The 72,089-nt window shown below is 38.9% G+C and overlaps 1 protein-coding gene across 3 annotated transcripts; it reads left to right on the forward strand.

The window, feature by feature from the left end:
- The first annotated feature begins 11,105 nt into the window (after positions 1–11,105).
- On the forward strand, positions 11,106–46,185 carry GABRB3 (gamma-aminobutyric acid type A receptor beta3 subunit). 3 transcript variants are annotated; one of them, XM_026069449.1, is made up of 7 exons: positions 11,106–11,165; positions 16,220–16,440; positions 22,000–22,082; positions 23,219–23,356; positions 29,891–30,043; positions 34,553–34,797; positions 45,028–46,185. In XM_026069449.1, the coding sequence occupies exons 1-7, from the start codon at positions 11,154–11,156 to the stop codon at positions 45,376–45,378; spliced, it is 1,203 nt and encodes a 400-aa protein (XP_025925234.1). In that variant the 5' UTR covers positions 11,106–11,153; the 3' UTR covers positions 45,379–46,185. The 3 variants fall into 3 exon arrangements, with proteins under 3 accessions (XP_025925234.1, XP_025925233.1, XP_025925235.1); XM_026069448.1 differs by lacking the exon at positions 11,106–11,165 and adding an exon at positions 14,947–14,958; XM_026069450.1 differs by lacking the exon at positions 11,106–11,165 and adding an exon at positions 42,164–42,169 and having other exon boundaries at positions 16,226–16,440.
- Positions 46,186–72,089: the final 25,904 nt, after the last annotated feature.

Raw genomic sequence — 72,089 nt, forward strand, 5'->3', positions numbered from 1 at the left:
CACATTCCCTCCATCTCCTACTATTCAGTTTGAAAGAAATCAGAGTGTGTGTGCAGGGCGGGAGTTAGGATATGTTTATTTCTCATTTCACTGAGCTAAACAAGCCAGTGTTTCATAAGCCAGGTTCTCTCTTCCCCTGGTCTTTTTACTAGGTCTTCTCTACATGTTTTCCAGTTTAAGTTTTTGAGCAAAGGTGGTCAGAACTTCACAGTGTATTTTCAGTGAAATCTTAACTAATATCTTGTGCAGTGGCACTGATACTTTGATTACCTGATGCATGCTAGGATTGCAATAGTATCTTTCACATAAGTATATCATTGATAACTCATAGTTCTCTTGCAGCCAACCAAAATACCCAGCTCCACGTTCCACACTTCTTTACAACTGATTAGCTAATGCTCTCGTTTTTAGTCCCTCGGTGTGTGACTTTCCACTTCTATGTTACTTAATTTCAACCCACTTCATCCTCCTCAGGAAGTTTATATTTGCTGAAAACAGAGCTTAACTAAATAGGAGTAAGTGGAATATGCCCTGAACATAAGACATCTTATGAAAACCTAGCCTTGTGAAAGGCAGTGGTTAATTTCCTACTGTTTTCGATATAATAATTATTTGTCATTACTGGAAACACGTAAGTGACATTATATTCCATAGTCATTTGAAGAATATTCCTGCAAATGAAGGTCAACCAATTCGGAAAGCACAAAGTATATAAATAAATTCTTGTACTGCAAAAAAGCAATATTACGTACTGATAGTTTTAAATCAATTCAAGTTAGCCTTCTAGAATTCATGGCTCTCGGTAAATATTTTGAAATAGTAGCATCAAACAGTCTCACTTCATGTATTTCAGATGGCTTATGAATGACCAAAAGTTATTTTTTTTAAATGGTAAGATTGACTAAAACAGTAGTTTTGTAATGCCTAGGTAGGTTAGCCATATTACTGGAAATGCAAGCTGGTGTAACTTGAAGCCATTGGATGTTTTGCTCTTGTACACTAACACAGAACCAGGATTTAAAGCCTGCTTACCTGCATATATAAATGCATGTATAATCAGTATTTCTGGTAAGAAAGATAAATCCTTTGTATTTGTATTTGATTGTTATGTTATCAGGCATCCACTTTATCAATCCATTTGGAATATTTATACCATGTCAGGTTATTCTAATAATAACACATACATCAATAATCCTAGCAAAGGCCTTTTCTAAGCATAAAATAAATCACTCCACTGGAAAACAGGGTTTGATTCCAAAGAAAGTCAATTCTTTTAAAAGGGTAAACACATTCATTACAGTTAGTTGTAAGAGATAACCAATAAACCAAGTTTTTCAAATGCATCTGACTTCCATCAGTAGGACCAGATTTCCAAGAGCTTTTCTGCCAGTATAGCATCAGATGTTTTAATGTGCTTAACATCTAGCAGCTTCTATTCTGAAGGCGAGCTGTGGGATTTGGGACAATGCAGAAAAGCTGGCCCTGTATATGAAGGCATTCTTTGTAAGATGAACTTGGACAAATGTGAGAGAGATGATATAAAACTAGTTTATATCCTGTATTACAAATCACACATACATTTAGTTTCAGAGTTTATAAAATATGTCCTGCTTTTTGTTGTTGTTTTATATAATCAAGTGATTTGGTAATTCTGTTTCAGCTAGTGGTTGATAATTGTAATTCTAATTAGCAAAAATTACAAACTAATCCTGATCATCACATAAACTAATTAATTATGATCAGAAGCTATTTACTTGTAAAAAACAGTACAGAATTAAAGTTCACTATAACACAGTAAACTGCATGAATAATTATTTTTAGCTTGTCCACTGATTTATACTGGCATGTAATCTGGTTTCTGATACATCTTTCTCATCTAGCAGAATTTAAACTATTTATGAGTGTCATACCGTGTAGCAGATTTCATATTTAATTTGGTAATGAACAGAGCCATTTGGTCCACACACTGTGTATCACATCATATGATTTAATGGTGAAACAAATATTTTTAAAATTTAAACAGGTAATAGAATATATCTGCAGATTAAAATACATACTTTAAAGTGAAATGTTTCCTTCTTTATTGCCATAATCTGTGCTCTTTGTCCGAGAGTTGATACCTTAACCAACTTTGCTCTTGATGTGAGTAATGCAACTTCTTGATTCATTTGATATGATGTTGTTGTTCTTGCTAATGAAATAGTCTACAGAGTTCAGTTTTTCCTGATAAAATTGCCCTGAAAACTTGTCCCACCTTCTTCCTGCAATGCATTTTATAACCACGAGGAATCTAGAGACTCTCCAGACTGCTGCAGTCCAGAGCAGCAGCGTTGCCTGGGACAGGGCGGGCAATGATCTACTAGAAAGATGGATCTGGAGCCAGGAGCTTCTCCCTTGCCCAGAAGCAAGACCCTGCAGGTCAGGCCAACAATGGTGTCTGCCTGCAGGCTTGTGTGGCAGTCGCATGGCAGCAGCAGCCAGCTGACTGGCAGCAGTTCCTCCCTGTGCAAGGCAGCAAGTCCACGAGCTGCTCTGTAGTGCTGCCAAGAATTGACCCCAAATCAGGGGGGATGCACACAGGTGAGAACAGTGGAGTGTGGAAGATGCAAAAGGAATGTGAGTTTGCAGAGACAGAAGGAGAAAACATTAGGGGCTGTAAGACTGGAGGTTCCAACTTGTGGAGACAGGGGTATTTGAGTATAGTATCACAGGGGATTTAAGTTAAACTTTTTTCTCCTGAAGTAAGACCAGAAATCTATTTCTTTGTTGTGTTATGTGAAAAAAGGGTAGACATACCATTGACTGGGATTTTTACTAATTTAAAAATGTAAAAAGCAATTTAAAAGAACATGTGCAAAACACTCAAATAAAATGTGAATGGTGTTATAGTAGGAAAATAAGTTTGAGACTGTTTCCCCTATCAATCAACATAAATCAAGAAGAACACTGTTCTGACTTCAAGTTCCAAACTAGTTTAAATTCCACATAGAATAAATATATCTATCATCTTTAAATAATATTTTCACTTTGAATAATATATCTCCTGTGTTTATTTGCTAACTTCCCAACTATAAAGTAGAAATTTTAGTTACCTGATTCGTTGCCATGTCATTTGCTTCGAAGGCATTTTACCTCTCCTTCCCAGAAATCTAATTTTTTCATGTTCTTATTCATGCTATGCATATACAAGTATTGAAAGGTAATAATTAGATGCATCTGCTTACATTTGCCAGAAGCAGATGTTAGACAAATTAAAATGAACATAACTATCACTCAACATCATTAAAGAAATGACTCTATAATAATTTCTGAACTTTGACAGTTAAATATTCTACATTTACATATTTACGCTATTTGCAAAAATCTCATGTACAAAATTATCTTCATATGCAGTCGAATCAAAAATGAATTGTAAAGTGTTCCAAGTCACAACTTCTACTTCCTTTCCCCCTGGAACAATATGTTGTCAGCCGTGGCAGCAGTGCTTATTAACACCACAGGACAATCCCATCAGCTCATGAGCAGCGCAGCAGAGTTGTAAGTGATTTAATAACACTCCGAGATGATAAGGACATAGGAATGACCTTATTAAGTTAAACCAAAAGCCCATCTTTCTCAGCAGGCTGTTTTCAAATGTGGCCAATGGTGAAGGCTCAAGAGGAGTAATAAGAATAGGACTGGTATTTCCCTGGTATTCTCCCAGCGTTACATCATGAGACAACTCAGGGGCTTTCTGAGGCAGAGAAGTTGTCTGATTTTCATATTTTATTTTGAACCTCTGCAAATTTTTGGTGTTGAACATATTCTGTGGGTAAGAATTTCACAGTTTAAACATGCACATCGATATGCATACAGATGAAAATAAGAGTATCATTTCATTTGTTTTGAGCCTGACATCTGATAATTTCTTTGGCTGCTGTTTCTTACAAATGATGAACAGTGAATAATTGTTGGCCTCCTCCACAACATTGTTTTTATAGATGTCTAAAATATACTTCTTACTTGCTTCTTTTCCATGCAGAAAAGTCCTTGTTTGTTTAGTCTCTCTTTATATTGGAGATGTTCTGTGTCTTCCATAATTCTTTTTGCAGTTCTTGGTACCCTTTCTAGTTATACTTGGCCCTGTTGGAGATGGGGACCAGAACTGCATACAGTATGCAAGATGACAGTACACTAAAATGGGGTAGTATAATGTTTTTTCTCTTTTTCTCTCTGTTTCTTTTCCTAATAATCTTAACAGTCTGTTTCTTTATTTTGGTCTGTACAGAATATTGAACTGATCTCTTCATAAAACATTCAAAGTTTTCTGTTTGTTTTTAACTCTACGGTTATCTTTGGTATGGAGACTCATAATATGATGACTATAAATAATCTTTTTACCACTTGGAAACAAGCTTCCTCATTTGTATAGTTTACTTTTCAAATTTAACACTATTGTAATGGAATTTGAGACTTTTTTGGTTTCAAAGGGTCCTTACCTAATTCCATCAGGGTCACAGTTACAGCAGCATTTTGAACCATGGCTTACGCATGCTTAGAAGCAAGTCAAGAATGTCTTGTCTTGTTTCAGGTTTCACCACAAGCTTTTCCGTGAGTCAGTCGTTTGTGGTGTCATTTAGTCTCTGCATCACACCCCACCTGACATTTATCCAGTCTGTGTGGGGGTGATTGAAGTTTCTCATTACTAATATGTTTTTTTGCTGTCTCTTAGATCTCTGTTGGCACCTCCCTGGCACCATTGTCATCCTGATTAGGCAGTGATAATTTATTTCRAATGCTTATGTAGGCCTGGAGTTTTAATCCATAGAGATTTTGTGTTACATTCAATACAGTTAATTCTTTGGTGCAAAGCTTTCTTTAACATGCAGTGCAGCCTTCTCTTTCTAGTCTAGGTAGTTTGTTTTGTATATTACAGTTTCCCACTGACTGCTTTCTTCCATCAAGTCTCTGACGTTCCTATTAGGTCAATATTCTCACTTAAAACTAGATATTCTAGTTCCTCCATCTTATTTTTAGGCTTCTAGTGTTTGAGTAGTAGCATGTATGCATTTGATCTGGTTGCTTATTTTTCTATGCTATGTTTAAATGGTATTTTTGAGTGCAGAATGAGCTTAACTTGTGTCCTAAATAAGTTTCACCAGCTTCTCACTTACCTTTTTCTCAAGGATACAGAGCTTTTATGATTTCACTCCTCTATGATTCATCACCCCAAGCCAGATTTTCTTTTGCAGCTATTTGCTTTCCTATATTCTCTAATTTAACCCCTTTCTCTGGTAACTTTTAAATGTTTGAGTCCCAGCAGCTTTAGCTGAATCATATTTTGCAGACTTTGTCTATTCCACAAGTTTGTCCAGTTCATGATGAATCCAAACCCTCCATCCCTACATCATTTTTTAAAACATCCATTCTACAGAGCATGAAAAAGCACTGCTGAAACAAGTGCTGAGATAGGTGATGGAGGATAAAGTTTTTGTATTTGAGGAGGCCATCTGATGATTATCATAATTGAAATGATCTGTCGAATACTAATCTCTGACTAAAAGCAATGTTATATAATGTACCTTTTTAACACTCCTTTACTTAGTCACATTTTATTCACCCAAAGGCTTGGTAGAGAATGAAGAAAAATGATTTCTTGCCTCCTAAATGGGCTTTGCTGTATCTGAGATATATGACAATAGTAGTTGAATTGGTGAGTAATTTAACAGTGGTTATAAGATTGTACCTGCGTTAGGGAAGAATCCTGTCCCTTAAATGCATAGTCTGTGTCTTTTGAACTTGAGTAGCCCCACTGAAGTCAGTGTGTCCAGCTAACATGGATATATATGAGTAATTTTGCTGTAGAAGAAGCATTCAGATACAACAGAGTAAGCATTAAATAAAGGGAAAACAGTTCACAGAATCACAGAATGGCTGAGGTTGGAAGGCACCTCTGGAGATCTTCTAGTCCAACCCCCCTGCTCAAACAGGGTCACCTAAAGCAGGTTGCTCAGGACCCTGTCCAGACGGCTTTTGAATATCTCCAAGGATGGAGATATTCCACAACCTCTCAGAGCAATCTGTTCCAGTGCTCAGTCACCCTCACAGTAAAGAAATTTTTCCTCATGATCAGATGGAATTTCCTGTGTTTCAGTTTGTGCCCACTGCCTCTCATCCTGTCACTGCATGCCACTGAGAAGAGTCTGGCCCCATCCTCTCTACACCCTCCCTTTAGATATTTGTATACATTGATAAGATCTCCTCTCAGTCTTCTCTTCTCTAGGCTAAACAGGCCCAGCTCTCTCAGCCTTTCCTCATAAGAGAGCTGCTCCAGTCCCCTAATCATTTTAGCAGCCCTTCGCTAGACTCACTCCAGTAGCTCCATGTCTCTCTTGTACTGGGGAGCCCAGAACTGGACAGAGTACTCGAGATGTGGTCTAACCAGGTCTGAGTAGAAGGGGCCACCGCCACCAAGATGTTGAAATTCCTGAAAACATGCCGGACCTACTGCAAGAAGTGCRGCAAGCACCAGCCTCACAAGGTGACCTTGTACAAGAAGGACAAGGACTCGCTCTACACCCAAGGGAAAAGATGCTATGATAGGAAGCAAAGTGGCTCTGGTGGCCAGATGAAGCCCATCTTCCACAAGAAGGCTAAGACCACAAAGAAAACAGTTTGTGTAAGGGCGATGGATGTTAAGTGTTAGTTACTTAACAAGTGTTAAGTGTAGTGTTAAGCTTTTATTGTTTCAACCAGCTTACCAAAGAAATAGAATAATTTTCCTCTCTCCTTTTAATCAGTACTAAATTACGAGGAATGTCACAGTACACAATTAGCCCTTTTTACATTCAGTTTTTTGAAATGAACATACTGTGGAATATGTTCTCAATGATTTTTTCTTGTTACATATGTCCTGTATTGCACATGTGTGCTGATGTTGCAAAATAGCCTACAATAGCCTTGATAAAACTATTTTTATCGCACCTAGAGAAAAGAAGGGGAGAGTAACCAACACATTATCCACTACAGAATCAGTTATGTTCCAAATATGCAGTGTAGATACAAGTCCACGTGAGTGTCAGCTGCCATCAGAGAATTCTGTCTAACAAAAATTCAGCTATTAAAACTGTAAGTTATGAAAATTTGTAATTAAATATGTATTTCATGTTGATTGTTTAGACCGTCCTGTTTGCTGCTTCAGAAGTCAGGAAACATGTTTTGAAACCCTCCCCATCTTTATTTATACAGTGATACGCTCCGATTCCCTAATTACTAAAGCTAATAGCAGGTCTTTGCAATGTTCAAATCACATGCAGAAGAGAGGACATTCCCTTAGCAAGCTGTATTCCTTTAAACTCACTCATAGCCAAATTTATTAAAGGGCACTGGCAGGGTAAGATTCCACTTTTTTGCAAGCCTCTGTGCATGAAAAAGTCTATGTGGGGGTTGAGTATATTGTGTATTTGTAATACTTCCTTTTGGATGCAACGTTTGGCTTTTTTTACCCATTTATTTATTCTGCTTTTTACCGAGCTTTATGAACATAACTGTCACGTGATCAGTTTATCCTACATGCAGTAATGAGCTTTTACCAAATACATTGTTTTCCTTTTGACTTACCACGCGTTCCAATTTTGTTACTTCAAGATAGAAAATTGGATTTAACAGTACTGATAGGCAGAGTGAAAGAATGAAGTAAAGGAAGCTAGAAACCTAAGTAACTTGTTCAGAGGAAAGGAAATAGGCTAAAGAGTTACCTGATCAGCTTTGCAACTCTCTCCTATTATAGAGAAATTTTCTTTAGTTTATTTCCTTACTCAGAAATGAACACGTAATATCCTGGACCCAATAAAGTCAGCAGCAAACTACCATTTACATATATGGAGCCTGCCGGGCAGGGGCAGGGCCGCGGAGGGGCTGGAGCTCGCACCTCTGCGGCATTGCGGGGCAGTGACTGATGGCCCCAGGCTCGGCTGAGATGGGGCTGGAGCTGGGGGGTGGGGAGGGGGACAGGGACAGGGACAGTGAGGGCTGCCAGGGCCCCTGGGGACCCAAACAGTGTGTGCTGCAACCCTGACACATACATAAGTAATGTCTGAAGTTACACATTTGAAAACCATTTGATACCCAAAATGTTCTTACTTGCTCCTTCAAATAGAATTTTGTTCATACTGGCTTTTTTTGCATAGAATTTAGTTTAAGAATATTTGGGGGTTCAAATAATCACAGACAACAAGTAAAAATTTGGGTCTCAACCTTGGTATTCTAATGCCAGTGAGAGTTGATCGTTCCCAAAGTGAGCACAAGGGACAAGTTTGGGTGTGAAATTTAAAAAGTTCTCTCCACAGGGGAGTAAATATTCCTTTTTTTCAACCAAAAGTATGGCTGTGAACAGATACGTATTTCAGTTTTCTTTAAGGGCATGTTTTCCTTAGTTCTCTGTACTTAAATATAGCTTTGTTTTATTTGTTAACTCTTGAGTAAGAAAAAAAATATCATATGAGTTCTGAGGTGCCTGTTAAAAGGTCTTTGGAAATTGCATAGTGACAAAAAGCCTTGTGGACTTTTCTTCTTATCGGTCTAAAATACTGGTTTTACTGAAAATTGTTCTGGATGGTTTTCGTGTGCAATATTAGCAAATAATAGGGGTATGGAGCTATGTGTTTATGGTCACAATATTTAAAACACATCTGTATGTGCACAGCTGCATAGGCTCTTAATACCTCCAGCCCTGCTGTCCTGAAACATCTTGCAGACACTGRAGAAATTATACGTACAATAGTCTATGAAATCGCGAAGTACTGAACAAATATGCCAGATAATATCAACTTACAGAGCTCTGAGTTTTGTTTTTCCTTCTTGATTTTTATTGCTAATCCAAGTAATGCCAAAGAGAGATATAGCATGATACATTTATGAAAAGAACTAAGTAAAAGTATGAGAAACCCTTCCTTTTCTGAAACAGATACATAGTAGATCCCTGTCTCATAACTGGCAAAAAATCCCTCAGCTTCAAGATTTTAGGGCAACAGCTCTGTTCCCTGACTCGCTGGTGGCACATCCCCCTGCTGTGTAGGAGGCGCAGAAGCCATTAGCTGTCAGTTCCCATTTCACTAAGGTCAGCTGCTTCAGTCGTGAGAACCAGCTGACAGCTGATAAAGGTTGTTTTTTTCTTCTGTAGGTTCTTAGTAGGATTCAATTAGGGCCATTAAATGTGCCTGTTTCTCTGAGGTTCTGTCAGCTCTAAAATAAATAAATTTGTGTTGCATGAAGCAAATTCAGTGCCTCACTGAGTCTAGGGTTATTTTTCTTTCTGCTGAGTAGTTTTGGGGGATGTTTGGTGGTTTTTTTCTGACTTGATCTCATTTGGAGTTTTATTTTGAGCATAACATCTAAACATTTGACATTTCTATTTTCCTCTTTTTTAATTTATTATTTTAGGAGGGACTCCATTAGATATGCAATTTTTTGTCATATCTGCCCATCATCAAGTGGATTTTCATTGCAACCTATCACACAACTCTTGGATAGATCTTTAGGGATGTAGCACAAGACCATACTTCTGTCTTCTAGCTAGCTTTCTGCCACCAGATCAATGAGGGTATTATACCCCTGATATGTAAAGGTATATATTAGATTTTCTTTGATTGCTCCATTGGGTTTAGAAACTCCTGATTACTGAGATGTCTATGGTGTTGTAATACCAATGATACTCAGATAAGGAATATTCAGTATTCTGCCCTCACCCCCATCTGTCAGGAATTAAATAGCCCAGATTGGCTTGTTTTGTCCTGAGTTATGCCCCAGAACTAAAGTATTTACAGGGACTTTCTTCTGCCTCTTTGTGCATCCACCGCCCAAAGCACAGCCCAAGCACTTGTCTCTTGCCAGCAGGTGTCCTGAGACTTTACTCTAGGCGGAGGAGCACACACGGAGAAAAGCCGCGATCCCACTTTCGAAGGGCGAACGCTCTTGCGTGGGCTCCCGCGGCTGCGGCTGGCCCTGCTGCTCTCACCCTTCCCGGGCAGCAGCTCCTTTCCTCGTGCGGCCACCACCTTCCTTCCCGGCAAGCTGGAGGGAAGGCTGCTGTGGCCGGTTGCTATGCCGACCGCGCTCCCTGTGCGTGCAGAAGGCAGCGCTGGTTGGTATGGCAACCCTCCCTCTGCTCGGGGATGCCGGGCAGGGGACCGGCACTTTGGAGAAGGCACTTTGGTTGCGCTGGAAATGGAAACTCTCCTGCCAAAGGGTACAAAAGGGCAGAAACCCCCCAGGGAATCATATGTTTCTTTGGAAAACTTTTCTTTTGTAGCATCAAGTGGGTTCTTGGAGGCTGAGTATTTTTTTATAGCTATTTATAACTCCACCCCTGTGTGTTTCAGTGAAAGATGAAAAAAAATCATGGTAATTTGGTAGAAAAGATACCAAGACAGCATAGATGTATGAAGAGTCCCAGTGAAATCAGTGTAATAGAGATGCTTTAGCATTGTCTTTTCTTAACAGAACAGTATTTTAACCACAGCCAAAAAAGTACTCCTGCTAGGGAGGATGTGTGCCATGCTTGCAGCCTGTCACTGCGGGAGGGTTCTTGGGTGGTGCTGAGGAGACGCCTGAGGCAAGATCTTAAAGGTAAAGTGAATCTTTAATATAAAAACAAGTAAATCAAGAAATGTTAGAGGCTTTGGTGGGGCAGGGGGGATCTGTGTGCAAGTGTCTCCTTCACTCAGGCTGCTCATGAACTACATCTCACAGCGGTCACATGGTGAGAGATTCTGATCAGGCAATTTTCTTGTAAAAGGCTTTGCTGAACAATAGGCTTTGCTGATTTTTTTCCATTCACTGACTGTTAACTAAGTGATGTATATTTTAGACATATTGGGCAAATCGAAATGTCAACAGAAAAACATAACGGATAGTGTTTGTGTTTAATAGGAAAGACATCGAACCTTTCAGAACATTTTGAATGCTCAGAAAAATATGTAGTTGCTCATCTTAGACAACTAAATAGTGCTGCTGGTAAATTCTGACTTCTTAAGGTTGGCCTCTCTGAATATGGCATATGTGTGTATGCATCTTATTTCTCAGGTCTTTTCTGTATATAGTAGGAGGAAAGACTTACAGGTGTTTTGTCAAAGCACAGGATTCATGAGTTTGGCTGTGCAACTCACTTTGAGCTGATGAGGAAGAATGTAACTCAGTCATATCAGTGCTGCAAGAATAGCTCCTTATTTTACAGCAGCCTTATCTAATTTTGAAGTTATGTGGACGGCAAGGGAAGGAACCTTGAAGTTATGTGGAGACTAGGGGTTGGATTTTCAATATGTCTTTTTATCCTTTGAAATAGTGATTTGGTGATCTTTACTAGTGCATCAAAAATAAATCATCCAAAAGCTGTTGGAAGTAATTTTTCTGTAGGTCAAGAAAACAAGGGTATGAATTTACATCCAAATACAAATCTAAGACAGTAATCTGCGTTCCAAGCAGGTATAAGGTTGTCCTCCAGAGCACTGGAATAGCTATTTTTCACATAACTTATTTCCAGTATTTTCAATAATTTCCAATATATTTTTTTATTTTGCATTAATAATTGCTTATAATTAACCACCATATTAACATTATTCCATCATAATTATTAATTATAATATTCTGTTTATCAGTCATTTTGAAGAAACGTAATGTTTTTAACAGCTAATAGATAACTTTAACATCCTTGTTACATAACACACTAAGACTGTAAACATTGATAGTCTATTTTAGAGGATTATTGCCCCTGTAATGCTGTTAATTTTATTTTAATGAGCAAACACTATTTTTTAAATTTTCTTTCCTTTTATTGAGTGCAGGAGAGAAAAAGTAAAAATAGCTAACTCTGTAAAAGAAAACAAATTATTGTTTGCTTTTAATATTACAGCATATTAGTATTTATAGATTATTAATCCTATAGTTAGTGCATTAGGTACTGTGGAATAGTATAATATAATACATTTTGATTGTCTGAAATGGCTTTGTAGTTAATTTATAGTTGTATTTCCTGCATGATATGTTAAGTCCATGAAGAGAGAATGCCATGTAGAAAATGCTTACTAATTTCTTCGTATGCAGTTGGCACATGTAATGATATTTTTGAGTCCATATCATTCTTCCTTAATAGGTGCTGAAATCACAGATAATACACATGAAGAGGACAGACATACTGTACTCTTTTAAAGTTGTGATACCTTTTTACCATTGTATCTTGATGATTTCCCAAATATTATTTGCTGTTTGCTATTTGTCTTGTGTTTTCTTTTGCTCTTTTTTTCCCCAGGGAAAACTATGTTTAAAAAACAACAAAACTGCATGTGTACCTTTCCTTAAATTAGTAGCAGCACACTCAGAGATACATCTCTTGCAGTGATAGAAAAAGTCAATGACGTTTGTCATGGTTCTTTATCCTTGTAGGATGAAGTTCCATGGTCTTTGAACAGCCCATGGAAAAAAGCTCTTGGTTCCTGTGCAGTCAAGCTTTTTCCATTTTGAGGATATTTCTTGTGTACTCCAGAAGTGCCGTGTTCGTCCTTCTGTCAGGGCTTTGAGGAATTTTGTTAGCATTGTAGCCCAGAAGCACCTAATACTGTGAAGAACTGGGGAGAAGGGGTAGGGAAAGCGGGACCTTGAATGTGGTATGGTGTTGTATTAAAAATAAATATCATGATTTATGAAGGTCTTTGCTGCTGAGGAAATTGTCTGCTGCTCTGTGCAGTAGTTAGAATTTCCTAAAGCTGGCAGCTCTGTGTCCTCTTCGACAGACAATAGCACCCTGATACGGTAGCTGCAGTGGGATTAATCTCTCTCAGCTTTAGACATCTACCCTCTTGACCTCTATATCTGAGCTAGTCATCTTAAGCTCCCCTGGAAGAAGACAAACCTTGATAAACTTTCTAGGCTACCTAGGAGTAAAAGTGCATTTTCTCATCTTACCTACCAAATATCTTGTGAATTTTTTCCAGGCCACACTCAAAGCCATTTTAGCATTTCCTCTGGCATATAGAAAAGGAGAAGACTTCCTTTGTAGGTACAGAGCCTAGCAATTAAGCTAATCAGATAATGAATACTGACATTGTTATGGGTTTTAATAAGCTTTGTTGCCAGCGGTGACTTTGGTAGAACTACCCTAAGGAGCTGGCCTTTGCTGTTCATTCCTTTATCACTCCTTGCACAACCAAGCAGTTTCAGCATGGGTCTATTAGAAGAGTTTGCCAATTCTTTTGCTTTGAGCTGATCAGAAAAAGGGTGATGGTGAGCAAGTATGGTTCGTGTTTGTTCTTTCTATCTCATCATTTTCAGAGCAGACCATACTGGCAGRGCACAAATACGCAGTGATCCTTCAAGGTGTATGGGAGCACATGTGCTTTCTGGSGCATAAGAGAGCTCTGGGAGATATTCTGCCTCTACTGTGTCWGTTGTTCAAAGTCCAGGGAGTGGGGTTAGGCAGACATTTCAGTGCATCTGGATAGTATGTAGGCATTGCAGAAGATGCTGCTTAAGCATTTTGCTCAGTAGATACTGAGTGAAGAACTGGGAAGGGGCTGATATTTCACATGTGGTACTGTACTATTATCAAGTGACTAGATGGAGTATCACTACTTACAGTACATGAAAATGTAGTCATATACATTAGTATGCATATAGAGAGATATTTTTATTTAAGTTAGGATGAAATAAGAAGTGAAGGATAATTGAGAAACTACTGATGAAATTTGTACCTTAAAAAGTATTTTGGAAGTTTGTTTTTCAGTCAAGACGCTGAAAATTCCTGATGTTTGTTAGATGTTGCTGTTTCTGCATGCAATTTGTAAACTCCTTTCTCTGTCATTCCCTGACACAGTAAATTTTAGTTGAATAAACAAATATAATGACAGAATATTACTGCTTGTATTGTTACATATGTTTCACTTAGCTAGTTAATTACTCCATTCGTTAGCTGTTAGCATGTATTTTATTTAATGCCAAAGGAAAAAGGAACTTAGCCTAAAGCTCTTTGGTGTTCAAATGTACTGCTTCCATTGTATTTTAGTGCTAGCAGGATCCACTTATTTCAGTGCAATACAGTGACACCCTACTTCTTTATTTCAATTTTGATTATTTTAATATATGTTGTGCATTTCTACATAGTGAACTTTTGGTCTATTGCATATGTGCTCACTGCTTTTATAATCCCCAATTTCTTGACATTGATGTACAAAGCATTATAAAAGCCAAGCACATAACAAATTTTAAATATTAATAGAAACAAGCTTTAACTGAGCCAGAACTGAACTGGTGGAGAATATTCATTCTAATGCATCAGTGTCAGAAAATTGGTTGCACAGAGCATGTGGAGAGATGTGATCTTCCTGATGTGCTAATGGGAGCGAGGGATGTGCACTAAGTGTAGCACATACCTTGTTCACTGATGAGCAGTAATGATTAGTCCTGCCAATGAAAGCTTTCAACAAAAAGATTGGAGCAAGTTTTTCTGAGCAGTCATGTCAGATTTGGGTTTTAAAGAATGAGCTTACACTCCACTGGTTCCACAAGAGCTCCTTTTCTCCCATTAGTGGGTCCTTTTGTTTTCAAAGGTCTCTTATTACTTTCCAAAAAAGGGAACAGCTTGTCCTTGATATCTATAATGATATATTTTCTAAGCAATTAAAATTGATTTCTTAAAGCTACAGCAGCTACCTCCTTAAAGAGAATGAATCACTAAATAAAACCCCACAAAGGCTCTGAATGTGAAAGGCATTCTGAAGTTCCATTTGATTTCAAGGAAAGGCTTTAGGGGCTGAGAGAAGCACAGGCAGGATCGATGCCTGAAATTGGGCCGTTTCCACGTGAAACCCATTACAGGAATGGACCATTCCCAACAGTCGTACTTAGAATCACTGAGCATCCTTTTCCCAAACAAGCAGCAAGCCTGAGGGGTTTTGTATCACCAGCTTGTAGAAGCAGATGCAAATGCAGGTATCCTGTGGCTTGCACACCTGCTGCTAAATATTTAAATGTGTTTGGAGATCACATAAATTTCTCAGTGTTTCATGAAGGATTTTATTGTTTAATGCACTTCTATAATTTGAAAATCAGGGTTTTAATGACCTGTACTTAACAGCCTCATTTTTTTTCACTGTAAAACATGGCATTATCAGACCTAAAAGCAATATTTTCTTTAATTTTAAACATTCATTTCCGTATGTAAGAAAGTATTATTTTCAGATGCTAACCTATTTTATCTCATGCATTAAAAAATAAGTCTTCTAAAAATGAAATGTCCTTCCAAACTTTAAAAGTTATGAGGGAAAGAAAACATGAAGATTTCTCTTTTCTAACAGGAAATTTTGCTATCAAATTCATATGATTTTTTTTTCAGTTTTGCTGACGCTTAACTTTGAAATGTTCCTGTATGTTTTTATACTCTTTTATAATACCGTAACACTAACGAATGAGGCATATTGTCTAAGACTTTTCAGAGTGTTTCAATGTAGCTTTATTAAGACATGGCCAAGTCAAATGAGCAAATTCGGAAATAAAAGAAAGATTTTTAAAACAGATGTTTAAAGTTAAGCTTCTATATCCATCTTTAGGCTCTTAAGTTAGTTATCAGAGCTCTTAGCAGACAGCATAGACCTTTATTTACAAAATTATGAAAACTGAACACTTGTAGGACTTGCACTACAATTTACTATTTGTTTAACTCCTGGTGTAGCCTATTAATGAGAAAATCTTTATGTCACTGCAAGATGCAGTTTCACATAAAGGCACACATATAAATAGCATCTTTCCAGCTTACTCTCCAGGTGTGATTTTGAATGCTACTTTAAATTGTTTGGAATGTTTTTCAGTTCATCTGTCAGTTTTAAAAATGGGAAGGATGGCAAAATTTACTGATTATTTAGTTTACCATTCCACAAACATATAATTTCAGGTAATTTTCAGGGGGGTAGGTACATGGAAGAAAAGGAGGAGCAGGACAAAAGATACCAATAATAGCTGAATTTCTTAAGATTTTGAAACACTGCTTAAACCAGAATGGCTCTTGAATTATTAAAATTATTTAAAAGCTCTTAGAAATATTGAGTATTTTAATTAATCATTATTTTTGCACGACAATATTAAAAATACATTAAACCAAGCCAACAAAATTAGCTAGCAACAGAAAAAAGAGATTATTTTTCCAGTTACGCAAAATATGATTGACTGTTGTGATCCTTTTTTTTCCCCTCACCAGGATTATACTTTGACTATGTATTTTCAACAGTACTGGAGAGATAAGAGACTGGCTTACGCTGGCATACCTCTCAACCTCACGCTTGATAATCGAGTGGCAGATCAACTCTGGGTGCCTGACACTTACTTCTTAAATGACAAGAAATCATTTGTGCATGGTGTTACTGTGAAGAATCGAATGATTCGCCTTCACCCAGATGGAACGGTGCTTTATGGCCTCAGGTACTTTTGGCCCTGTACTTTTATGATGAAATTTCATACCCATTGTTATGTATTGTTGATATTTGTTTCCCAGCCCAAGGTTATTACAAACATTGTGTAGCATATTATGTAACCTTCCCTGTAACTCTGAAAGATGCCTGTAGAAAATAAATGACACACTCAGTGATGTTTCTTAATTTTGCCAGGAGCGTCTTCAGTCAGGTTTTATCTGTTTATGTAGAGTCACCATATCTGGAAAGCCCAGTGGCAGTAGAAAGCAGAAAGGCAAGCATTAATTGCAAACCTGAAAATTTCATTCAAAATGCAAGCAGTAAGACTGAACGTGGGTGCTTATGTCGTCTTTTGATGTGTCTGTAGTCTATAAAGGAAAAGAAAATCACAAATAACCCTGGTTAATTGAAAACAATCAGTTAAAACATGACTGTACGTACTTTCAGCAGTTCCTTCAAACAGGGACCAGCACTGCAATGTTTTATATTTTAATGCAGAGGTACAAAGTGACCTTACACTATCCTACTCTCTACCTATTTTAGTCTTGACCTGTGCTTCTTCCCCCCCCCAATAGCTTTTATGGTTAGGAATGACAAAAAATCCTTCACTTAATAAACATTGTTACACGAGCAAGAATCTTAATGGAGACTCAGTAGTATCAAAACATCCTTCTGTTTGGACAGGTTATCCATTTGCTTCAGTGGTTCAAACTATACCAACAAAACAAGTCTTTGCCAGTGTAAGTGTATTTCCATCATAGGAAGTTTCTTGTATTTTTAAGCACAGATAATACTCAAGACTGCTGCACATGGCAGTGCAGGACAAAAAAGGCCTAGTATAAAAGTGAATCAGGTCTGAAAAGTGGTGTAGATGGGTTATATTTCTTGTATCATTATTTTATCTGCTTTTGTTTTTTTATCAGCAGGTCAGTTTTTTACCTGTCTTGAGTCTTGACCCCTCACCTCTTGAACTCCTATTATATACTATATATGAGCTATAGTTAGATGAGTCTTTCTAGACAAAATTAAAACAGACTCAGCCTATTATGAAGCCTTCAAGAAGCCCAGTATGTTCAGGAAGTGATGTCTTCAGAACTAACTGTTTTTAGCAAAATGAGGCTTTCATATTGTATACTTTGTACCCAATACTGAATGCTGCAGGTGCTTAAATATCAAAAAATGATGTAAGATCTTTTTGTTCCCTTTACTCTGTCTCAAGAATCATCCCCACAAGCAATGAAATAAAAAAGTTACGTAGATTAGAGCTCTTGTAATCATAACATTGTAGAAAAATCTTTCTGTCACGCTCTAAAAACATTTAAAGTCTTTCAGGTGAAGATTATTTGTCATAAAATAGTGTATTTGAATAAGTTAGCTTCYCCTTCTGCAAAATGTGAATGTCCACAAGCAGATTACACTCTACTTGATGTGGCAATCTTTTTCCCATTTCCTTTCTTCTGGACACAAGCAATATTCATGGTCAGATTTTGCTGCATGTGAGGGAGAGTGGCTGCTTAATGACGGATAACTGTCTGAAATTAAATCTTGGCAAAATACGGGACGCTATTATAAGAAGGAAGAAAATATCTGTGAACGTTAGCTCCCTTGATCTAAAGACTTTAACTTTGCATTGCTCTACTGCTATACTAACTTCTTGTGGCTTCTGAATATCCAAATGACATTGGCCTCAAGATGCTGTCTGGAGACAGTGATTCATACTGTGGGTTGAGAACCAGAACCTGGAGTTTTTCATATGTGCTGCAAAACACATGATCACTGAGAATAAAAAGGCAAAATTTAGGGGGCACAACAGATTATAGAGTATCCACTGAGCAAAGCAGATCCTCAAAAATATATGTAATGAAAGTGATTGCTAGGCTACACCGGCTCTGTATTCTCTTCCAAACAACTTAGAATTTTTCATCGTTTTGAAAGACTTAACCTTCAGTTTTCTCAGGTTTATCTCTACCTCAGAGAAGGCAGTTTGCTGCAACAGCAAAAGTCTATGAAAATGGGTGAATGGGTCTGTAGCTTTTTGAAGTTCAACCCATTGCAGGGGAATTTTTTGCTTTGAGCATTATACTGACTTTGTCCCACCTTGTTGATAGCAATATAGAAGGCATATGACTATACAACAGATTTGTTCATAATAGAACAACACAGAGATAATGACATTTATATGCTGGGGTTCAAAAATAGAGTCTTTCTGACTGCCTGCGTGCTTGCCGTATATAGACCTATTGTTCTCAGGCACCACAATGCTGAATGTTATAAATAAAGAGAGTGGAGGAATGTTTTTTTTTTATCTGAAAGGATTATTCACCTAGTTATCACCCGTATATAAAACGTGATGGATGTTTGCAAGGTGAGGAGGTTAGCTGTGATGGGTCAGACAATGCAACTGGACTCAGTTCTGTTTGTTATCGGAAGAATGCATTTCTGCATCAAGATGAAAAGAGGATCATATTAGCCATCCGAACTGTGACCCTGTCACAAAAGAGTATTTATGTTGCTTAAACTGATTTAAACTGTAAACATATCATTCTGTCATTGTTTATGCAGCATCACCTAGCATTTCATGCAATGTATCAATATAAATTAAGGTTATCAGTCCAGCAATAAAGTAGCAGAAAAAGATAAGAGAAACCACATACAGAGAACAGATATCTGGACTGGGGAATTTTAAACAATCAAAAATATTTCTTTTGTGTATTGCTTTCACCCAAAATGCATGTGTATCTGTGTTCAGCTTTATCTTTGTCTGGCTCATGTAATTGTTTCTCTGTCACTGCTGTGATGATGAGTTCTTGAAACCTTGTTGTCCTGCTGTGCCAGGCAGCATCCCATCCCATAAAAAATAAACCTATTCTTTTCAGGAACATGCACAAGGCTGAGCAATTAACATTTGCTTTCAGTGAACATTTGTGCAAGTTGCACTTGTTTGCTTGAAATTTCATTCAGAAGGGAACTGCAATAACTTACTTTGAGTAAATGTGGTAGCTATTTCTACCCATATCTATCTATATTTTCTTTTTTTAGTAGATCTCTATGAAATTAAAAATACACATTTTGCAGTTGTGTAAGCCAGTCCTTGGAAAGAATGTGCAGCTAATGGTACTGGAACTTGTCAAACAACCACTGTGCTACATGGACAGGCTAAAATCAAAACATGTTCCTAAAAAATCATAAGGCAATTAATATGTTGAATGCAAGTTTGCAAGCTGCATAATTTTTAATAAATCTGACAGATTAATCATTTATAAATGCATATTTATGTATAGGTGGCATTTAAAACTAATTATACAACATAACAGTTGGAATTCCTCATACCACCCTCACGCTTGCATCAATTTAGCTCATTTGTATTCTATTGCAGGATCTTAAATGAGCCGTAGTTCATTATAGTTGAATGTGCTAAAACATGGGATAGAAACCTCATGGTAACAATGTCCAAGTGTGCCTGATCGCTTTACTTGGAGCACAATTATCAGTTGACTCAGAAGCAAGATCATTTGATTGCATAATCAGTATGGCTTTGTAAAGATGATAACTGCTAACTTTTTGTCATTTAATATGCTCATCAGTGATAACAGATTTAAGGTTAGGTTTTCTCCTCTAAGATCCTAGGCTTAGCTAGAGCTGCTAATACTGGAGAGACATTCATCTCCATAACTAATAGCCCTGCGTCTAGCACCTTGCTTGAGGGTTCGGAAGGGCACTTGCAATCATTCAGTGTAGAGAAAACCACCTGCTAAACCACAGAGTAGCTGAGAAATTGCTGTTTGCAAACTATTCCAGCCCACTGGGACATGTGTCAACAAAGGAACCAGAGCATCTGCCAACAGGCAGCTTGAGGCCCAGGTAGGAGGGCTGACCTAAAGTATCCTCCTATAATACAATACTTGGTACCTAAAAACTTTGGAGGCTAACATAGAGGTCATTCAGAGGACAGCCCAAAGTGGACAGCAGTGATGGAGGCATGACCATGCCATAAGCATGGCTGGGAAGGACAAAGACCAGTTGTATGCCTTTCTCACTGACTACCAGTAGGAAAGCAAATGAGAAGATATGCTGAGTAACGGATCCTTGAGATTTTCCTTCTCCTGGCCCATCCATTGCCTTTGTGGTCATACAACTGTCCCTGTGCAAGGAAATTATAATATTTTCTTGCAAAAGGACCTTCTACAGTCCTATTCCATCTTCTATTGTCCTACGAAATAGTTCTAATGATCTTACTCCCTTCCTTTGGGTATTATGTGAAGATATCCACCTGAAATAACTTACATGCTAAGGATAAGCATACTTCCATTTCTATTCTGGGAGAATTAGATAAGACATTCATAATAACAGCAGGGGTTTTTAGTGTGAAAGAATTAAAGAAAGGCACATAAACAGTTTCCTCCTCCTGAATTTCAAACTAGTCTACCAAATTCAGAGCCTGTCAGTTAGGAAGTTAAAGAGATTAMATAGAAAGTTTCAAAACTGAGAAAACACATGGACAAAACCTTAACACTGAGAGTTCCAGTTTTTAGAGGTATATTTAAAGGATTTCTCTTCTTGTATTGTTAGCATAAATTTTTGCCAGAATGGACTATGTTTAGGAATTAACTGTGTACGGGGTCCGTGTCTTGTTTATATCAGAAAATGATCAGTGAGGAATGGGCCTACTCAAACACAGAAGATAATTTATGATAAAGAAAATGATACACAATAATGTACATACTCTTGGTGAAGGCTACGATTCAGCAAAATCTGAATCACTGAAATCACTGAAATATACTGAAGATGAACCATGAGCTACTATGAATGGTTATATCTGTCTAAAAGTTAGTACAAATATATAAAGCCATTAATTTAAAAAAAAGTGCAAATGCTGTGTGCCAGCTGTAAATATAATTGTTTTTGTTGTGTATGTGTATTGTTGGCTCTTACTTATGACACACAAGAGCTTGATGAAAAATGTAGATTATCAATATTGAAATGTTTTCAAATTCATCTTGATTTTGCTAAATCGCCTACACTGGAAATAGAAAAGCAAAATTATATTCTGATTTTGGGGGAAAATTTAAAATTCAGTATGACTCTTCATTATAAAATCCCCTTCAATTAAATTTTGAAAAGAAGAGAAATGTATTTGTCTTTGAAACAACTTGGACTTAACAACTTCTTTTCAACATTGCAGTTTACCTATTTTTTTTCTACCAATGCTGCAGAACCAAAAAATCATTTATTCACACAACTCGAATCATTTTTGACATTTGTAGCAGACTTTTATCACTTCACATTTTCTTATATAAAGTCGTATCGTTTAATCCCAGCAAATGTTTGTATATATTTACATGTGCAGATAGGTCTATTGAACCCCAAATGGACTGGTCACATAACTGTGAGTTACAGTGAGTTGTTCCATTTAAATCAATGTAAACACTCTTGTAGTAAGCTACTACTCGATGTAAAACCATGGACCAGATTCTCAATTACTGTAAGTCGTTCTTCAAACAGTCCTCACTTTGAAAAATACCCTGGATTATTGGATGTATGGTAATTTTGTTTGATGTTTGTATTTCAGAATCACAACCACTGCAGCTTGTATGATGGACTTGAGAAGATACCCATTAGATGAACAGAACTGTACTCTGGAAATAGAAAGCTGTATGTACATAAGAAGATGCATGTAAAACATAGTTCAGATGTGGTGCATTTTTCCTTTAATGCRGCTTTAGAATAGTTACACTGCTGTCTTTAACCATTAAGTAAATCGTGTAATTAGCACCCTTTATATTTTTTTACTTTTTGCTTATTTGACAGTTTTTAATATATAAGGGGTCATCCATTTCTGGTTTGCAAATGTGATATAGAAAAATGGGTCTAGGACAGAATGAAGCAATTTATTGCTCCAGAGGCAGTGACTGGATGCTTATCTTCAACACGAGAGAATGAATGTTCATATTTTAATCGGATTCATTTGAAAGACAGCAAACACTGTGGTACAATTTTCTTTTGATGTGCTTTATTATGCATGGATGGTCTTGCTGCAGGACCCCCTGGGCCTTCAGATAGGCTCCATTTATGGTTTGGAATTCTGTTCTACACAGAAATAGATTCTCTCTTCAACCTAGTCATATCCTATAACTGGAATATTCAGATGTATGTTTGTGTTTCAAGAGCTCCTGCTCCATTTCTGCTACTGGCTGAAGGTTGTGTGCCTTATACAGAAAATACCACTACATATTATTATGCTCTTGTGAAAATTGTATTCAGCTGGAGTCCTCCACTGCAGAAGCTAATGGTGCCACTCACACTCTTTAGTATGAGTGGAAAATATCTGCCCAACTATGCTTGTCCGCATTCATAGAATAATCCATCTTTTTCTGATAATTATTGGCATGAAAGTGCACTTGGTTTTGGTTCTAGATGGATATGATGTCTTAATTCACACTATTCTGTGGTCTTGCAGATTGCAATCAGCAATCCCTGAAACTGGTAATGCGTGGTATTTTCTGGCTCATAGGGGCCATTCATCCTTTGTGGATTTCATGAGAATGATACTGAAAAAGAAGAAAACAGAGTAGTTAGCCTCAGATTTCTGTGTAGATTGTAATGGAACAGCTCTTCAGGAGAGCCTCTCAGAATGCTAGCATACCACAGACATACATACCTAAATACCATACCCCATTCCAGCTGTTCTAATTCTTTAATTGTCTCAAATGACAAACCACCTATATTGTGTCTGAAGCTCCATTAGATTCTGCCGTTTTTTCCACCTTGTTCTCATGCTTTGTCTGCAGATGGCTATACAACCGATGACATAGAGTTCTATTGGAGAGGTGGAGATAATGCAGTCACTGGCGTAGAAAGGATTGAACTTCCTCAGTTCTCCATTGTGGAATACAGACTGGTGTCAAAGAATGTTGTCTTTGCCACAGGCAAGTATTATCATTTGCCTACTCAATACTTAATTTCCTTGTGTACAACCATTATTACTTTATTAATCATTATCACATATAGTCTTAGCGCTGTGTTCAGTGTTTGGCTAAAGAAATGACTTACTTCATAAAGCCTTTTTGCAGAAATCCATGAAATAGCTTTTCTTGATGCATTTTTCTGTTTCTTTCTATGTGTCTGTGCGTGTGTGTGTGTGTGTGCACCATACTTAACCAGGTGCCTAAATTTCTATGATTTAAATAAATATAAAGTCATTCACCTCTGAATCATCAGTTTAACTGTAGCCTACAGGGTTACTGATCATACAGAGTATGCTATGGCATTCTAGGTCAAAAAGACATATTTTTGAACACCTCCCCACAGCTTTTCAGGGCATGTTTGTTTTGTTGTTGTACAATGAATGTAATGCCTTTTATATCTCAATTTGTACTGGTGTTACTAAATAGTAGTGTGTGCATAACCAATGCTTTCTGTCGTCATTGTTAAGATGCTAAAAATTAAATCTCTGGGTTGCCTCCTTCTTGTTCCCTTGAAAAAGTAGTAAGAAATTCTGGTACCTCACAGCACTGGACATCTTCAGATGACAAAAAGCGCAGCATGGATTTACATGCTTGATATTAGACACCAGCATATTAACATGTTGCTATGTGTGACAAGACCAAAGCAACACAGAAAGTCATCAGCAAGTGGGGACAACTGTTTGGGACCTCCAGATTTTCAGTCCAAAACAGACARTGGAAATGCGCTGTTCCTTCTATCCCAGAGCACTAGAACAAATGAAGCACAGCTCTGTTATGTTTAGCAGCATCACTTCATCCATTCTTTGGACACAGCATCTGTTTCAAAGTACACAGAAACACTAGTTATATTTCAGAACAAAATATAAATATTGCTGGAAGTGAAAATAATATTAGGGGTATTGCCAACTGCTGCCATCTTTGGTTATCATTGCRAATGGAAGCTTTTTTTTTTAATTGTCTTTAGCAGAAAGAAAAACAGATACTTTAATCCTCTATCTCTCCCTTTTGCAGCTGGTGCCACCTTTGGCAGTCAGGGCCCTCCACAGGACTGGAGGTAGTTTTGTAGAGCAGCAGGACAACAATGACAATACAGAGAATTTCATATTTGGGATGTTTTGATGACAGTCCAAAGCCACTTTTTAGTTCAGAATGAAATATTTCAGTAAAGAAATGATTTAGTAATTTAGAGATGAGAGAGATCTGTTAAATTCAGGAAAAAAAGAAATCCAAAGAGCTATGAGACAAATATAAAGAAGAATGAAGAGCAAATAAAAACTAGGGGTAGACATTCATATGGCTAGCGAAATACTCAGAATCATAACAGTTCTTTCCAATAAATTTTTGGAAGGAATATAAAATCTCATGCTTCAGGGTTTAAGACAGCTTGACACTAGGGACTAGGATGAGACTGTTGTGGAGAACAGACTACTCTGTTTCTTGTACCATTTTCTGAAGCATATATTTTTTGTCACTCTTCAAGACAGGATACTGCATCTACTGTTGTTTTGGTACAGGATATAAAAAATATGAATTATGACAAATATTTCTATGCAAGGGAATCATCACATTTTTTTTCTCAATGCAACACATCTAATGCTAAGTCTGAAACTTGCTAGTCAATCTGACAGATAAAGCCAGCAGAGTCCCTTCACATTTCTTCTCAAGACCCTCCTTTCTTATGTTCCTGATAATTAGGGCCAGTTTCTATATTTTTGTGGGAAGTAAGTCTGGCACGCTTTTTTTTTGGCTTTGAGGTTATTAGAGTCTCAAGGGAAGATATTAGTTCTTTGAGTGCAATATCTTAGTGAACATTTCAGAGATTTCAATACAGTTGCACTTTGATTGTGTAAAACTAAAAGAAGACTTCAGAGTCATTCCATAAACAGCTTTTGGAGTAGTTATTTCTCCTATTCTCCATGAAGGAGCAGTACTGTATAATCTTGTATAACTTATGCAAATGGAAAAATCTGTTCCCATAGTTACTACTAGGAAGAAACTGTAAGCATGAAAAAAAATTTTGCTATTGACACAAAGCTGGGAGGAATGGTAAGAATACTGGAGGAACTGCAAGTGTATTGAAGCCTAGCATTGGAGTTAAAAATGATCTTGCCAAATGGGCAAAATGGATCTTAAAAAAACCTATAAAAGTCAATGGGGACAAGTAAAGACACAACTATACAGCTAATTATACCTATGCAAATTCAGGAGGGGAAATAACTGGTTAGGCAGGATTTTTGTGTGTAGAGTTGTGGGGGTTATTGTTGATCCCAGCTTGGACGTGAGCTAATGATATCTTGTTTGGGAAGAAACAAAYGATCCTACAAGGAGTCTGACTTGCACTGCTAAGGCCTCAGCTGAGTAGCATTCTTCAAGAAAGTTGTGGACCAACAGAAGGCAGTCTAGGAAAAAATAGCAAGAATAAATGGAAGTCTAGCAAATGTAATCTGTGAGGAAAAAAAGAGAACCATGTGTGGTTGTGTAGAGAATAACACGGGAATAACCTGTTCTATTTATCCATGATGAATAGAACAGAAAGTAATTGCTGTGAAACTGCTGTGAAAAATAATCTGGTTTGACTATCCTTCTAATGGCAGTTGAAGGCCATAGAGGCTACCTTAAAATGTCTCAAATGGCACTAGATGCCTATGTGTCAATCAAGMCCCTAGTCAAATCGGTGCTGTCAGTGAAGGCTAAAGAGCTATTCATCTCTTGAACACCTCTATTTTATCAACTGAATATCTCCTAGGACACTATTCAATTGCCTTTACATAGGTATCTGGTACCACTTGAGATTCTGTGGCACATCCTGCTTAGCAATTAGGCAGCCATTCCAAAGAGTCTTAGAGTCCTGTGTCTTATGTGCCAGTCCATTGCATCAGTATTAATTACTTAATTGTATTACTTAAGTCCTAGTCTTCAGTATCCTAAGGCATCTCAAATGGCATTAGACACCTGTGTGTAGGTAATTGAAGCACACCCTTAGAATCAGCTGGCTGTAAATCTAGGTCTCCATGGTTTATTCTGAGAGCGTAGACACCTTCCATATGTAAATACCTCTACGCAAACATCTGAAATTAAATGCTTGAGTCAGTGAGCTGAATTGCCCTCCTAAATGATAGTTAAACAGGAATCCTAAGAAACTGAGCAGGAGTGGGGAAATATAACACACAGCCTAAAAATTTCAAGATTCATAGCAGTTAGAGCCAGATTAGCAACCTGTTTGTAAGAGGAAGGTAGTCCTAAAAGGTTTGAAAATTAATTATTTAGCATATTCTGAAAAATCAATCTGTAAAGTACATTTCCAATTAGCTGAAGAACTTTCCCTGAAGAACAGATTAATATAAAAATTCTGTAACTGACCAACTCTGTTATCTTGGTTCATACTTGGATAAAACAGCAAGAGACTAATTTAGCCTTGGAGCTAGATATTTCAGCTTGCTAGCTTTTAATGAAAATGAAACAGAAACAAGTAATTACTTTTTACCAAGTGCTTCAATATATGAAGGAGGAATATTTGCAGCTCGGTTATTGATTAAGTATTTGTTTTCATGTCTGCATTCTCAATCCTGTGGTTAGATTTAAATATTGAAGGCCAAATTCTGCTGTTCTTGTACTATTTAAATTATMCTGGAGACATCCACATGTTATATGATGCGAGAGGAAAGGTAACAAATCTGGTCTTTGGACAGCACCACTGTTCTTTAGGCAAAAAGCATATTTTGATGGAATGTTAACAGCTAGAATTTTCTGGTAATTAATCTCTAAATGTACGGAGCTTTAACTGACAAATCATTATCCAAGCATAATAAGGCAAGTAACAGTGTAATTGTTGCGCTCACCAAGAAATCCATTTTTATTAAAGAAATTACACATGATGATTCCTTCTTAGGTAAATAAAGATCTGGGTTTACAATCTTTGATCCATGCAGGTGAAGGCCCACCCCGTTCACTTAGCTTTAGTCATCCAGATAAAGAGGGGAAATAAGCTGCATTCACAGGAGTGTTCCTTCTTTTAGGTCTTTTTTCTACAGAGCCCTGCGTTTGCTGGAAATGAGAAAGACAGCAGGGAAGGCAGGCTGGAGGCAGGACTCATAAACCAGGACTCTGTGAAGGCATAAAAGTAATACAGATGAAAGTAATACAAACTTCTATAGTCTCAGGGACAGCTACATAGCAGAAAACCATGGCAGCGTGGTATTTGTGCTGGGTGGAAGTGGCAGGAGGTAGAACTGTCTGAAGAAAACAAGACTACCAGTTCATGTTTCAGTTTCAGGCTGAATTATACAAAGACCAAATTATTCTGAAATCTTCTGAGAACCAGACTTCCCAATTTGCTGGTAGCAAAATGATCTCTTTCTCACTCCCTGAGATTCCCCAGTGCTTCCAGGGTACTTGATACTGGAACAGCCCAAGAAGAGGCATTGATTCTGTGATCGGTCTATCGAACCTGACATACTCTTGAATGAATCCTTCAGACTATTGAAGAAGCAGTATTTTATGGGAGACCTTCCAGTTATCACCTCTATCAGTGGTTTTCCCCAGACACCCAGACCAGGATAGGGCTTTTGAAAGGAAGAGATTTGTAGAGAATCCTTTCCATGGGTGGTATATTTTATGAAGTAATTTTCCTCAACAGAGCTTTATAAAGATTTCTGCCTGATGCGCTACTCCTCTTACTGCAAAGAGGTGATCATGCCTGCTAAATTTTTAGTGTATTTCGTGGCAGATGTTCCTGTTTCATTTACGCAGTCTGCAGGCTCAAGGTGGTAGAAACTGTTTCATGAGAACGCTCAATGAAAAAGTTAAGCTCTGTTCCAAAAAAGCTGACATGATTTCAAGGAGAGAGTTTGTCATTGAAAATGAAACAATGATACAATTGGAAAATGAAGGTGTTAAGCAAGCTAAAGTCTGAATGATTCTTTGCTGAGAATTATGTAGACTGCTTTAGACAATAGAAAACGTTGGTCTGGGTTCCATAATGAAATAAATTGCTCTTGCTCTATCAATATTTATCTACTTGTGAACCTAGAAGACAATGCCATTTCATTCTGGAAAAAAATATTATTGATTGAAATAATAACAACCAAATGCATCTACCAGATATTTCCTTTTTTAGTGATAGTTCTTCTGAGATGTGTTTGATAAAACAAACAAAGTGTTGTTGCATGAGGTTTGATACTCTCTGGATGCTCCTGCTGCCTGAAAACTGTATAGCGTTTTTCCTGTCACATGACCCAAAATATACCTAACTATCAGGAACATGATGAAGAGAAATCTGCAATTTTCTATTCCTTCTTTCTCTTTAAGGACATCCATCTTTCTTGTGTATACAGGCATATGTAATTTCTGTGCTCATATGCAAAAATATAAATGTAATAACTTTAAGTGGTTTGTAAATTTTTAATTGTTTATAGATCTAATCTTTCACACCTTATACATGTTTGTATTAGAATGGATAGGAAATGATCTACTCTCTAGAATGGGAGCCTCATTATGTTCAGAAATGTTTTTTAGAATATTGACTATAAATAGAGATTTTTGAAGAGCTGTTAGAAGTATCATATCTAAGACTAGTAAAGCAAACACTGAAATCAAGGAGCTAATGTTATGTGAAAGACTAACTTTTTTTGGTACAGCTGTAAAACCAAGCATACTCAGATTTAATCCCTTTTGCATTTTTTAAGGAAGTTGCACTTTTTTATATTTGAACACTCTTACTGTTTAAAATATATTCAGTAAGGTTGATACTAATTTCGAAATACACTTGTTTGAAGTTAAAACAATAAAATGTTTTGTTTGAAAAAATTGACATTGAGGTTATTCATTTTTTCATTATTTATTTGCTCCAGTTGAAAAAATTCATGAATTATATATAGCTGGAAATATTTCATGTGCCTGTTTCTTCATTTTTTGCTRAAATAGTTCTGGAAGAAAAACTCTGTCCAGCTCTAATTGATGTTATGGACTTTGGATCAGGACTGAAGGCTTTTTCTCACTGTGATTCAATACAATTTACTTTTGACACTTTAGGTAACATGTTTCTCATAGTTCAGATGTAATTAAAAAGCACCATGTCAAGAACAACCATTCTATGTAAATACCAAGCAATGCACATTTTATATTTGGAACTCTACTAATCTTCTAAATAAAAATACTATACATAAAAATTGTGTATTTGGATAAGCATTTTACATGGAGACCTAGGCATCTGTTTTTAAAAATTAACCAGTGCTCACCCATCTGTTCAATAATTTAGAATGACTTACTCTCTCTGTTCTTCCCAAATTCAAATTGCTTGCATATCACTATATTCTCTGCAAGGTTTCTTTTAATACCAACCAGTAATACATTGAAGGCGTTTTCCCTACTGTTCTGCAGATGTCATAATACCGAATAAAATATGCATGCTTTAGTTTCTACGGAAACTGAAGACAAATATCTGCAAATGTCTTTTCTTTAGTGTAAATAACATTGGTTTTCCCTCCCTTTCCTTAGGTGCCTATCCAAGACTCTCACTGAGCTTCAGGTTGAAGAGAAATATTGGATACTTTATTCTTCAAACCTACATGCCCTCCATACTGATTACCATTTTATCATGGGTGTCATTCTGGATCAATTATGATGCATCAGCAGCAAGAGTTGCCCTTGGTATGTGATAAGGATGAGTGGGACATTAAAATGTCAGACTGAATGTAGCCTTTGGAGGTTGTTAAACACTGCAATGTGATGTCAGTGTTTTGATATTCCAAAATCATTTATGTCAAAATCATGTCATTCAGTATTGCCTCAGAAGTGTTGAGTTCTCCCCACGTACAAGAATATAGGTACTACTAAATCTCTGACATGAGCTGCTCATACAGGTCCCAGCCTTGTTCTCATCAAAGTTAATGTTGTTGTCAGTAACTTCAGTGAGGGCACCAGCTCCAGAATCATACTCCAAGGGTTTGAGCATGGGCTTTCAGTCCAGCTCAGTGTGGGAAGAAAAATGTGGCTCCAAGCCTCCACCTGGGGCTCTGGCTGAAGTTATTGGGGTTGCTGTAACTTACAGTGACAGGAACAGACCTCAAGGTCTTCTGTGCTAGCTGGGAGTATCAGAACACAGGAGCACATCAGCTACAGACCATGACATCCCATCTCACTCTCAGAATGCCCAGTATGATGAGTGCATTTTTATGACGGCTTTAAGTGCCTTTTACCCCATGGCAGAAAAACATGTATTTAACACAATTTGGTGACCAATCCCAGACTTTTTCAGGTCAAAGGGTCCTTTAGGTAAGGGAAGGTAGCTTCAAAATATCCCATAGGGAATATTTCATCTGTTACAGAAGCATACTCAGGGATAGCTATAGACAATGAAGATTAAATGGATCCATAAATAATCCTTATGACTACTGCCTCTCATCTAATCCCAAATCCCATCTCCAGCCGGTGCTTCCCAGTAGGACATACCTTCCCACCTGAAACTTGACACTAAACCCATACTATATAACTTCTGAGTCTGCTCTCTTCTTTTTTTAAAGAGAAACATATTCTCTAGTTCCTTTATTTTTCTGATATGTACCACAGCAAACAAAGACTCCAAGTCATGCCCATACGTTTACCTATCCCTTACCTCCATAGATCCCACATACCAAAGCAGGCTGGGCAGCTACAACTATACCTGTGTGCAATATCATATTATGTCCTAGTATCTGAACTAGAGTAACTGAAAATATTGCAGATTAACTGCAGTTTTTGTACAGTAATTCTGCAGATACTGTGGATTAGATGGTACATATGCGTATAGTACCGATCATACAATATTGCATTACCACACAACAGCTAATGCATGTTCAGCAGGTTGCAGATATGTAGTAGCTTAATGGAAGGTAGGGCATAGAGGCCAAGCAACTCTGTTATATTCATAAATGAACTACTGATACCGAAGATCCACCCCAGAAATATTATGGCCTCTTACAGGATGGTAGGGGTGCCACTTTAGAATCATCTGCTAGCATCTAGATTTTAATGCTGGCCAGAACTACAGTAAACAGAGGTGGTTAGACAGAAATTACCAAAGCTGGTGACGCTCCACACCCTCCTACAATGGACTCACAAATTTTTCAATTTTTTTCCTTGTTTAAGGAACAGAACTATCTCATGTGACCTATTTCTGTGTTGCACAAGGGGTCCTTGTTCATCAAGTGCTGTACTGTGGTAACACACATACTAGAACAAAAGTTGGTCAGTACATTCAAAGGACTCTCAAGATCCCAGATGTTCTATTTCCAATTGATAGAAAGTCCTTTGGAGAGGATGAAAATCCATATGATAGGTTCTTCTGAGAAAACAATTAGTGCCTTGGTAATTATGGCTTGTATCATTTCATATTTGTATAATAAAGTTCTGTACCACAGGTCTAATCCTGTGTTCCTTTGTATAGCCAGTTTTATGAGTCTGAAGCTGGTAGGAAATTGTATCAAAGCTTAAAGGCAGTGCAGTGTTGCGTCTTTGGACATACCTGGCTCTGGAAAGCTCAGTATAGAGGAAAGTAAGGCCTGCTGGCCTAAGTATTTGTTAGAGGAAGGATTCCCGGTGCAATCCTTGTAGACATGAAGACAAACTTTTACTCAACCCCTGCAGGAAGCCTGTATTCTCTGAAAGCCTGATTCTGATTCATTCAATTCCATGTTTTGCTCCAGCCTGTGGTCCCTCGATGTGCACATTATCTGTGCTCCAGCCTGGAGTGAACCAAGTAGTTCCCTCAACAAAGAAACCCAGGCACAGAACAAAGGACAGTTCATTCCCGTGCTTTGTGCTATAGACACTACAAATGGAGACTGATGTCAAGAGAAATATTCAGACCCTTCAGTTGTGGGGCACCAGTGCTCAGAATTGTGAGTTTTTGCTACTTAGCCCTTGAGGTTCCTAATTTCAGTCCTTTGAGTGAGGAGAAAAATAATCTTGGGGTTCTCAGTCCTTGAGAAGGGCTGTAGTCACCAGATTATCCTATTTTTATATGATGGGTAAATGACAGCTGCTTTCCTCCAGCTGTGCTTTAAAAGAAATTCATGGTCTTCAGAAGGGAGATACTGATCCTGCATGAGTGTGGCGTGTGCCTGCAGTGTGTAACTCAGGATCTCCCAGGGAACATCTTTCCTTTTGGTTAGTTGTAGACACCTCTGTATTCAGTGTGCTTACTGTTCTGGATCACCAAAAGAGCCACTGGACTCTCCCAAGGTAGTGTGTAGGGACTTATCTTCAGAATTCATGTTCCACCCCGGGAACCAGCCCCAAAAATGTGGCCATTGCAACACCTGCTGGGCGGGCTGCTAAATCCCTTGGTGGATCTAGGCTTTGGTAAGAACCTGTGGGATGATAATGAGATACCAAATGTGTGTTAAAAGATGAATCTGTGGATTTCTGATACAGGAGTCAATTTTATCTTTCTTGGAATCCCTTATAGGAAGCAACAGCAGGAAATCCTACAGGGAAAGAAAGTAATTCAGGCCAGAGAAATCGCATGGGATGCAAATGTATGGTAATATTTGCTACAGTCCTGCAACCTTCTCACCCCTTTTCCCTGTGCTGGCAGTAAGGTTTTCTAGAGAGCTTGTCAAAGTTTCTTTAGGCAAAAATAACTCTAACGTGACTCTAACATGTCAGTTATACTCCTCATTTTACTGCAGAGTTGGGTGGATTATACACAATACAGCTTTTTAAATAATCTTGTGCTGTATATGACTCTACTGTATTTCAAGCCATGAAACATTGGACATCAGCACACACTTGTTTCACAGTTTAGAGGAAAAGCATTGAAAACCACATGACACTGACCTACTAACTATACAAAATATCTCTTATAGACACTCATAGGCTACTACTACTGTTCCCTGGAGTGACACTGTTTACACAAACAGCTTGATTTTGAGTTATATTGTCTTTATATCTGTCTTCAGGGAAAAGAAGCTGTGCTTTCTAATATGCCAGAATTTTTCTTTTGTTCTTAATTTTTGTTCTGCCTGCATTTTAGTGTCTACTTACAAACTGATGGTATAATTATGGAATCAAAGAAAATAGGAGTGGAAGGGGATCTATCAGAATGGCTTGCCTCTTTTACCAATGCAGAATTATTCTACAAATCAGTGTTTTCAGTCTTCTGTGATTTGTGATTCCCATAAAATTTCCAGCAAAGACACAGACCCTGCAGTTTATTGTGAGTTCAAGCAGACTGACAATAAATTTGCTTTTTTACTGACTTTTCAAAAACAGGGCTCTGCAATATATTTTCAAGTGCTATGTCCATCTTTAGGTAAGTAAATGAGGGTTTCACATACCTAATAGATCTTCTGGATACTTTATTAGTGTCCAGTGGATCACTCTAAAAAGACTGCTCTGCCTCCTTGACTTTTTCTTTCCTCAAATATGCGTACTGGTCTGCTTCTCACTGCTCATCTCACCTCTTTCTAGCTGTCTAAAAATTAGGCTACTAATCTAAACTAGTCATCTCAAGTCCCCTTTCATGAAGAGGATACATTGTCTTATCCTGAAGTAGGTGTTTAATATAGATGGCATGAACTGCTCTAGAGAAATGCCTATCTCTCTCCATCTGCTATAGAGGGACTGACTTCAACCAGCTGTTAAACTGTTAGAAATTTAAAATGGGATGAGAGGATTCTCTTGCCAAGGTAGTGGGCTATGCAAACGCTCTCCCTTTATATGTTCACGTGGCTTTATCTATCTAGACCCCTAATTAGTTTTGTTACTTCCTAAAAAATTCTCTCCATTGTGTGATGCTAGCACGGTACTGAAAGAGCACACCTTTCAGTGCTTTACAGACTATTTGCCTTCCTATCTCAGATCTGTTTGTTCTTAATGGAGCAGATGCTCAGTACAGCTACACTGGCTTCGATGAAGCTGTGTTAACTAACTGAAGTGATGCTATGCCCCCTTGTTTGCTAATCTCCCAGGTCATGTGGAGAAAATACTATAACAGAATAATAATGCGTCAAGCTTTAATTTTGCTTTCATTTGCTGTGAGACTCACTTGAGAGACTTCTTTCAGAAATTTTTAAGCTTCTGCACACTGACAAGGGAAATTTGCCAAAAAGGAAAACAAAACTGAAGCATGTTCTGCTTATGTTTGTAAGATACGCATTCTTTTATTTCTTTGTCCAGGAATTACAACTGTGCTGACTATGACAACAATCAACACTCACCTGAGAGARACTTTGCCTAAAATTCCATACGTTAAAGCCATTGACATGTATCTTATGGGCTGCTTTGTATTTGTCTTCTTGGCCTTACTTGAATACGCCTTTGTCAACTATATTTTCTTCGGAAAAGGCCCTCAAAGGCAGAAGAAACTTGCAGAAAAAACAGCAAAGGCAAACAACGATCGCTCAAAATTTGAAGGCAACCGGGTAGGATTCTTTAACCTATATATGGTCTTTCTTTTCTTCCTATTACAAAAACTAATTGTATGAAATAAACAGAAAAATCATGCATAAAAACAATGCAAACTACATCTCCTTTTTGTGGGCAAACTTTGGCATTTTTATATCCAAGAACCTAAATAGAAGAATATATTTAGGCATGCATAAAACTAAACGAGTATAATTTGCATGACAAGAAACTAATAAGAAGAAAATGAAAGGAGTGCAGCTAGATGGAAAATAAAAGTCCAGATCTCCAGAGTCATTTATCTGACTAAATCAAATCTGATTTCATTGTGATTTGGTCTAAGTACCTACATGAGGGAATCCTGGATCTGAGCATACTTTTTCTCCCTTCTCTTAGAGCAGATGTATTTAGAATGGGAGAAAACAGATAAAGGATTAGTGCTAGCATGCTAATTAATTGACCTGCTTAGCTGAACCACTGTAGGTAGCATTGTCATCCACTGCTGTTGAAGGCCAGCAGAAAATTATAATTCCTGGAGAAACTTTCAGATTGATTTCTGAAGCAAAGTGTTGACGTGGTCAGTGCTGATTACACTCCAGCATATTTCCTTGCCTTGAGTATTAGTTAATGTGATGCATTTTGTCTCTTTTGGAAAAAAAAACCCAAAATGCAGGGTAATTACCACACTATGATATTAGCAAGCCATGTCAGTTTCAACTGAAGGTCTTTTTTTGGCTAAAATGGTTCCARTGAGGCCTCTCCATTCAGTTCTGCAGTGCAAGGCTGTTTTTTCTATCATCTATAAATTAAAAGAGTTCACAGTGACAAAACTACTGTCTGTTTATTAAATAGAAATATCACAGAAGTAATTGCAAACTGTATTTTATGATTCTAATGGTACTGGCTGCTATACAGCAAATGTAATACAGAACTACGCCTGATTGTCAAAAGCGCATCTCTGTGAAATATATTTTGAACCAATAAACCCATTTTTGTCCACTATATTATGAAACCAGAATCTCATCACAGTTGGCAGCACTGCTTAGGACTAAGCTAGCAAGAAGAATGAATTCTCTTTCTTTGAAAAATAGATAATTATAATAATAAAAAAGCAGATGGAAAAAGAGAGTATCACAACTGAAAGCAACAGAGATTTTTGCTGCAAGCAGGTAATGCAGATGTATGCACTAAGGTTCAGTTCTCCCAATGAGAACCATCTGGCGAATCTCATCCATTTAAATGATTTACATAATTCAGTATAAGTCTTGTTAATGGGATCAATATCTCCCCATGTCAGAATTTTCTTCTATATTGAGATCAATGGGTCTATATTGTTAAAAGAAGCACGAATACCTTAACTAATGAAAACGAGAGGTTTTCATACCTAGATCGTGTCATGTTTATATCCCAGACCTGATCATACCATATATCAACATTTTATCACTTTTGACTTACAACCTTTCCTTTTCTTTCTGGACCATCCTAAGCAAATATTGTGGGTTGTTCTGAATTTTCTTCTGGTTTAATATTGACCATGTGTGGACTGAACTTAAGATTCAGATTCAGCACACCAGAGGTGAAATACAAGCGTGCTCCTTTGTTCCTTAGGGATCCTAGCTGTGAAAGGGAACTCTGTATACTTGGTTGAAACACATATACTAATAATGAATGTGAATATTTGCTGTTCAAATGCATTTAGGATAAATCACATTATATGTTCCCATTCTGTGTGTTAAACATTTTGCCTCCAGGTGGTGAAGTCGACAGAGCTTCATTGCAGTCACTGGAGTCAATGCCTTCAGAGGAGCACTGCCAGCATACAACAGGCAAAGACAGGGACATTAGGTAGAGCTGATTATAAATCTTCTGTTGGAACAAAAAACAGGCAGAAGGTGCAGATTCAGTGGGTGCAGGATGTCTAATCTGAATTTCTTATTGGAGAAACACTAACCAAATCCAAGGCAGAGGAGATTGCTCAGAGGAGATCAGTCCCATGGCTTTCAGTACTAGCAGCTCAAGGGAAATCCATCCAGCAGAGCCACTTTGGACAAAGTGCTCCAGAGCACTCAGTTACCAGACCTTCCAGGGACCTCAGCTCTGAAGCAGGAAAACTGTTTCCACAGTTCTGGGCGATGTGCTGTATGTGGCATCCATGGATGTAGCAGGACAGGTAGTCATGCCAGAGTTTTAACATATTTGCCATGAAGGAAAGTACCTGAAAGATCTACATCATTGGCTCTGACCTCTTCAGCAGGAGTAAAGAGACATCRGATTCCAACCTTTTCTTCAGTGGGTCTTGAAGATCATTGAATCTGATGGAAATAATGGCTTCTTGGCCCTTGCTGGCTTCTTACTGTAGAGTTGTGAGTAAGGAGCTGGATGTCCTGGGAGAGGGTCACAAACTGGAAGGCATAATGCATGATAAGGGAGTCTCAGAGCCATAGATTTAGACTATCTTGCATAAGCTCAATGAAATTATAGTTTTTGTCATTTCACTGAGGCTTCGGGCTTCCAGGGAGTCTATTTCAGTTCAGAAGGGCAACCTGTCTAATCCTGGGAAGTATTTCGTATCACACATGATTTGGGCCTGAACCACATTTTTTAAAAAAAGCAAAATGCCTAAAAACTGGAAACACATTTGCAGTTATCTCCACTATTTGGTGACTGTCAAAATGTACACTGTGATGGAAAGAAGGTTAAAAAAGGGTTCAAATATAAAACCAGAAAAGACATTATTTTTAGTTTGTTTCTGAGACTACCATTTTTGGCTGACTTTTGTTGCTGTTTTGTTTTAGTAATTGAATTTGCTTGTATATGAACYGTGTGCCTGAACTCCCTGTCATTGATTTAGAGTCATAGCTCAGAGCACCAGAAAAAAATCCAGACCAAATAAATACATAAACAACCTTCCATTTATTGTCCACATCAGGGGCTGTAACCTGTGGGTGTAGTGACAGAACAGCTCTGTGCTATATCAGGTCCAGAAATTCAGCCTGCGTCAGTGCTCAGACAGGAGGGGCTATGGCATTGTGGAAATCACTTGTTTATTTTTGAAGGCAGAACTTACAGAGCAGAGACTGCACAATATATTGCCTGGAGTTCAGGCCCTGAGTTTGACCATTGCTCTGGAGGTAACTGAGGCTGGGAGTGCTACTGAGGCAGCACATTTCTCTCTCAGGCAAATGGAACAGGAGAAGGACAAGGGAAAATGTCATGATATTTTCACTCAGGAGCATTCTAGCCTATGGAAACCTGTAAAATCAGCATGGAAACTGATATTGCAATTCATTTTTTACATATGAAAGGACTGAAGTCTGGCATGCAGGCTACCAGGTTTGGTTGTAAACACTCCTCTTATATGTGTAGCAAAAGGACTTTGCATGCTTTCCTACTCTTATTTGATTACAGAGCAGGAGACTTTTAATAACAAAAATGTTCAAGGCCACAAAATCCACAGATTTGGGTATGATTCTGTTTTATCTCATAATTGCTTTGTAAAGTGGCCACTGTTGACGCTCAGAAACATTTCCTAATTAATTTGTCAACACCATACTCTGTTGGGGGGGTCTGGATTTGAAAAATTGATGCTGTGGTACAGGTAACTGTGTTTCCCGTCATGTTGGTGATGCTGCTACAGACACGTCAAGCTTTTAGGCATGCTTCTCTGCCACGCTGCTGACAGGCTGTTGCTGAGACCTGCTGTGCTGCGGAGGGCTCTGCCAGCTGCTGCCGAGCTGCCTGGTGGCGTCCCTGCCGCCCCATACAGCCTCACGTCCGGCTCTGCCTCTGTATTGAAGCCAAAGAGCACAATAGCTCCAGGCATAAGAGCCTTTGTAGCATGTGAACGGCACAGCCGGTGTTCTCACATTGCAGAGGTGGCAAAGAAAAGCAAGAGGAAAAGGAAAACTGTGCCCTATTTTCTCCTGAGTAGCACTGCTTGAAGGTAGAATGGTGACTGAGGCATGTCTGAGTAACTCGAATTTCAGCAAATGGTTTCAGAAGGTTCAAAGCTGATGATGAGATGAAACCCAAGAGAACCTTTGCAAGTGACTCATATATGGATCAGTGGTTGACTACAAAGAAAATCTCACACATAGCCATTTCTTCTTTTGACTCCTTTTTCATCCTATTTTACTTCAGATAACACAATTCAAATAGTATTCCTCTCTGAGCTTTTCCAGCCTATCCCAGTAAACCTTGGTTACTGGAGGGTGGCACAGGATACTCTTCTCTGCATGAACTGGTACCTTACTGGTACCAGTTAAGATTGAAAACCTTGATACACTGGCTCATGTATGAGGACAAGCTCCAGGAAGAACTGGATCTTGATTTTTCATAAAATCTTCTGCCTGGGGTATGGGTGCCTAAATTAAAGTCCTGTGTTTATGGAAAAATTTCACACAAAATGGATGGCCTGTAAAAATGTTTCCCTTGAAAACTGATCACCTGTTTCTCAGATCAATTCTGTTTCTCCTGTTTGTGTTGGTAATTTCAGGTTCCATTTGTAGCTCTCAGCATTTTCAGTTTTGTTACATAAATTGTTGCTTTTAAATAAGGCTCAGATACAGCCTAATTTACAACTAAATCAGCATGAGAGAGCTCTAAGGCAATCCTGTTCTCACTTGTTGTTCACTCTTGTGGTAGAGGCTTCTGGCAAATCAGCTGGCGAGCATGTGTTTTGGGCATTGCTCCTTCTGGGCCAGTCCACAGAGGTTATGATTTGTTACAGTCCCCTGCTAAAAATATTGCTTCTTAGTTCAAGCTGTGGCAATTTACATTTTCCGTTTGGTGGTATCAAGAGTTCAGCCCCAGGGTATCAATCAGGAGGGTAACACACAGGCTCATTCAAGCTTCAAACCCCTGTGGCTGCCAGACTTGTGGGAAGAGCTTCCTTTGAACAGAAATAATACATAACCCTTTGTAAAAAGGCCCTTCTAGTTCAGCAGTACTACGTATTTTTTTCGCTCTGGAGATCCCTAGTTCAAACTCCCACTGTTGGCCAAGGCAGCAGCTTCCCATCAGGCATTACTTAGATTAGAGGCCCAGGCCACTTACATCTACTTAGTGCTTTTAAAGAATTGTTAATTATAGCAATAATTCTCACAAGTGGGATTTTATTCTGAGAATGAATATCTTGGCTGCTGTGGTAGAATTATCATTCAATTTGAATTGAGAAATATGAGAATAGCAAAGCAGGCAGTATTCTGTGCATGTTCATCTTTTCTGGATACTTTTCTTGGTGCTATTCTGAATAGTGGGATATTTTTGAAACCTGAGTGTGATGAGTAGGTGCCAAGTTTTGAAAAATATCTCTCAGGGCGACGAACACAATTCCTGTGGGAAGAAGTCTAGTTCTGTAGCATTTATGATGAGGGCATTCAGCGTGCGCTGGGAGAGTCACGCGTGTACTTATTTTGTTCTACAACAACTTTGCACAAGTATGAATGGTGCCAATCCACACACGGTAAGAAAGATTGTACATAGAATCCATAGTACAATCCACAGATTTTATGAATCCAGAGATGATATGAAATACAGGACTAGGGAGGACCATACATTTATTTCCTTTTCTTCATCAGTTCAAATTCATCAAGGTTAATATCAGTGATATTAATATGCAGCTTCTTATGCTTTTTTATTCTTCATGCTTTCCTTTATTTTCAATATCTTTCCATCTTTCCAGTTCTGCTGGCTGCCCTAGGTTCTGCTGGGCTATTAGTAACATAATTTTCTTTCATTCCTTTGTGCTTATTAATTAATGTAAACAATTAGATTAAAGTGGTAGTGAGAGAAGTTTCAACTTTTAGACTCAATAGTAAGAATACTCAACAATATCATGTTTGTTGTACCTGCAGTTCTAGATTGTTTAAAAATATCAGTGGGATAATATGGTCAGTGAATTTTGCTTTAGGCACAGATAACACTTAGGGCCTGATTGCTTACTATTCTATATGTTGGAAAGCCATTTACACATAAGAAGATCAAAACTGCTGCCAGGTAGTTTAACCCTTGCACAACTACGGGTGCACCAGGGCAGATCAGGTAAGAATCAGGTAGCTGGAGTCTAGATTACAATTTCCACGCAAAATAATTTCCATTTTATAATAATTTTAAGGAAATATCTGTTTTGCAGGAAAATGTACTTGCATAGTAATTTTGATGTAAAATAATGCAAGACTAACTACAGAGACAGCCTTTCATGCTGTTCTTGAAAGCGGCTATTTGCATTTATATTATTTCATATGATGGAAAGTGTTTACATGGTATTTAAAAATTTGGGATTGATGAACTCCTAAGCATACCTATGGGGTTTGAGCAAAATACTTCCTCTTTTTCTTGTGAAATAGAGTGAAGGACTTATCAGGAAAAAGAAATTTAATTGTAAAGTACTCCTTAAAATTTATGAAGTATTAAACAGAGAACTAAATGAGCCTGAAATAATCCAGACACTATCTGGTAGTAAATCAAGCCTCATGGTAGTTTTCTGACTAAAAAAGTGTTAATAAAGTGTTTTCAAACTGGCATTAAAACTGAAGTTTTCCAAGATTCTTGATTCGAGAATGGTATTCAATAGCAGCTCTTTTCTTTCATTTCTATAAAAATACAATACTTAACATCTAAACAAGACAGTATCTTTTTGTCTATAATTATGGAGTAGACTTGAGGCTTTCCAGGGGTAAAAAGGCTGATGAAGTTTCAGGTCTATAATATAAACTCCAAACAGAGCAGAACTTCTTGTTCTGCGCGGAGTTGAGTATATTGGTGAAGTCATGTTCCTCCAAGAGTAAGGCCCCGAGTTTCTTTATGAGCATCCTGTTAATCCTCCTTTTTTTAGCTTCAGTTAGATAAGTTATGACCATTTTTCTTTGATGACATTAGGTGGCTAGAGTCTTTGGATTTTTTTTTAATGTGGCATGTCTGGTGAACCTTCAAAAAGGAACCTGTTTTTACATGTGTAAAATGTCTCACAGTGTTTCATGCTTCTCAGCTTCTAACTGGAATTATGTGAGAACCAATCATTTCACCCTGGTGCAGTAACTGTAATTGTGCAGAGGTGGGAGAAATGGGGTTTGATTAAAATTGATTCTGAAATAAGAGCACTGGTTTTGCATATTTAGGTCCATGCTGATTCAGCAGGGAATTAATTAATGATTTGGTGCTCAGCTGTTTCCATCTGCTCTGATGAGCTTGCCGGGAAGCACTCCATGGAAACAACCAGCTCTGGGTTGTGTCGGGAAAGCGATGGGAGTACGTACAAGCAGTGGAGCCCAGCTGCAGGGAAAAGGGCAATGAATGGGTTCATGTGGAGCCACGCTCAAAGAGGCAGAAAGGAGATTGCCTGGAGGCCCAGGCACAGCAGAGAAGACAAGACAGGGAAATCTTTAGGTTAAAGTAGGATCACAGGGAATGAGAAGCCTGATTTCAGTTTCTGCAGACATCTTCTCTCCATCTGCTTCTTCCTTGTATTTGGCGTGCTAGTCTCTCAGTCTATTAACCAGGGGATAAATTTTCAAATGTATATTTCCAAATATGTTTCATTTGTCATTTTGAGAAAATATATGCTGTTATGCAACCTCATAGGACATAATGTTTTGTTCAAACAGAGCATTTACACAAACACTGTAACTTTCTTGGCCACYTTTCATGCTTGATTTATAGATGCAGTGACCAACTTAAAACTGGCAGTATTGCTTGTGGAATGGAAGATCAGAGGCAGAAGTTACAGTGGGGTGGCATGTAATGTTGGCAGATAAGGTGAAGCAGGCTATGAAGCATGATTAAATAAGTGAAATCAAAGTAATACTTTCATGGGAGAGGAGAACCCTGACTACAAGGTTTCCTGCTCAGAGTGCAGGCTTTCAGCTGACACCTCACAAAAATCCAGTGCTCAATATAGAAGGACCCATGGACAGGCTAATATCTTTATATATATCAGTGGCAGACAGAATCAGGAGAGATCAGGAAGCCCTGAGGAAATAAGCAGATGACATCTGTAGGGATGGAAAGAAAGGGAGTAGAGACCTGAAAGACCAGCCAATACTGTCAGAGCAGTAGCACAGTAAAATGGTCTTTGCCAGCATTGTGAACAAGTTAAAGGAAAATGATGTAACGGTTCTCAAAGCTTAAGAGGAGAAAGAAAAGGATATGACGTGATGCTGTGGAGGCCTGGATGAGAGATTTAGTTTAAGCTTCATAAAGAAAAACACAGATCTTAGAGATGTTTTATACAATGGTGTTAAAAAGCCTGATCATAATTTGTACCAACTGCAAAAAACAAACAAACAAAAAAACACAACAGAACAGACTAAATCAATTACCAAAATCAAATTAATGGTACCCAAGGTTGTATTTTACAGCTGTGTGTATTCCCTGGTTACAGATCCTGCTCAAAAGCATGAACTTGTTTTTACAAACCTCAAGCCCATWCTTCTGTACCCAGTGGGTTTCTACCATGGGGAAAATAAATTATTCTTAATGACTCCTGAGGTTTCTTCACCCCATTATTTTGGTTCACATTGTTTATTTTTATTGATAGGCACTCATCAGCATAACATATGGATACCTACAACACCTTAGTTTTTTTTCTCTCTACTTGCTTGTTTCTCATTCATACGATGGGTCATGTGTCTCTCTCATACCATTTATATGCATTTTGGCAAAGCATTAGTGATAGACTATCGTAATTGTTTTCACTGAGAAAAAAAACTGTAGTATCTATATTTGATGAAAGAAATATCAATTTTACAGAATTTTAGCAGGACTGAAAAAAGCTGAATGCCTGTGTATGGAGACACATAGGTTTGTATACTCCCAGTGTGTCACACAAAGCTTGCAAAGGAACTGCTATCAGATGACTGTACCAACTTAAGGCCATGGTAAAAGTCTGTTTTCTCAAACACTTTTATACAGATGCTTCTAGGATGAGATGTTTAACTGCACACAACTAGATTACATAGCAGGTTAGGAAAAAGTGTTAAAGAACAAAAGTGCAGAATGAATTATAGATRAATAAATTGTATAAGTAGAACTGGAAATTATCCTGTATGCCATGGTTCACAATCTATTTCTGACATGGGGAACTGAGTTCATTTGAGCAGAGTCAGACATTCATTAACTGGTCGAAAATATCCAGCCAAACAATTATTGTAAAATAAATGTAAAATAAACATACAGTAAAATAAATTTAGCAATTATTTTCATTTCCTAAATGCTAGCAGGAAGGTTGAAGCTGCTCCCTGCACCAGCTTTGTCCTCTGCCTCTCCTCCAGTGGGGAGGGGGTGCAAAGGCATGTGAGTCCCCACCACTGAAGTTACCCAATATTGACTGACATGGCCTCATTTGGGATGTTCTGTCAGTGCCACTCACTGGAACTGGAACTTCTTCTGCACTGAAGGAGCCATGCCTGGCTGTTGGCTGCACCTCCTCTACTGGTACTCAAGGGGACCAGAGAGTCTGCCCCAAATTTCTTAAGGACTCCAAGTGATCAGGACCTTCCTTGTGTTTACACAAAACGTCAGCACATTGTCCTCCAACACTGTGCTCACCTCCTGTTGGATACAAAGTTTGAAGGGAAGAGTGCCACCTATTCAGTTCAGCAGCTTTCCTCCTCGACTTAGTTCATTGCTCTTTATGGTCACTCATTCAAGTGGAAAGGCCCTGCAGTTATGCATTACCATGATTACAAAACTGAGCAAATGACTCTGGAATGAAAAGTTTAACAGAAAAGTTATAAAACATCTCAGTGGATTCCCAAATTCAAAATATTCAGCAGGCCAGAACTGTTCTTGTGATTTTATAAAACTTCATATGCACTTTGTTCATCTGATTTTAAATCCTGGATGGAAAAAAACTATTCGGGTTTAATTTAATTTCTTACTGTAGAAGAGCTGTCAATGACATTCCATCCCTTACCCTCATGCTCCCCCACCAGCCGTGTAGAGATTTCACTGATCTACACCATCCTTTAAAACGTGGCTGGTTTAGAGGGAGAGGAAAATGCTTGTTTATGCCTAATGTGCTTTTGTACTGAATGCTGGTAATATGATTATAATCCTATCTGTAAAAGTATTCAAATACTTGCTTGTTTTCAAGCAGCTGAGTAGTCCCATTTTTATCAGATTATCACGTGCTTAAAGTGAATGCATGCTTTCTTAAAACATATGTTTTTATGAAATTTAAATAAGCTCAAATTTTGCTGGTACATGTCAAATCTTCTAAAACAATGTCTGTTTCTATTTTTGCCCCCTAGGTGGACACCCATGGAAACATTTTGCTAACATCGCTTGAAATCCACAATGAGGTGGCAAGCAATGAGGTCACAACTAGTGTTACTGATGCCAGAAATTCAACAATATCCTTTGACAGCTCAGGAATCCAGTACAGAAAACAGAGCTCACATCGTGAAAGCCTTGGAAGGCGTTCATCAGAAAGAACAGGCCCCCACAGCAAGAGGACCCATTTACGAAGAAGGTCTTCACAACTGAAAATAAAAATTCCCGATCTAACAGATGTGAATGCCATCGACAGATGGTCAAGAATGGTGTTTCCATTCACATTTTCTCTTTTCAACTTAATTTACTGGCTATACTATGTTAACTGAGTGACTCAACTTTTTTAAAGGACTTCAATTACAAGTGAAGTACTACTTGCCTGCAGAGTTTATATATATTTATATATAAAAATATATATATATATGAACTTTTACWATGTAGAGAATACTCATGTATGTGTGAATACATATATCACAGAATTGTGTGTATATGTAAGCACACACTGGAAAGGAAAAGTATATATATACACACATACATGTACACGTTCACTCTGACATTATGGACAATTTATCATAGAATGCACTTCAAAGGAACTTTTTACATTGAAAGGCAGGTGTCGTCCCAAGAACAAGCCTTGAGAAAGTAAGTGTTGTATATTATCACTACAAAACTTTGATTGTCATAGAAATTTTCAAACAGCTGTAATGGTGTATATAGTCAGTATTTAGTAACATTGTTTGTAAATGCTGCCATACACACTGATCATAAAACGATAGAGATACACTGGTGAGTTTAAAATAAGTCATTTATATTGCAGATCCATCGACTGTAATTTCATCAAGCCAAATTTGTTTTTCTTTGCTAAAAATTCTTGGTTTTATATATGTTGTAATAGGTTTTTTCCCAGTCATGAATGGGCGTCATTTTTTAGTGATCTCTTGCTTTCTCTTCTGCAGTAAGTAAGCTGATCATAGGAGTGTTGCTCTAGGTCTTTGGAGACATATACATGTTCATAATATTTCAAACAAGCATTTTAAGTGTCCATCAACAGTGAAAAGAGTCTTTTGTAAGTACTGTAAATGTGCAGCACATTTTCCTTCCCTTGGACTGATTCCAGCTGCCATGTCATTTTGAAAGAGAACAGCACTTTTTTAGTGTAATTTAGCTGAGAATTCAACTACTGTCAATGTGTTCTACATCTGCTATAGATTTAAAGATTGTTATTCCAGTGAAAGCATAGAAGATGTCTCAGGTTATTTGCTACTTCAACATGAAGCCACCTAGATTTAGTCTTTTTTAAACATGCATCCACATTATTTAACATTCTTATAACATTGTATGTTAATGTAAAATATGTTTGCATAATATGCATTATATTTTCTCAATATTTTTCTTTTCTGTGCTTGCTATTGTGACCTCATGCTATGTCATATTTTTGTTTCTGTGGTGTTACAACTTTTTATTCTCTAGAACTGAGCAAATAGAGCACTTCTAAAACTTCGATTCAGTAATGGAGCATTTTCATATTTTATTTACATACTTACAGTATATACACATACACTTATAAAACCAGTGTGCTGCAGTCACAGATGACAAAAGATAGCAAACAGTATGTCTTGTTTCAGCATTAACTAGTTCAAACATTTTCTTCACACAAATGTGGCCAGTTTTGTTTTCAGTCCAGTTCATTCCCTCATCAGGATTCTAACTTTTTCAGCGTAGTAGATTGTAGTTGTCAAGGTATGCCAATTTCAAATCTGTAAAACTTAATTTGTTTCTTATCAGAACTAAACCTTTCTAAAGAAAATAAGATATATTTTTTGTAAACAGTGTTTCTACCATGTACATTCACAAATAACAACAGATACAGTAGCATAAATAGATCTAAAAAAAAATAATTCAGGTATGGCCCTGCCAGTTCTCTGCATATAGAATTCCTGTGGAAATCAATGGGAATTTTTGGCAGATAGAGAGCTTTGAATGCTAGTTAGAGACATCTATGGGAGAAAAATGTGTGGATATGCATCTACCAAAAAAMCCCAAATGGGATGAAACTGAAAAAGCTGCCTTGGCTCTGTAATGACTTGTGTTCTTAGTAGTACCTGATTTGTCTGTGAGTAAAGCAGTGATACTTGTTCTGCTGCAGTGTACAGTCATCATTGTTTCCATCCCCAACTATTTGCAACTGAACTGTGAAATTTTGCTCTGGGCTGAAACTCAGCATAGAAAATCTTGGGTTGCAAAGTCTGTGTTGTAATCCCAGCCTTGGGGCTGCTCCTTGAACAGCAGCACACTCCACACTGTTTTGCCTTGCAACAAAACTGCAATGTGATCCCCAGCCAGGAGCATTTGCAGTAACCCCAGATGTCAATGCGTGGAGGATCTGCACCGCAGTCCTGCTGCGTTGCTGCAGTGGTGCAAAGCACCTGCGACTGCAGTTTTCAAGCACTGCATCTGCAAACAACTATGCAGTATGAAGAGCTTCAAAGAAATCCATATAGCTGGAGCAGAAAAAAAAACAGGTCTGAAAGCTCCTCAGTATTAGTTCCCATTGGTAAACTATAATATATTACAGGCTTGCTAATACCTAGTCAAACTGTGAAGGCATTAAAGAGCACATTGTCATCATTACAACCAAAGTAATTAAACAGTTAACCCCCTCCCAAGGTACATATTTAGTAGAATTGTTAAAAAGCCTTCCCAAGCTTTTCTCCTAATATCAAAATACAATTTAAAAAATCTAATTTTAAAAAGCTTCCAACCTGTAGCTTTTTTTGAGAAAAACGACCTTCATAAAATGATCTTCAAGCAAGCCTTTCAATAAGTGCTCTGAACAACTATGCTGAAAAATGGGATTCAAGAAGACAGTGGTCTCATGCTCACGATTTAATCACAGTTCTTGCTTTTCTTAAAGTCCTGGCTCCTGGAATCCTGTGTTCAGGCATGGATCTTTAACACAAAGAAGAGATTATTTTAGCTGTGATAGAATTGTGTATTCTGAATCCTATTGAAATAATCAGTGACGTCAGTCAGGATTTTCCAGCAGATGGGAAAGTTATAGTCTTGCCTGAGCAAAGAAGCACTACACATTTTCAGGACCTGGGAGTGGGCAGGAAAACAAACAGGGTCTGTGAGGATGCCCCTCTTTCTTCCCCTTTGCACAACTGGAGGGAGGCATGTTACTACATCTCCTTTCATGAAGCAGTACTTTACACCACCACCCTCTTCTGTCCTTGCCAAAAACAGGCAGTTAGACATTTAAGCTTTTTCACAGGATTTCATGTTCATGAGTCTAGCTGAGTTCCATCGGGCACAGACAGCTTGAACTTTGGACAAATTCAAGTATGGGTTTGACTTGAAAAAAGCTGGGAAATTTTCACTTCAGGTTAACACTCCATCCTTAACACACATTTTTGTGCCTTTTTTTGCCAGTCCCTTCCTCCAGTCCCCACAACACTTCTTACACACAGACGGACACACAACCATGTGTTAAGAATAGTGTTTGCCTCGATCTTTCATTTTCTGGCTACTGTCACTTTCTGCTAACTGCAGTGTATGATTTTAACTATAGGTGGCTTCAGGACTCAAAATGGTAATTCCAACCAAATTGCACCAGAGTAATGTATTTCATAGCTAATTAAGTCATTTCTAACTCACACTACTATAAATAACATTTACACATCATTTGTTTGTAAAAGGCATTAAAGAAAACTGGAATTATCTTGTGTTATAGCCCAAAGGGTTACTAAACAGTAGAAATACGATGGTGGTTAAACTCTAAGTTGGTTTCATCCCGTTGTAAAGATAAACTAAAACCCAGTCTTTTTTGCTTAAGGCATATTTCTGTATTTTTGGTATTCTTCAGCAGTGGAAAAAAAAAAGGATAGTAAAAATGGAATGATGAAGAGATGCTTTATGAAATTATTGGTGAATGAATATTCATTTATTAAAAAGGATTTAAAGATTATTTGCTTACTTTTCAGTTTGTTTTCTGGAGATGCGGGGGGGATGATGACTGTATATTTGGCTAAAATTTAATGTTTATTTACCTTTTAAATGTCATGTGATGTCATACACAATTTTCAAAAAATTAGATGAAATTATTTTCAAATTGATTCACAAGAGAAATAGGGTTTCTTAAGCCTGAATCTACTATATGTGCTAGTGTTTTCTGTCGTAGGGGAAGGCAGAGGGAAAAATTACATCCACTGACTTGGCAAGATTCTTAATGGCAAACCAACTTTTCTTCCAGCTGGGGCATTACCTGTTAAGAGCAGAAAGTTTGTCTTCTACTTTATATAATCTCTACCAGTCCAGGAGACAAAAGAGCTTTTGATATCCAAATAGGACAGTAATGTCCTGTTTCTTTCTTTCATTAATAAATGAACACCCCCCCCCCCTTCTTCAACTATGCTAATCGTGTCAGGAATGCAAATTCCATTCATTACACTTTTTATTACTAGCTATTACTAAGTTATTTTAGAGGAGTCAGGATACTGATAGATTCCAGTAGGGATTTTTAAGGTCATCTTGATAATAGTATAGCAACCCCCTTCCTCAAAAACAAAAGGTACCCTCAAAAACCCTCTAAAAACAGAAGGATATTCAGAAAGTAGAGTCTGTAAACCCAACTGCTGTGTTTTGCATTAAAACAAGCTGTCACGCGCTTGCTTAAATCTCACAGTATCTAATGATACATGACACAACTTGAAATAGTAGATAAAATATTCGGCACAGTAGATTTGATTGCAAGGCCTTTGAAGTCAAAAGAAGACTCGCTCTGACTTTAGCAAGTTTCTGCTTAGTTCTGTCAACTGGAAAGAATTACTGATAGATCAAGCTTAGTTTTGTGGTTGGGAATATCTGGTCAGAGATATATTTTGTTGTGTACTTTGGAGCTGATGTATGGATAAATATTATCAATTAATTGCTTAGACACCCCTCATTCCATTAAAAGACTTCAAGTCCTATTAGAAATGATTGGATGTTTTCCTAACATAAATACGATTCTTAGTATGARGACTATTTCCATAAATGTTGGTTTTGCAGTCACAACTGTCACAACTGTCAGAACAGCAAACATATCCTGCAAAAAATCCCAGTGGAAAATGCTAGTAGAAGAAGGAAGGCCTATAGCTGAAAACTAAACTAAAAGCAGTGGGAATCCTAAAACTTCTCTGATTTTTTTTGAACAAAGACAGAATCTCTCTTAAGTACATTCTAACTCTTCTCCAAACACAGGGTCTGAATTTTTCTAAAATGGTTTCAGCTTCTGAATGTTTCATTTCTGTGGTTCATATGGCTTATGAGGGCTGAATTTGTGGAGTCATATATTTCTTCTGAAAATCCAACCTTCTAGCAGCTTACCAAACAAATAGCATCACTTGTTGTACTTGAAAGCTAAAGACATATAGGGGTGGAATACATAATAGTACACAAAGAACAACTACTGCCCTTAAAATCACCCAGAGTTTAAATCCTTCTTGCATATATTAGCAAAATTTTAGGTAAGACTTAAGCAAGTACAATATTTGTAAAGGGGGTATTGATTGGGACAATGTGCCTTAGCTTTGCAATGTGCCACTGCAGTATGCCTTTGCCCCAGCATTGCAGCCTAATTAAGATTTGGGTTTTTTTCTCCCTTGGAATCCTGGGAAAACACAGAAAATGACTGCTCACGCCAAATTTGCCGCCCTGGGGTACGGTCAGAGAGGTGCAGGGCAAGCAGGTCCCTGGGTTTTCTCTCCAGCCTAGACAGACACGGACCTAAACAGACCCCCCCAAAAGCCATTCAGGTGCCCGCTCCAGATCACTCTACTGAGGCACCGATCGATCTCTCTCCCTTGACTACAGAGGGAGCCTTAGGCTAAACTGTGCAAATTATCCCCCAGCTTACCACCAGCAGTTATGGTCTTTCAGATGTTTTCGCTCCTGCTGCAAAAACCTGGAGACAAAGTAGCTATTATCATAGCCAGCAGGAGGCACATAGGCAAACAGCATGTGTACTTGGGGCTATGATACATCACGGTAAGCTTCAGGTTATTCATTCTAATGCTGTATTTAAATATATTTCCCTTTATGCTGTAGCTTTTGAGTGTTAGCACAGTTGTCTCCAGGTRCTGATGGTTTTTATATGTGCACACTTGGGAATCCAGGGCCGAGCATGGGGAGTTTTCTAACGGCTTTAAATCAGTTCTGTAGGACACCTCTGGCCTTCTCCTCTGTGTTACATCCATATCACAGGTCAGAGTTTACGTTACCATTGTACGAGGCTGACCACCCATCTGCAGGTTACCACGACCTCAAGCCTGCAGATGTGCTGCCAAATGTTTATTTCCTTCAGCTGCCCCAGCAGACGTTAAATACTCTGCTTGTTAGAAAGTGTTTCCCAAATTAGAGGCTGTATTAGTCAAACAACTAACTGCTACTTCACACTTCCTGCATCTAAAATGCCAGTACTGCCACTAGAGACCCCATTTTCCCGTCCTTTGAAAATTACTAGAGAAATGGGGAATTTGCAGGCTGTCAGGCAATTAAAAGTCCCTCCATACACCCAAGCTTAAATTTTGCTCCAGGTTATGCACAGTACATAGGGACAGAAGTAATTTAGTACAAAATTCTTCCTGCCTAGGACTTCTCTTAAGTGTTTGCAGTGCCAGAAACCAGTAATGTAGGCATATGTGAAGGTATTTAAAATTATTAGCAATGAGATCTTTCTGTCTTTTTTTTTTCTTTTTTGTCCCAGGGACATTTAATGTGAAATGCACAAATTATTGTGGGAGCAGGAACCAGCTCCCAGTACACAAAACCAGAGGACTAGACTGGAGTCAGGCACTTGTGCTCCTTGTGGTTTCAAAGACGGTTTCCCGGCTGAGCAGCTGGACAATTTTGACAGAAATTCCAAGTTCGACTTCACCAGCCAAGAACTCTCCCAGGACATGACCTACACCACCCATCTCACAAGCACTCTAGGMATTAGCCTACAATGTGAAGAGTGGGCAAAAGCACTACAGATAACTGCATTTTAAAAACAGAAGCCTCCTGTCATGGAAATGTTTTGGGTCCCAAGTAGCTGCGAGTGCCTTCCAGGCACCAGATTCTCCCTAAGATTTGTATTTCCAGTTTTTCCTCTTTGTATTTCTTATTTCTGGACAATTACAGACTGAATGTGCTGCCTGGTTTGTTTTGCCATTCAGAGCTGTTAAATTCTCCCATCCACCGCAGARGGACACAAGGGCCCAAATTTGTTTCATCTCATATTGCACATTTAACTGAGGTGTCCTGGTTAGTCCCTCAGTCATTGTAGATGCTATTTAAAATCAAGGGAAATAAAAATGATTGTCCCTAGGGCTATTTAAAGCCCACACTTCAAAGTTCCAAGCCAACATTTGTGGTGTTAATTTTTTTTACGGTTGCAAAACCAGCTTCTAGAGAAACTTGTGCGAGATACAGAGGGAACTGTCTGCACAGCAGCGCTGCTGCACAGCGCTCAGTAGCTGGAGTTGCAGCACGTGAAGTTTGCTTGTGGCAGGGAGCACAAGAGATAAATAAGCAGAGCTGTTCTCACAGCAGGCTGAGAAGCCGCYGGATCAGCTGCGTAAGGAGTTTCCCAAGAATCAGTATTCCTGCAGGTCCTCCTGGCACGGCATATGGGTTTTTCCCAGAGAAATGAAAATAATTCCTACAGCTGCCTAGATTTATAATTTTTAGGACTAAACTATTTCATCTGCAGCTGACAGGTCTTTCATGGAGACAGCCTGTGATGCAAATGATCCTGTATTGTGGTCAACACCGTCCCACTCTCCTCTCCTTTAGTATCTGTGCTAGTCTAAGCGGGGATCAGTGAGAGCTAAGTGCAGGCTTACAACTTTGGCTTGAAACTCAGGACCACATTGGCTGCTGTGAAATAACTCCCGATTGCTTACTGAGCTCAGAAAACTGTGACATGACTTCATGTGCAAAAGGGAACAATTCCAAGAAACCTTTTCCCATGAATTTAACGCTTTTGATTTTGCTTATTCCAAGCTAGAAACTACTGCATCATTAACACTTTTTTGAATTACCATTAAGTTTTTCATCATTTAATGGGAAGCAGTTGGAGTTTGTGTTGTTTTGATTTACTAAAAATGTAATACCCATTTTCAGTAGGAAAGTAATTAATCTGTATAATAAATGTGTATACAACTGAACATAATGCAAAGTATTGTGAAACAACCTAAGGGTTTGTAGTGAAACAACCTAAGGGATACCTGTAACCTGCTATTACTATTTGAGCATTATTCYGTCAGCAGCAACATTTGAAAAGTATTCTTAGTTTATAACACTGATTAGTTATTCTATATAGGCATTTAAYATAGCATACATCTGTGTGTATCATTTGCTTTGAGAAGGCAGTTTCTGGTTAAGTCAGTGCTGGAACAATTTCCTAATGACCTCACTGATGCTAAATTTCTCTTGATCATCATTTCTTGCAGACCTGTAACATTCTGAATGCAGATGACAGTTTTGACATTCACAAAGATGTAGGTTTAATTATCATCTTGATTACTTGAGCTGGAAAGCCAGATGCCTAAATATCATGAAAGGTCGAGTAGAACAAATCCTGATAGTTGGTATCTTTTGGTATTAAAAACATTGCTTAAATTGGAAGGTGACTTAAAACTAGTAGCAAGTAATTGGAAAATCAAGGGCTTTTTCCTTTACACACCTTTCTTACTGCAAAAAGATTTTGTTTAGACAAGAATCCGGTCCTAAAGATGCAGGAATTCAAGCTGGAGTACTGAAGACATGTAATTTGCCTCAAATAACACCGAACAGAAAAAAGAGAGGTATGCAAGATGCCTAAGATATATAAAGAACTGTAGTTTTACCCAGTGTCCCATGGTAGGTAACACTTTATTGTTGAGAGACTCACATAAAACACAGCAAGCTTCCTCTTTTATAGCAGAGAATTTGTCAATATCCTTTGCTTTTATGTGCATGATTTATAAATCTATTTTCTAAAGCAATTTGAGAGTTGTAAAATCATACCATTATTTAGTACACATCTCCTCATGGATTCTGGTTTATCAACTGTTAGGTAAAGAGTACAAAAAACATCTGCTAATCACTCATTAAACTAGAATAGATTCAAACAAATGACTGCTATTAAGAGTCCTGATCCAAAGCCCATTAGAGTCAACAGAGAAGCTCTCAGAGGTTTCAACAGGCTTTGCATAAGACCTAAAGTTAATATTAGCCAGACTGATGGAAAATTTACATCTTACTTGATTACACAAAAATTCAAGATATTAAAAAAGCCAGAACTTAAGGCATCTATGGAAAAGAGCAAAATACACCAGAGGATTGAAAACCTGAAATTGCAAAAGACACAAGTGACTGAAATTTATGCAAGTTTAGTTCAATCGAGTACATTGCTACTGCCAAGGTGGCAAATAGCCGTACTGCATTTTCATTTGCCCACAAATGCCCACAAAACCTAGGCTTGTTCCTTAACAGCTAAAAGCAAAACCAATAAATCAAAAAAAMCCCTGACTCCAAAAAAATGAGTGTGGATCACCTCTGGCAGGTTGCACAGCTCTACCTGCTTCCAGAAGCAGACTTAGGCTTTTAGCGCCCTGTCTTTTACGGCCCTGAGAGAACGACCTCTGTAGCTCAATATTAACAATATTATTGTTATTTAATAATAATGTAAACATATTACATGCTTTGTGGACAAGGAAACCTTATCCAAGTGCTGACTATTTGAACCAGGCTACAGTAGCCCAGGTCTGTGAGGCAACTCTCATCCGGGAAGTGAGGAAGTTTTGGCCAAAAATTGCTTTCAGATGTACAAAAGTAAAAATAAGACCTGATTCTTATTGTACTTGCTGCCCACTGACACTTGCCTGGCAGTCTGATGATGAGTTACCACAGATTTGAGTGAGGACTAGAAATCACGACAACTGGAAAGGACAAGAACCTCAAATGTAGGCAGATAAGGGGAGCTACCGTCATGGTGCAGTGAAGGTAGCATTTTGGGAAGGATTTCTGTTTAAAATTTAAGTGACCAGTTTGGAATTCAGCTCTAACTGACATGTCAAATGATCTTGAAAAGCATATTTAGCATCTTCAGGTATAATAGTAAAAATGGTTGCTAAATATGGAAGGATTTGTCTTTACTGATACACACCTTCTTCCACTGTAAAGTTAGTGTAAAAAATGACAGTAAGAGCTTCAGGGGACTGTCTGGCACTTCCCCGCGGAGGGGTGCCCTGGGCAAAGGGCAGGGACCGATGCCAGCCAAGACACCATCCCTCCCCTGTGCCATGGTCTAGGGCAGGGACTTTGTCCAAACAGGGGACTGGCTGGATGAAGGGTCTAATAACTTGCTATGGAAATTTTTAGTGCACTCAGTCCTATTCCTAGTAGCTAGCAGTTTGTAACAAAAAGGCTACCATCAAATCCTGCAGTAATTTCCCATTTTATTGCTTTTTTCAAGAAAAGACCTGAACATTAGGAATAGAGTCATCCTCCCTTGTCAGATCAGCCATGTCATTCACTCCTTTTCATGAAGTGATCAAACTCTACCTCTGAGGCGGCGAGATTGCTTTGGTGACTCCAGCTGAGAGGATGTTGCAGATTCTCGCTGCTCAGATGGTCAGAAAGCTTTCCAGGCTGAATGTATTTATGGCTGATTTTTCCCCCCTTTGTTCTTGTGCCAAAATTGCCCTTTAGTTCAAATAGCACTTCTCTATCTGGCATTTACTCTTTTGACATATTTCTAGAGAGAAATCACATCTTTCTCAACCTTCATTTTGCTGAGCTCAAACAAGTTCAGCTATTTTCAGTCACATCAYGCTCTTCTCTCCTCTGACCACCATATTAGTCTTTCGCTGCATCTGTTGCAGGACTGAAAAAAAAAACCTCTTTCTGGATCATAAATGACCAAAATCATATACACTATTGCTATTCTCTTTGTTTCATCTAATCAGTTTCTCTCTTTTGTTGCTGTTTGAACATATTCTCCTAATAATCATTGTCAGTCTTTCCCCCTGCTTACCCTGATACCTCTTTTCTTATCTCATCATTTATTTTCACTCCTCTTTTGTGCCTCCAGGTCTCTTCTTCCTATGCTATCCACTTGCCTTCTGATGTTAGCACAGGAATTCATATTAACAGCACCCACAGGGGAGGAGAATTTCTGAATTAAAGGTGTAGTAAAAGCCTGCATTTCATCTCAGTGATGAATAATAGAGACTAAGTCTTCTTTATCTTTCATGAAGCCCCACTGGCAAATAAGACAAGAATAGGTTTTGAAGTGCAGAGAAATCCAGACTACAGGTGATGGGTATTTTTCAAGGTGCCACATTTCTTCTGTAAAGTCCTGGGGCTCAGGTTTAACACACTCAATTACAATGTGAACACTAACACACTGGCATGMAATTGTCTGCAGGGGAGACTTTAAACACTGAAGTGTCTTGGGATTTGTAGCTGAAGCCATCATACATGCGTGATGCAAGATGCCTGTGTAAATGGTGTTGGGGAAGCACAGGACAGTGCCAAGGCAGACCAAAGCACCTATTTTCACCAGCTCAGCTAAGCATGAAAATTGCTCACAAATGTTCTGCTTAATAACCACCATGGGAAAAACAACAACGACAACCACAGAACATGAAGTAGAGCAGCACGCTTCAGTTATAACAAATCGTTGTCATCTCCAGCTGCCCTGAGTGCACAATGCCCCGCAGGCGCAGGCAAAGCCCACCAGAGCAGGAGTATTTCAGAAAGCCAAAGGAGGTTCCTTCTCATGCAGAGACATGTTTTAAAACCCACCACTGAATACTAGCTGACATTTTCTAAAATAACTAAAACTGCCTGCCCTTTCCTTTTCTTTTTTCGATACTCCACTCGCAGGGCTGTATGGGGACCTGATTTCTCAAATGTCCCTGCTGAAAATCAGATCCCATTAAAGCACCAAGGTAAGCTGTGATCCCACAGCTCATCGTGCGTGCATGATTCTCATGTGAAATGGGGAGATATTTCATTTAACGGGACAGAAGCAAGCTGAAGAGTGAAGGAAAAAGGTCACACAGTGTAGAAACCTGATTCGTGAGCAACTGCTGAATGACTAAATTGCTGGTGTCGGTCCTCTCTATGTCAAATGTCTGGCACTTCCCCACAGAGGGGTGCCCTGGGCACAGGGCAGGGAGCGATGCCAGCTGAGACACCGTCCCTCCCCTGTGCCGTGGTCTAGGGCAGACCAGGATGCCGGGGAGCAGCGGCAGCGAGGGGAGCGCAAGGGCAGCAAAGGACCCCATCCCACCTCGCGTGCCGGAAAAAGCCTCACTGTGGCTCCAAGGTGGATATACAGCTGATCCTAACGGCGCCTGAAAAGATGCTTTGTAAAAGGTCAAATGCATTACCAAGAGCAATTTTTATTATTAGATACAAATCTTGTTTGGATCCTGATTCTTTCACGTGTTCCAGTTATCCGTTATCAAGGATGGGAGCACCCTTGAAAAGGCAAAAGTTGAGAGCTATGCAAAAAATGCATTCGCATCAGGGCTGTTACTGGGGAACAAGAGGATTGTTTATGGTTTTTCACATAACAGAGTACTTGTCACAGCAGCAGTTGTGGGCCTTTTAAATCTAATTGCTGACTCAAAATGCAAATGACTGTAAAATTTCACAGACACATTTTAAAAATGCAAATTGCATGTGATGACAAAGTAATTTTCCCATACTATTTTTTGTTGCTCAAGAGCAGAGTTTTTTGTTTGTCTGGGGGCTTTTTGGAAACTTCCCAGTTTAGAAATCTGGCAGTTAAAATGTTTTGCTTAAACTATGGAGATACAGCCTTGTATTGACAAATATAAATGCTTTCAAAAACTAGGGACATACTTTAAACATATTGAAGAACAAATACGCTACAGACTAAATATGCTCTCTGCCACCTTCATTCCCATAAATGCAATTAGTTGCAGGTCCTGATCTGCATGATTTTTTGCTTTGTGCAGCATCTATGTAAAAGCTTGGGACAAAGTTTTAAAAACTATTTGACTAAAACGTCTAAATATTTGGAGCTGGTGGTGGCACTTGGATGCTCAAAAATTTCAGGAAATCAGTCAGATGTCTAAAAATGTAAATTTGTCATCAGGAGCTAGGAAAGGCTCTGTGACTGTGGGATTGAGTGTGGGTATGCAGTTTGGACTAGGCAGCTCATCCATGGTTGCCTGCAGCTGTTGGATTGGATGTAGTGATGCTGGTGGTCCCTCCCTTTCTATTTTTAAAGATCTTGGCCCCTACTGTTGGTGCTAGAGTACATCTGTGTACTCGCTAAAAAAGTGGGATGGATACCAGTTGTTGGAACAAAYTGCTCTTGCTGTGAACAAAGCCAATCACTTATTAATACAACATGCCAGTAGGAGACTTGCCAGAGTTGGGTTAGGCCTCCAGGCGATAATGCTGTGCAAATACCATTAGATTGCAACTAAAAGCCTGAAACTGAGGAAAAAGAGAATTGCAGAGCAGATGTGTAGCAAACAGAAGCAAAAGAGGAGGAAGACATAAGAAAGGGCTATAACAACACAGGAAGCTTGTGGTTTCCCCACACAAAGGCTCTGAAAAACTGAGCTGTCACTTCAGTGCTGTGATTTTCATACTCAAATCCAATGTACTCAGTAGGGACTAGCTTATTTTCAGAGACAGCTGCTCTGCAGTTTCTCCAGAAATCCAATTATAGCTCTTGGTCTCAAGCTGAGATCCCCCATCATGGGCCCCCCAAATTGCTTACCCCTTTAGGTGAGATCATAAAAGAACAACCAGAAATCTTTTACGCACAAACGTAAACTCAAAGTGGATCAAACTACAGCCTTGTTATTGGCAGCAACTTAACATTGAGCTTTGCACCCTCAAAATTTCTGCTCCTTCTGATGAACAGGAGCTGATTTTCAGAGATTTTTTAAAGTTTTATCCAGTGGGTTCTTCAATACACAGCTTTGCTTAGTCAGTGGACCTAGGATATTTTAAACATATTTTGGGAAGGCTTAAATGAAGACTTTAGCTTCTGGTTGCTGAAATCTGATATCTAATATATGTAAATATATATGTATATATGTATGCATATATATTTGCATAGCAGACGATACGTGTAGCAACTCTCAGATGGATTTCTTGAGAAACGTCTGCACTGAGCTGTGTTTGATTTCTCACTGACTGGAGAGAGCACTAGCTCTGGAACTGAAAGCAGAAAAAAACATGTCTCCACAACTCTTCATACAGTCTAATAAATCCTTCCGAGAGGCAGAGCTTATGAGCTTTGCGTAGCTTCCTTGTAGCTCTGAGACCGACACCCAGACTAGTGTCTCTAGCACAGCGCAGCACTGTGCAATGCCAGCATACAGCTTGGGTCACCGCTAGGTCAGGCATATCTGTGCCATGCTCCATTGCACCTTGTAAACATGCCCTTCATGTCCCTTCTGTTATTCTCTGAATGGTGCAAATGTACAGTATAATCAGGTGCATAAAGGCAGAGGTATAAATAACAACAACTGATTAGGAGAACACTGCAATTAATCACAAGAATCCAGGCTTGATGAACTCTGTTGTCATTTTTAATGAACCATACGTTACAATTAGAGAGACCCAAGGGGAATTGTAACTGCTGGCCCATGGAGGGATGCTGAGTACAAGAATCTGCATCAAGAGCTTTTTGTAATGCCGTTCATTGGGCTCTCTGAGGTGTCTTCAGGAATGGGGGGCTGGGTCTCAGTGATGCCCAGAGAACTCAGCACAGAAGCAAAGAAAGTGAATAACGAAAGAAGGAAAAAAGGTCCACACTAGTTCTTTATATTCCTGTAGGGCTGTGTTGGTGTGCCACAGGATCTGCAAGAAGTGTGGAAATAATACAGAAGAAATCCCTCTGTTGCATCCAAATTACAACCAAATCTCGAGGGGTGGGGTAACAGACCAAGCACCAGCAATAAAAGTTCGTTTCCCTTTAATGTTATGAAACGAATACTGACATATATAGCAATACAGTACAGGATATCAGAGTGAACAATTCTTCATACCCAACTCTGAAGAAAAGCAGTGTCTGCACAACTCAGTCGTGTGTTAGAGTCTTACATACACAACCTATGCTATTAGTTATGGTCAACTTTGATGATTCTTTTTGTGATTAATTTATGTGATCCCTATACAAGGTTAGTTAGTTTTCCCACAGAAGGTCCTGCTTTCTTTAATTTGATAACACACATGTTCTGTGCAGAATCCATCAATGTATACTTTTCCAGACAGCCTGTTCCTCTGTGAATTGTGTATTTTCCCAGATAACCTGCTTATCTGTGGAACATCCACAAAGTTATATTTTTCTTCAGATGCAGATTATTAATATTTTAAGGCATTGTATCTTTCTAGTGCTTTTCCAAGTGTGATTCAGGATAGCTTTAATATACTCTTGGTCACACATACATCCTTCCTTTAGAGTTCCAAGATTTCTCAGGGTCTCTGGAAATTAAAGTAACATAGCAGTATAAAAAGATTATGTATATTATATTACTTATATACATATTTATTATCTACATAATAAAAAAGTGTATATCTTTTATCTCATGAATATATGTATTATGTATATATAAATGTATAGACCTTTCTGACTACTTGTTACTAAAATTTATCTAATTAAGGCAATGTTATCAAACTTGTTCACCTAAGTTCATTTGATTATATTCAAGCTGCTACACCTCAGATGGCATTTCTAGTAGACCTTCCATCATATTAAAAGGTGTGCTGGCATTTCGAAGAGTAGGAAAGTAAAGCTACCTCAGGAGTTCCCATGAGATAGCTGGTGGTTTGATTTGTTTAGTCAGACAATATCTATAAGTCTCATACATACACTCTAGTGTTCAGAGCAAGCATAATGTTTTTGAGAGCCTGAAGTAGGAGCCTGACAGCATGGTTAAGTGCTTTTTTCCCCTTGGAGTTTACAGCTTGCATGAAATGTGACACAGACTAGTCTGAGCTAGGAGAGAAATTCAAGAAGGCTGGAGTACAGAAGAACAACTCTTTGAAGAGCATTCCTGAATATTTATTTTGTTTGCGATCTATGTGAGATCATCCTTAGGGTCAAAGACTTTTGTTCATCTAATTCAAAAAGTTAAACATGGTTAAGTGCTTTTTTCCCTCAGAGATTCCCTTTCTTCAATTATGTATCTGAGAAGAGCCATCAAGCATGGCCAGGGAGATTTTTTGTTAGCAGATATGAGGAATAGGAACAGCTCAGTAGTGAGTTTTGTTTGTGAATGAAAGGCATAGGTGCATACAGTAGTACTTTAGAAACATGATCAAAAAAAAGCCAACTACCTTTAATCTCCTTTTCTGAATTTTGAGATCTTTAGGCAGATCTCAGAGATCATCTGCAATTAGATGCACAGGCCCAACTGTTCGGATTCAAGCAGTGGGGTCGCAACCACCCTGCCTTAGCCTGTTGGCATCAACAGATATTCCAAACTGTAATTAGTTATTTCTTCAAGAAAAGAGAGAAACCAAACATAGAAAAAGGGAGGGGAGGAAGATGGGACATGCCATGAGATTGGTGGATATAAGTAGTCCTCTTGGTCACATGCAGTCTTTATGCCTAAGCTCGCAGAGTCAGGAGATACTGTTGTCTCTACCTGACTGTAATGACCTGAAGAATGATTTTGGAGTAGCCTTCCAATTCAAGTAAAGGTCATATTAGTGAAACAGAACTTGTAGCAGTGTGATTGAAGCGATGATGAGAAACAGGTTTTTTTCACAAGAAGATAGATGCTGCTTAAAATGGTGGTCACAGCTCCACATTAAGATAAACTGTTGATTCCTGGATGCCTACTTGTAGATCAAGAGGAAAACAAAAACAAAACTAAAAATAAGAATTCAGAACTGATGGAGAAGATTTTTTTATATTATCTTAGGCAAAATAGTATTTTTCACCATTTCCAGTGAATGCTTTTTTTTTTTTTTTTTACAAAGGCATTGACAGAATTTGCCCTCTCTGTATATCTCTTTCTTTTTCACACACAAGCTAGTTTCCTTACATAACCTGAAAATAAAAAAACTCCCAGTGGAAGACCCCAACAACACCTTGGGAATGATGCAAATCTGCTCCTGCACAGCTGAAGTGAGTGATGCTCTTGCTATTTTTGTTTTCATTCCCGAAGTTGCTCCTCATTTGTGGTAGCCCTAGAGAGGAAGCAAGTGAGGCTATATGGACACTCATGACCAAGAGCCATATGACCATATGACTATGTTTCATAAGTAAATATTAAAATTACTGGTCCAGAAAACCACTGCCTTCCATAACTCTTGCTCAGTTACAGAAGACTGTGGGACAATGTTAGGAAGAAATGACCAAAGACAGCTTCTGCACTGAGGAAATGCTGTCTCTATGCCAGCACACCCCTGACTTCACTGGACTTGCTATTGATTTACACCCCTATAACTGAAAGAAAAATTAGACCTAGTGAGGCAAGAATATGATAGTAAAAAACAAAATGAACAAACAAAAAACAGATGACAAATCACAAAGGAGAACAAAATGCTCATCACTGATATAAAACAAACAGCTGTTGCCCAGGTTATTCTGAAAGTACAGATGGCTTGAGCTTCCTCTTCATCTGGATTTGGAAAATGACAAAAAAAAAAATCTACTGCAAAAATAGCAGTGTGAACTCGTTGTGCCCTTTTCCCACATTTTAAAAAYTGCCCGACTGTGTTATGCATTTGTTACATCATTGCAAAAGAAAGCAAAGATTTTGATTTTGGATCAGAGGTTTTTTGCCTCCAGAGATAATGCACTTTGGATCCACATTAGCAGTCAGACTGAGCATTTGGTGCCCTCATTCTCAATGACACCTTTCACTGACATCCAAGGAAATTCTAGACCCTGGTTAGCATTGAACTTGGGCTGCTCATGATGTAAGTATCAATGGCAGAGCACTTGTGCTTTTAGTCATTTGTCCCTCTGGAATACRTACCTTGGTCCCACAGCAAAACATGTGCCCAAATGAGGGACAGCACAAGACTTTAAGATCACTGTGGAGTGGAGCTTCGTGATGGTGACTAACTTCACTTTCTCTTTGCTCACTTATGGTGCCAGTGAGCTCCATCCTTTATTTTCACTCTTTTGCTTCTGTTGATGGCAGGGAAGGTGATTTACTTGTCTTTTGTTGTGCCCTACCTTCAGCAGCCTGAAGAATGGCTACTTGGCTGCAACAGGTCACCCAAGATTTGAAAAAAAAGAGCTTGCCCCTTTCATGTGTTTAAGTACACATGCATCATCTCTCACCACAGACTGGCAGATTTGTTTCTAAAATACCATTGTGAGAAAGCAGACTGCCCTGTGTGATAGCTACAGCGGGTGGCAGGCACAAACAGAAGGGAATCAGGTACCAGGAGGGGTAGGGGAGTATCTATCTCAGCTGACTTTTGCTGTCAAAAATGTAGTTGTCTTGTGGAGCCAGTCACCTGTGACCCTAAAAAGTCACAGGGGAGAGACAGGCAGCTCCAGGAGGCACCATCCCTCCTGAGATCAGAGCCTGAGATGGTGGGGAGGAATCACTTCTCTGCCTTCGTTGACTCTCTGAGGAGCTTAAGTAGCTAGCTCAGACCAGATCACTAACTCCTGGCCTTTCAGGAGTTTCACCTTGCCTTTCCCACGTTGCTCCAGCTCTTGACACACAACATGAAATGACCCAGAAAACAGCCAGGCTTTGCCTCATCTTAAGACAGAAGAACCTTCCTGTGGATCCATTTCCACAAAGCCCCTTAAAAAGTCTGATTTCCAGTTATATCGCAGAATCAGCAGGTAAAAATAGACCCCAAGATCAAGCACCCTGCCCAGTCTGACTGTCCCAAACAAATGTGAGAACATTTTGTATATCTAGGCTTGCTCCCAGGCCCTAAAAGCACATCAGAGTGGCTGGAGACCCTCCGATTCCCGGGGGAGAGCAGGGATGTGCTGCACAATTTTGCTCTAATCTGTAGCAGAGGCCTTTAGATCAGCCCTGTGTTACAGGCTACACAAGAGTGGATGCCAGTCCTGCTCACCACTGCCATGCACCCCACTCAGCTCCTGCCACCAGTGAGGGGCAGGAAGGCCCCTGAGACAGAGACCGTGCAAGTGCCTGGGTGACCCTGAGCTGCACCAGCTGCAAAGARGCCAGTCCTGCACAGGGTACTCAGGATCCCCTTGTGACTGAAGACTTTTTATCACCAAATCTCTTGCCAAGATAGTCTCTCCTCCGATACATCCTACTCGCAGGAGAAGAGGGAATGGGGCATGTCGCGGGACGACCGACTATCTTACGGTCCCGGACCGTGTGGGTTTCATGTGGCGCAAGGGAGGGGAGGAGGGGGAGAGAAGATTTACTGAATGACTCCACAACTTGTTTCAAAGACCAAAATTTACTACAGAAGCTGCAATGGTACAAAGCAAGAATTCTTGTTAACAGAAACTCAGCTCAACTACAATGCTTATTTCTAATTACACTAAAAGTTATGCTAACAGTAACTACTTAGTAAACAGAAAAAAAGATAGCTAATTTATACTGACTGTAAATACCCAAATGAATGAACTAGGCAAACCAATTCTGATTGATCTTACCCACGCGTTGCCTCAGCAGCCAACATACACTCAATCCCAGGGAAGTAACTGCTGGAGGGCATCCCCGTCCCGAGGGGCTCTGCGAGCTGGCAGACCCGCTGTCACCGCAAAGAGCCAAAGACGGCCTCTGGGGCCAACCTGTTTGTACCCTTCAGGGGAAGGTGGAGGCGGAGTTGTGAGGCCAGTTACAGTTCTCTTCACGCAGGTGCAGTCGCTGGCTCTTGGCTGCTGCGGGGTTCAACTCTCCTCCGTTGTTGCTATGACCATGGCACCCACGGTCACGGGTTGGGGGGGGGTGGCCGAGCACCCCCAAGGGCAGGCTAGCTGCCTCGCGCACTCTTCAGCGCTGAAGAGAGGAGTCTGAGTGACTGCGAATGACTGCTTGACTCTTGCAGTGGGGTCCCAAGGAGAGATCCCACAGCTGGGCTACGAAGGAGTTAATTCCAGTCCGCAGTGGAGCCCCAGCAGTGGAAGCAGGTGTTATCTCTCAGGGTCCTGATGAGGAGGAGACAGACAGTCCTGACTACAGCAATTAACACTGCCCCAGCGGTGAGAGGAAGCTTTTGTTTCTCAAGGTCCAGGTGCCCAAGCAGGCAAAGTCTTGACATCCTCCCTTTTGGAGTGTAAAACACAGGAATTCAGGCTACTTGTAACTGGCACCAAATGTGGTTTGTTTGTTTTTTTGGGGGGTGAGGGAAGCTGGGAGCATCCCCCCACAGGGCAGGGCTCAACCTGCGTTTSTTAGGCCTCAGACTTTTGGTGCTCACAATGGTGAAGCAGTTTTTCTAAGGACCCTATCTAATCTGCAGAGGTAGGCTTCTTCTCGAAAAACATTTAGAGCACCTTACTGACTTTCCTCCTCTTATCTGCCCTCTGGAAGTACCCTGTCTACCTCCATTTTCTTTGTGGGGAAGCCAGGTTTCTGGCTGAGACACCTGAAGGTAGCTCTTTATATCTCTGAAGGTCATTTTGGAAACCTACTGATTAAGCATGTTCTATCAGTTTCATAAACACACTCCAGCCCCATCTGTATCTATAGCATATCTGTGCCTTTGGTGATAGATGGAAATTCAGTAATTATTTATCTAATAAGTTGTGAGGCCATAAAGGCTGGAATACATCTTACTGCAGAGGAGACAAAAGATCTTATTGAATAAAAGAGCAAGTGCAAGATTTAACTGTGTGCAATATTAAAAACGTAAAGGAGCCATCTGTCTTTCTTCATGGAGAATGATTTTGTGTGCTAAGCAGACATTAATGATGCATACTGGAAGAGTTTGCTATATTTGTTCAAAGTGGAACTAGCACTGTGCCTAATGGCACACCAATTAGGTTTCCTAGAAGTCAAAATGCTGTGGAAATAGATGAGTTACCTAGTTACAAAAAACATTAGCACATTCATGCATTCCAAGTGTACAGCAACACAAACAGCAGAATGAGAAAACGACATTTTTGAGAAAATCTTCAATGCCCTCTGCGTATGCATGTGTGTAGCATAGGTCCACATATGCCGCTTACAAGTACCATATACAGAACAGTAAATAGGGTTCCATTTGTAGCTCACTTGAAGAAGCTGATGGAACATTACTTTATTAACCTAGGAGAAATTTTCCTGCCATGATGTAAACATTTTTAGTGAGTGTAACAAAAAGAGCCTCTATTAAGAAGAAAATACAGAAGTATGCTTATGCAGTTAAGAGCTATCATTTATTCTTGACAGAAATACAGTCTACCCATTTTTCTCATGAACRCTAAGTCAACTTTGATGTTACTGAGAAAAAGTATTAACAGAATGAACACACACACAGAAATATACATAAGAACATGTATACATACAGTACATGTTCACAAATGCACGGACAAGCACATATGTATATCTATGTACATATGCTTACATACATATACACACCATATATATAGACTTTGTGGAGGTTAAACTCAAACATATGAAAGGCTGAGCAATAAAAAGCACCATCTTAAGCAAAATCTATAAACTGTTTAAAGGGCATTAATGCTCCAAACTCTTACAGTAAAAAAAGATGTCATTTTGCAGGTCAGTGTATACTGCCTCTCATTAACTTCAGCACTGGCTTACATAGAAAACATGAAGTTTAAATAATGCTACTATTGTTGCCAAAAAAAGCACTCATGAGCTGAGAAAACTCAGAATTTAAATAGTCTATGCAATTTGAATTTTAATTCCCCTTCTCCATTGTGTATGCCTTATAAGAGACTCTTTACATTTTCAGAGTCTATTTTTTCCATAAGACCCTGGCAACATTTAATATATATTTCATCAAGACTGATTTGAACTGGATTCTGACACTGCTTATTTTTGAGATCATTAAGTCTGCAAACTTAACATTCTTTGACTTTGTTTTTGGAGTGTAGTTGTACATAAAGTCTTCATAGCTTTTAAAAAAAAAGCGAATAGAAAAGAAATCCAGAGCTCCTTTAGGCAGCATCCTATTGACTCAGCTGTGGGCTGGAATTCTTGGTCATATTGCTTAGGGTTAGCAGAGGTCCTTGCAGCAGCTCTGCGCTGTCCCCATCTGCAGGGACCAGCCACCAGATCTGAGTAAAGCATGGACTCTACCATTGCATTTCACAGCTACTCGTTGATAGCAGAAGAACGATGCTCAGAGTTTTGGGGTGCAATTCTGCATGTCCTTCCATATCTCAGCCCCAAACCTGAAGCTGTCAGCATGTAACTGAAACACAGTCTATCACTTTTCCTCAAAAAACAAAGTCCCAAATAATGTGGCAAATGCATGAGAGTTGGCAACGCTGAATCCTATACATTGCAGAGGGCCTTTGATAGTCAACATTGCTCTCTTTGTTGGCAGAGCTGTGTCAATGCCTTTATGTTTATTTTCCTGACAATAAAGCCTAAAACCTCAATCAGTACCACTGTGAGCTTTACACTAATATTCAGTAAAAAAAACATGCTGAAGGGTTTTGTGAGCTGTCAGATACACTCCTCCTCCATCAGAGGAAATAAGGACAACAGGGCCTTCCCACAACCTCGCTTGCTCCTTGGCCTGAGTACTGGAGACCTCCAAACGAGCCAGCCAAGATACAGAAGAAGGAAGGAAGTGCTTCAAGGAGAAGAAAAGAGCTACAGTAGTTCTAGAGGACTCACTCCAACCTGAGGAAGCTCTCACTCAATTTCTTGTTTCTAGTGGTATTTGCAAGGCCTGAGAGGAGCCTGCCATGCCTGTGGCAGTTACTTCTACTGGTGATGAAGGGTTGGGGAAGGGCTGGCTCTCATTCCTTTGAAGCTACATGAAGTCTTAGAGAAATAGAGCTATAACTCATCTTTCTGTTGCTTGTTTCCTCATTACTCTCTGAGAATGAAATAACCTTCCAGTTTAATTCATGGCAAGCGGTGATTAAAGAAAAAATGAGGAGGAAAACAATAGGAAATAAGGTTATATGATTTCAGAAGTAGCTGTGGAACAAATAGAATAAAGTTTCTGACATCACTCTTTCTTTTTCCTGTGTACTCCCTCAGATTGTTCCAGGAAAAAAGTAATCTCCACCTTAACCTGGAGGAATAAACCTTGACTCACATACATCCATTTCCCAGGATTTTGCCTCAGAGTTGATTCTTGGTAATGGTGAAACAGTGGCTTTTATGTCTACTTCAGCTAGCCAAAGAGGCTGTCCTACCCTCCAGCACTTGAGAGTGTCCAGCTACCTGCCCTTTCTGTTAGCAGCAAGTTCAAAGCAAGAGTGGCTCAGGGGTCAGATTAAACATGGGCAAATACACCGGGGACTGGCACCTGCTGCTACCATTGCCTGGCCTGAGGAGGAGCAGTCCCATGATGGCAGGGTGAAGGCAGAGCAATTTGGAGAACCTGAGGAGGAAGACGCAGAAAAGCAACCTGGGTGCCAGTGTGCCACTGTGGCTGTAGTGTGTAATGGTTTGGGAGTTGTTTTTGCCTTTTTCTCTAACATGATGGATCTTCATTTTTCTTTTTTGGAGTCAATCTTCTCTTTTTTGTGTATTCTCTGCTCTTTCATCATGTCATTGAGATTGTGGTACTGATTTCAGCCTCGAGTCACAACAAACGTGTTCTTCAACTTCTGTCATTTTGATATATGGTTCTTCAGTGAGATTCAATCTAAGATTTCTTCAGTCAGAGATTTTCTAAGGACTTCAAAGAAATTATTGCTCAAATTCTTCAGATTCAGTAGGAGCCCAACACAACTTCATATTGCAGCCTCCCTGCTGGTCATCTGTGGACACTGGAAGGTTTGTTTCAAGACATTCCTCTTCCATGCTACCCTGTTCTTACATCAGCCCCAAATGCTTCTTGTTAATATAAAATCAGTTTTAAGACTTGTGATGTACCTCACTTGAAAGCATACTACTCATTAGCATTTATGGATTTCCACTAAATGCCCTGAAATGGATGATCAACGGATGATAAAGCACCAGAGTCGCACCTTAGCAGAAAGCACCTGGTGATCCTAGGAGCGAGACCATTATAATAGGGTCGCATCTGAATTTTGATTAATAATCTTGATGTCCTCATGAGCTGGAGGCTTGCACTTAATAATGATGGGGAGAGGCAGCTAGAAGTGAAGTGAAGCAAAGCATGGTCTGACCTTGAAGGGCACTGTTAAATATTTTGGTTTGCTTCCGTGAACATCAGAATGACAGGATGAAATATTTTAATTAACCTAGCTTTTGGCTTGCAAGCTTGGTCCAAACTTTTTTACTTTTTTAGAAGCAAGCTTGCTCTCCACCCATATTCTTCCACCAGATGTCTCTCCCCGGCCTTCCCCAGACCTCACAACTGTAGCAAAGTTAGAAAAATCTACCTTGGCAGACAACTAACATTGCTTAAAATAATCTCCCACACCTGCTGAGCAAGCCCGGGCAAAGGCTATTCAGAATGTGTGCTTATTGATTCTATCATTCACACTCCAGAAGTAATTGCTCCTTCCAAGCATGTTTATAGATCTATACTAACTCCTGGTTTCCTTGCAGTGTGTCAGAACTGAACAAACTCTTTCAGAAATCTGTGTGTTTTCTGGAGCACATGGGGAGCCGTGGAAGTTTTGAGGGCTGATTTGGGAGAAACTGTCTGTCTAAGACAAACTCTTCCAGTTGTCAGTGTTAACAGGAAGCTTCACAAGCTGCCTGAGCTGCAACAGAGAAGCTGTGATGTGCCTTTCTGAGGACTCACAAGACTACTGACATGCTAAATGCAGCAGCTTTGCACTGCCCTCCTTTCAGGCAAGTTTTTGCCTCCTGTGCATTGTTCATCAGGGAACTGTGATCCTCAGCTCTTCTCCCTAAGTTACGTTCCAGATTCAACCATGGTTTCCTGTGAGGTTTAGAAATGTTTGGAAATTGTTAGACTTCACCTTTTCCCCCAAATCCATTGAGAGTTTCCCTCCCCATCATGAACTGGCCTTTGTTCTCATCCTTGCTGATTTCTGAGAAAGACCATGAGTCTCCTGGCTTCTCCATTCCCCACACTGGCCTGAAACACACTTTTTTGACATTTCTTACTGCAGCTGGCAAGATCGATCTGTGACCTGTTCCAATTCACTAGCAGCATTATAGTGTGCAAAGGATAACCACTCTCATAACTGAATATGATGTGCTGTCCCTCAGTGTTTTTCATTTCTTCAACTTTCTCCATTTCTTCCCTGCCCACTCCACAAATATCTATGAGCTCACCAATCTTATTACTGGCAGGAGTCGCTGAGCAAGTAACAACATCAAAGCCCAGCTCAGTCTGGCTATGTCAGAAGACCTAAATAAAAGGTGGACAAAGACTGATTCCTGGTGCCATAGCCAAGCATGGGGGGGTTATAGACCCTTTATAGATTATTTGTTTTGGAGAGAGCTAGTCTGATCGGTTCAAAATAGACCTAGGGAATGAGCTAACAATTAAGCAAAAGACTTCAGAAAATATATTTTTAAATTGACTTCCTCCTCCATGTATATGTATATGTGCATGCTCACGTACCCATGACCAAAAGAATTCTGCATCATTTTGGCACTAAGATAACAAGTTTTCCTGCCTTTATTCTCCTTCTGTTGCAAGAATACCTAGTTCTTTTGGGTAATACAAGACTCTGTTCCCACAAAAAAAAAAATCACCAAAAGTCACGGTAACAAAGCCTCTTGTGAACCATCTAAAAACATGTCGCTTGGGATATCTGTTCTAATCCATTGAATCAGCCTTTCTCAATAGGGAACACAGGGCATAGTACCTGATATGTTGATGTGATATGTAGCAATTAGACAACGCTAGGACAACTTCCAAAAATGCTGCTTGCAATTGTGGTCCCATCGGGGATACATATTGTTTAATCAGTAATCATGAAGCAGAAACACCTTGAACATTTGATATCTTCATAGGTATTGGCTTTCTGCCAGAAATACTTATATACTAAGAGATAACTTCAAGTCTCAACTGAGCTCTCAGAAGAGGTGTTGCTGGCAGCTTATAAAGTAGGGTTGAGAATAAAGAATTTATTCACCAATTATTCATAATTGTTTTTGAAACATGAAACATTAATTGTTTAATTCATAGCTGCTGTGGATGCCTGGGAGCACTGACAAGTGGAGAGCCACAACAGGTAAGAAGATGACAGGTGACATTTTAGTTCAGCTGCAGACAGTGGACTTTCTACCATCGGCTTTAATGGGTTCAGATTCTGTCTGTAGAAAAGCCAAAGAACCAGGAAGGCATAAAATAAAAATCAGAGGCAGAAAGAGAGCTTAACCTAACTCCCACCTACTAACAAGAGCAATGGCAAAGAACACTTCCCTTAAGAAATGTAGCCTTAGGATGATGAATTAGTATCAAAATACATGTTAAACACCTTATGGTAAGAGGCTTTTGTTGCTAGAATTTTGTGTTAAGAATTAAGTCACATAAATGATTGCCAAACATTCAGGAAAAATGGAATGGTCAAATAATCTCATGCTTCTATATTTTATCTTAAATTACCTTTCCTTAGCTTCCTGTTTAAATTATTTTGTCACGCTGACTGTGTGATAAGGATGAAGGTGGCTGTACTTAAGAAAGGCTTAGAGGGACAGATGGAGAAAAGGAACTAAAATGCAGAAAGAGACTGAAATATRGAGTGGTTTGGATGTACATGTCATCACTGAAGATGCTCAGATCCCCCAGCTTCAATCAGTGTACCACTACAAGCCAAAACAGCTCCTAATGTGACAAGGATGTTCATGTGAAGTACGTGGTCAGGAGACAAACTGGTGAATGTGTGTTTGTGCCAGATATATAACTATGCTTTGAAGCCACTTAGTAAGCACGTAAGRCAGTGGGACAGAATGTGTATTTTATGCAAAGGACACAGAACTGGGAGACTTGGGAGTCTAGCAGCTGGCCAGTTAGGCTGTAATGGTAATTGCCTGGCCAGCCA

The sequence above is a fragment of the Apteryx rowi genome, unplaced genomic scaffold, assembly GCF_003343035.1.
Source record: "Apteryx rowi isolate R43461 unplaced genomic scaffold, aptRow1 scaffold_297, whole genome shotgun sequence".
Lineage (NCBI taxonomy): Eukaryota > Metazoa > Chordata > Aves > Apterygiformes > Apterygidae > Apteryx > Apteryx rowi.